Below are 72,089 nucleotides of genomic sequence, written 5' to 3'. Positions count from 1 at the left end.
GGGACAAACAACTCCCACTCAACCTCGAAGAGCAGACCATTATTAAAATTCTAATCACACAATGAATAGCAAGTATAGGTTTGCAATAGCACACTTAATAGAGCTTATCCTGTGCCAGCCAGGTTCCCACTAGGAATAAAGCTCTGCCATATACTGAGAGGTATTGCCAAGATTTGTGCTGTTGGTGGAGAAAAAAAGAAGTAATTTTTTGGTTTTACTGATTTTTTTTTCTCAAGCTCTTCTCCTGTGTAGGAATAAGCAACTGCACAAATATTAGATGGAAAAAATGACAAAGCTGCTGAGCTGCTGAACAGAAGCTTGTACTGGATTGTATATGCAATCTACATTGTATCTATCTGTGGACAAAAAATCTATATCAGATTTATCACCATCATTAGTGAACAAAACTCAATAGTCTTCTCCTGTTGTTGCAAAACATAATTTTATTACTGAGTTGTAAAAAGAAAGGTAATGCCTATAATCCTTTGGTTTTGGTTCTTCTGCTTTTTGCACTGTTCACAAAGCTGCAGTGGAAGTAAAAGCAGTTATCTCTTGGATCCTAATTAAAGAAGGTTGTGGATTGACTAAAGAGAGCATTGAGAACAGCAGCAAGAATGATCAGAGGTTTTTAGGCATACAGAAATAGTGAAGGAATTTGGGCTATATTTTATGGAGAAGAAACATCTAGGAGAAACATGATAAAAGGAAAAATACAGGTAGCTACATATTACAGATATGGAGAGAGGGGTAATATACTGTTCTCCATGTTCAGTAAAGATGGGAAAAGGGTCTGCAAGGTAAACTCACAGCAAGGAGGATTTCAGCCTGAAACCAGAGAAAACTTTCTAACAAGAACCAGTGTGAAGTCCTGGAACAAATTGATGTGAAAGATTATGAAGGCTGAGCCTGCCCTTCCTGGTAATGCAGCTGTTCCTGCAGTGGGTTAAAGAGATAGTTTTAAAAGGTTCACAAAGATATTGGAAGACTTTTTTAGCAACCTTAACAAAAAAAAAAGAACCACCTAAGGAAAATGGTCTTTCTTTTTATAAAGTGTTACTGAAAATTCTAAGCAGCATCAGTCTAAAGAGAAGCTAAATGGCAGGGTGTATCATTAAATATCTGTAGCAACGACAACATACTTTTTCTTTTTGACCCTGGGTCAGCTAAGTTTTGAGGTGGTTCTGACTGCACATTTTAGTCAGAGTAGGCACACAAAGGGGATTTTTAAATTCTTCAACTACATTACATTTGACTGTACTGAAAGCAGGTCACTCTTGGAACAGTGAAAATTCCAACTTGCTGGAAATGAAAAAGTAAAGGAAATCTCTCCCTTACCTACTGTGCCATTGCAGGGGGAGGATCCTCTCCCCCAGTCTTCTTTCAGCTCAGGAAAGTTTAGCAGCTTCCTGGTATGCAATATATCACACACATAACCCTAGATAACATCAGCCTTGCTCCCTCATGCCTGAGGCAACGCTGTGGGTCTGCCCGCCTCTCCTCTGGTGCCACTGGCCTGCAGCCACGCCTGTGCTCCTCAGCCCAGCCCTGCACAGCCACCCTTCTGCCCTGGCATGGCTTGGGTTGGCTTGTTCTGAGGGAATATTCCAGTGTTCCCATCTGCCGTGGCTCCAGTCTGAACCCCAAGAGCCACCGCCAGGAGCAGGGAACAGGCATCATTGCTCCCTGCTCTCAGTACAGCCCTTTCAAGGAGCACAGTGCCTTACATGTAGTGAATGAAGGAAACAGCTCCCAGCCATCACAGCAAGTAATCCCTCCTGGCATCACATCCACTCACAGCAAGGCTTTCTGATATATTTTACCCTGCTTTGTTTTAACACTGTTTTTTATTTTGGGTTTTCTCTAAAGAACACTGTAGAATTTCCCTGCATTCCTCTTTTCTCAGAAGGGACAGAGATAATGTTTCATAGTAATCTAAAATTTCCAAACATTTCAGAACAGGAATTGTGGAGAGGTGCAACAACAGCTGAATCTGTATATTTGGTGCAGCAAGAAACTTTGTATTAAGTCATGGGTTGTGTCAACATTAATTTCTCTGCAGAAACCCCCAACTACTGCACTTGCAAGCACTGTTTAAAAGTCTCCTTATGAACAAATAAAAATCTGAGTCTCAATAGTATAGGGAATCTCCGCTACTGCTGGAAATTAAAAAGAAAACCAAAACAAATTACGGGTGAAATTAAAACAAAATGAAGCTTGGTAGATTAACTGGGCAGTGCTTTCGGTGCTGGTTATTTAGTTTACCAGATGGTCAACAAATTCTGTCAGTACAGAACACTGAATTCAAGAAAAGTGTGGGTTTGTTGGGTTTGGGGGTTTGTGTGTGTGTTTGTTTGTTTCATAAAAGGTAGTATCAGTCATTTCTTGTCCTTGAACACAGCTCTGGAATTTCTTAATTGATTTTGGTATGAGTTATATTTCACTGCTTACTCTTTAACAGCTTAATAAAATGAAAATTTAGAATGGGAATTAAAGATTTAATTTAATTTCATTTATTATAATGCAATATATTATTCAATTCAATACATATTTCATTTATTTCATATATTTTAATAGCTTTCTAAAATGAATGCCTAAAATTAGGCTCTGTGGTATATAGAGAAAACTCAGCTTCATTTTGCAGAACTGCTTAAAACCAGCAACACTTACCAAGGGCATTCAGCACTTGTTGACTGCAGAACATTTACTTGCCTTAACTTTGGGGTACTGAGAGCCTAAATTAAAGTATCCATTCCAAAAATGTTGTAAAAGCTGTTATTAGTTCCTTGTCTTTCTAGTTCACTCTGTCTGGGTTCTTTTTCCCCAGTTCCACAAGAAAACAACTAGCCGCAATCAGATGCTGCAACTACTTTCTCTAGTACTGCTCTTGTGTTGCTGTAGTTTCAACTGTTTATTCTTCATGTTATAGAAATAAACCTATTCTAGTGAAAGTTTTTAGTTCCTTGATTCCCTCTGTCTCCCTGCAAGATTAAAAAATAGGTTTGTGTAACCTGATAGATTTGCCTGTTTACAGAAAGACCACTGTTGCCCCTTCCCAACACAGGAAAATTGAAATATAAAAAAATATATTTTTGTATGGCCAACCATACAGTTTTCTTAATTTTTTTTTCTATATGGAATGTTTGCATTGTATTGAAAAAAAGCACAATTATAAAATTGACATGCATTATTTTAAACTAGTACACACATATGCCTTGATGGCAGTGTAACCACTACTAAAGTCAAAGGCAGGAGAGAATAATAACTGCCATGTCACAAACAAGCCATAAAAAGGCAATAGATAAACTTATACTGAAAAAGGATCTAGAATCATAGAATACCAGGTTAGAAGGGGACCTCAAGGATCATCTGGTCCAGCCTTTCTTGGCAGAAGCACAGTCTAGACAAGATGGCTCAGCACCCTACGCAGCTCAGTCTTAAAAGTGTCCAACACTGGGAGCCCACCACTTCCCTGGAGAGATCTCAGTGGCTGATTGCTCTCATTGCAAAAAATTCATCTTGTATTTCATGTGAATCTTCCCAGGAATAAGTTGCAGCCATTATTCTTTCTCTTTTCCACGTGACTCCTTGTAAAAATGGAGATCCATCTTCCATGTAAAAATTTAAAATCCTGGAACATGGTTGTAAAGTCTCCTGTAAGCCTTCTTTTCTCAAGGCTGAGCAAACCCAGCTTTCTTAGTCTTTTCTCATATGAGGGTCTTCCCAGTCATTTGATCAGCTTTGTGATCCTTCTCCAGCCTGTCCACATCTCCTTGCATGGCAAGGACCAAAACTGACAAGTGCTGAGAAAGAAGAATGGGAACACACTATTTCCCATTGAAACATTGTAAATCCAAAAACCATTCAGTCACTTGCATTATAACCTTTCAGTTCCTGCTTTCTGACAATTGCGCAAGATTGGCAAAACTGCCTTTTTTTTTTATTTGGAGGAAGGGGGTTTTGTTGTGGAGTCATTTTTTCCTTTCTCTCATTATCCCTACTTAGATACTTCAGATTATTAACTACCATGAACATAGTGTGTAAATTTAGAAATAAAAAAACCTATATTTCAGCAGCACCATTTCATTATTTATCTCTGGTCTAAGATGCCTGTTATTGCAGAGTAAAATTAATTCAATTGTATCCATGGTTTGGAAGCCCTCCATTGAGAGAACATCCATAACACACTGTACCATAAGTGTAACTGGTCTAATGAGTCAGCAAACACAGCTCATTGCTGGGACTGCAATTTACCCAGAGAAACAACCTTTGAAGGAGTTCCCCCTGGAAACCAAATAAAGATATGGGGTCAAATCACACTTGTCAAAAAGTTAATTCTAAAATTAAAAAGGAAGGATAGGAGGGAGGAAAGGAGGGAAATAAGGAGCGAACATTGTTTGGAGTAAAACTCCTGCAGACTTAGTTTCAAACCTGACCTGAGTGGTATCTGCTTAGAAAGCTGAAAGTCAGGTAACCCTAGCAGACTTACCTAGAAGGTCACATATTTTTCAGGTGTGAAACCAGAAATCTAAAAGTATTAATGAGAAATAAAAATATACAAAAATTACAGAGCTTTCCCACAGATTATAGTGTGCACTCAACTATTGTGATAGAGGCTAAAAGCGTTTCTTTTTAAGGCTGCAGGATTAAAAAAGGCTTAAATCTACACCTTGAAGGTGTTGAATAGGTGGCACTGGAATAATATTTCTGGGCTTTGATTGCCTGACAATATGCCTCCTATTTAAGGAAAATTGCATATTTTGTTTGCCAGTTGTTCACTGATAAACTGCTTTAGAGATTGTGATGACACAATTTGGCAAACATTTTCTATGAGGCACACAAAGAAAAGAAAAATGCACAATTCCCAGTTCATTTGTGCTTTCAACCATTCCCTCTTGCCAAAAGGAAGAGCCCTAGTCACTTGTTTCAGAAGGAAAGAGGCAAGATTTATCTTAGGTGCCACTGAAGGTTAGAACAGAATATTACAAGAAATCAAAGGATACCATGGAACAGAAGAAGAAAAATTGAGGCCAGCTGAAAAGACAGAAGACCCAAAAGGACACACTGTAAAGTAAAGAGGAAAACTTGCGTCCTACATCTGTTGTCAGGAGGAGCAAAACTCCCGCTAACAAAATCTCAGCTGTTTTAAAGCTGGTATCACAGTGTCCCCCATGGAAGGATCTTGAGGGACTTGGAGGAAGATTTGGTGTTTCTCTAAGCAGAGGCACAGAATCCATCCCCTGTTAAAAGTAGCCATCATCAGAAAAGGGAAAACCTATGGATATTTCCAAAATAGATGGGAATCTTTCATCAGTGGGATTCAGTGCTGAAGTACAACTGCATGTAAAGTACATGCTTTTGAAATGGTTTCATATCATTGCAGAGTCATTCCAAAGTCATCCTGTAGGTGTAAGTCAGTCTGTGTAAAAAATTATGAGATATACCAAATCCCCAAGGGAATGGAGGCTCTGAAGGATGGAGTGCACACAAAATGGGAGGCAGCACTGACTGATGAATACTGCTTTCTTAATGGAACAGTAGTCAAATCTCTGCCCTGTGTGTTTGCAGTATGTACTAGGCTACTGCTGGCAAGTTCCAGGAGAAGGCATAGATAAGATAGGAAGAGAACACTTCCTCCTCTGCTTTCTCTGCTAACTGAAACACGAAGTGGATAAAAAGATATATTTTGTGAAGCTGGCTCAGAAAGCTTCAACTCCCCCAGCACCTGGGTCCTGATAAACGTCACCCATATGACACGCCACTCTGTTCTTCTCATACATCTTTAACCTCTCTGCAGTCTAACTTTTTAATCCATCTCTCACCCTCAAGCAGAACTGCACTGTTTGTATAACAAGTAATAAGGAAGCTAAGCAGCAGGAGCAAAAGAAAGTTTTAGGCAAAAGATATCCTTTGAAACAGAATACAAAATGCAGAATAGCTCTACTGCTATTGTTAAGTACAGTTCCTTATTCAGTGTTAAATGAAAGCTACTAGACATTTTTCATGACAGAGTTACAAGTTGGTTCTGAACATCTACAAACTCCACTTGTATTAAACAAATTAGTCTATAAATCCAGCTCATTTTTTAAGCTCCATTTTAAAATTTAATCTTCCTTCAATTAATTCAATTTCTGTTTCTGTTTTCTACCTTGTTACAGGTAGGAGTCTGTTTAGGACACAAACTTTTTCCACTGCAAATATGTAATAACTTTAAAGGGATTTTGGGAAGTCCATCAGAAAAAGAAACAAGGAAAAAATTAAAATACTATTTCTGACTTATCACTAGATATTAAAGTTGATATCTACTCATGGATAAGTCATATTACATCGAACCCAGAGGGTGCTATCAACACTCACAGAGCATCAAACACTGCTTTGAGGGTAATGAAGTGTGAATGATACGCAAAGCTCTTTAAAGTCTAATTCATTAAGTCCTACAGTGATGTTGCAAAGCAAAATTTCAGAATCTAGGAATCTTATACCTAATACCAGATAGCGTGATCTGGGAGGCTGTAAAACATCGATTAGCATTCTTTGGGAAAATTTTGGATATTTCCTTGATGTGTTTCCTCTTATCTCTGTTTCAAGTTTATCAACATCTAGATGGGGGAATCCCATGTTATACAGGTCTAATATTCTTACATGTTTATGGAGTCCTCAATTTAGTGGAAATTACCACAGTTTGAAGAAAGTTGATCTCAATTACATAGTTTTTTGCTTTGTAATTGCTTATTTATTTATTTCTCTGCAAAGAGCATTCAGAAGGTCTAAGAGGCCAGCATATGGGCATGAAAAATGTTAAATTGGATGTAAAATTAAGGCCTACAGTTAGATAAACATCAAAGTTATTCCTTCAATATGAACTACACAGATTTCCATCTCACAGAGATACAGTAGACCTGGAAGGGAAGACTTAGGTTATTGTTTTCTCACGGAAACATAACAAGTAATGAATGTAATTCATAAAGTCACAACATTTCTTTGGAAATTAATAGATTGGTGCTTTTCACACCGTCAGAAAGAACAATGTGAGAAAACAAAGATTGCATACTTCAAAAAAGCATGACACATGGTGGGAAATAATTTCCTAAAATTTAGCTCAGGATTAGAAGTGCTGAATAAAAAAGATTAACATTCAAAAGAGAGAAATAACTAGGAAAGCACTTAAGACATCAAGGAACTGAAAATCACCTGAACGTGTTACCATCCATGGGTTTGGTGTAGTTATTTATGTGCCTGCACAAGGGATTACCACAGCCCCATTACGTGGTTCTACAATGAGAGACACCAGTGAATGGATGACACATAGGAAAACAAACCAGATTTTCAAGTACTGGCCAACCAAATGCTGGTCCCCTGCTGCATGGAGATCATTAACATTTATGGTGCCAAACCTAACCTCTGACCATTTAGTCAACTAAAAGGGATGAAAATGAAATATGAGAAATGCAATAGATTAATGTCTGATTCACAAGCTCATTGTGGAGACTGCTAAATGTAAGAGAAGACTCTGTGGAGTAATGTAGACAGCTTAAAAAAGACCTTTGATTCAGTCATGGTAATGAAAACATCAGGATTGCAAATAGCTTCTGTGAATGCCTATATCCTCTCCTGAGTTTGAACAGACTGTGTCATGAGGGTGCCATGAGGACCAGTGGCTCCTTGGGGTCAGGCCCTGAGAGCCACAGGACTCCTCCACTGGAGATGGATGGGCAGTACCCTGGTGGCAAGGGCAGCTGGGGACAGCAGGACCAGCCCCAGCCCTGGACACTGGGCACTTCCCCGGGAATGGACTGAGGATAGGCTGGGACACAGGCTTGCAGGTAAGCCTGCCTCAGTGGATGCACAGCTGAGCAAGGCAGGGCTGTGAAGAATTGGAAGCTGCCCTGCTGTGGCTGCTCTGGGGCAGGGGCTGATGGCCTGCCCCAGAATGATGAATACTGCCCCAGGCCTGCTGAAATGGGGCCCTGGGCTGTGGGCAAGGTGTGGGAGCACCTGAAAGGGCAGGCCAGGGGCAGTAAGGCCTGTGGATGCTTCCATGTCCCTAGATATAATCTTTAGTTTTATCTGATTTTATCTCAATTTTATTTCTCAAACTGATTATTTTTGTAATGAATTAGATCACTATAGAAGAAATTGTTTACCTTCATCTTAGTTGCCTCCCTCTCATACAAGTCATTTCAGGGTACCTCATAAACTCCAACTACTTATCTCCCAAAGGACTGGTAGTCCATGGAGGCAACCTGCTGTTGAACTGCTCTTGTACTGCCCAGATCTCACTGTGTGATCAAGGCTATTAAAGAGGATTCAGGATCTTCTTCCAATAACCTGAACTTTACAGTCAAAAGGAAAAGTAACAGTAACAGATTGCAGTGTATGAGTGGAATGGGGCACGTCAGCTAGTGAGTACTGAGGAGTACTCTAGTCCTGAGGAGCACTTGGATCTAGGGAGGGCTGTGCTCTCTCAAAATGTTCTCCTAATGACAGACAAAATCCTGCAGTGGCCATATAAGTAGGGGGCAATGACAGAATTTTGGAAACAAGCCATAAAGAAATGAATTATATGAATAAATAAGAATTCATTCGTCTTTTTGCATAAATCTCAAATCATTCAACAGCAAGCACGAGTAGCCTTGCCCTCTTTAACAAATAGGCTAAAATTTACACCAAACTGATCTCATTCAGGATTACCTGATCCCCAGTGGCAATACTAGAAACCATGCTGTACTTTGCACACTACACTGTACCATCTTGCTGTTAAAGCTTTTCCTCTTCTACAAAGGGCTCTGTAACCTGCAGATAAATGCCATTCAACATTGAATTTTTATGAATACAATACTCTTTTGTGATAGCTCAAAAATCCAAGAACAGGCCGTATGAACATGTAGACAATAGTGATCTATTTCTGAAAGGCAAAACTACATGAAGCCAAAATATTAGAGTCTGAAGAGCCTTCATAGTTTTCCAAGGCCACCCAGAAGCAGAATTAATGAATGTTTTAAGTACACCTTCTTGCGTGCATCTATAGCAAGGGCTCTTCCATGAATGAATAGGAAATAAATCTCAGGCCTTCTGTAGAAAGTCCACTTCACAGAGAGATGAATTTTGTGTATATTTTGAGATATGCTATTTAAAAAAGAATTATCTTAACTTTAAACAATTTAGACATCAAAAGTTTGGATGCTCATTTTGGAGAGCAACTGTCACAGTACAAATCCTGTTTCATTAATTTAAATAATAATAGACAAGTGTAGACAATAAATATATGAAATATATTTATCCAGCAGCTAGTGTTCTTTCCTGGCATGTTCTACCTGGCTGAAGATGTCATAAAATAATGTCAATAAATCTTTGGCAATCCTTGTTATGCTGTACTATTTTCTCTCCAGCGTAACCCTTCTATTGTTACTTTTGGATTTTTTTTCCCGTGCTGTAGTAGTTTTAGCAGCTGACCTGTTAGAGCATGCATTTATCTTCTGACTTTCCTGTGCCTTAACTATTGTATAACAAAAGTCTGCTTCATGGAGCTCTGAGCAACCTTCCCTCGTAGAGGCCAAGGCGAGAGGTATGGGCTGACAGACTCGTCTCTGTGTCTCCTGATATTATTCACTGTGCAGTCCTGGGCCAACCCTAGTCTCCATGGTCTTTTCAGTTTACATTCCTTGTTCTGGAAGATGCCAAGAAACAGCAAGAAAGCATTTATTAAATTAGACAGGGAGACATTACAAAACAGGAAGGGAGCTGGATGGATGAGTATTTATCTTCTGAAGATCCCAGCAAAAGACTTGTTCAAATTGCTGGAGATTTTATTTGGTTTGGTAAGCTACAGGCTTCTACTACACTTCATTGGCTAACCTCCTCTTTTTAAATCTCATGTGCACTGTGGTCTTTGTGGAGATACAAAGAAGTATATTACCTTGGGTAGGGCTATACAGGTGTAATGGGGAGAACTTACTGTTTATTTGTCATCAGTGGGAAACTGTTCCCAATAAAACGAAGGTCACAGAGAGTGCACCAAGCTTTTCGTCATTGAAGATCTTTCTTTTTCAGCAGGTAAGAAGGTACAACATGCGTGACCCCAAACTTGAGCTCAGCTGAAACAAACTATTTGCCGTGTTCTAAACTCAGAATGAACGATTACTTTCTATAGGCTCTATTCAGCAAAAAGTCCAATTTTTGTGGTTTTGGCAATAGTTTCCTTGTGGGCTTCAATGTTTTAATTTTCACTGAGCTGAAGTCTCAATCAAGAGCCAGAAGTTTCTCCACACCTCTCCCCTGAGAATCAGTCTGGAGGTTCTGGCAGCAGCTCTTTTCAAATATTGAAAAGATGTCATGATCCCAAAGCACATAGTTTTTGCCTTATATTTACTCATCTCTGTAGTCTACCTTAACCCTGTCTTGACATGGGTCAAGTGTTAATGTTAGCATATATGTGTTTAAACAGAAAGCAAGAACTAATCAGCTGCTCTCTCTTTTGAAGATATATGGGTAGAAGAAAATATCAGTAACATGGAGTGGGAAATAAAAAAAATAATCCTATAGATGGTGCAATTATCTTAAACTAGCTTTCTAAATTCAGAAAATACAGAGTTAAAGTTAAACTTAAGAATCCCAAATACATTAGCATGTGAAAATACAGGGGAGTTAACTGTAAATTTACTTATCTTACACACTTCTACTACACATCTTTGGGCTACAATTTCTCTGTAGACTGAGTATCTCGAAACATTGAAATATAAAATAAACCGTGAAGGCATTCCAATGTGATACCTGAGTAAAAAACAAAATATTTTTTAAGAGACCCTCATTTTCCCCAGTGTTGCTTAATTGCAAGAAGAAGAAACAAAACAAAACAAAACAAAACAGAAAAACACAAACAAACAAAACACACAAAACAAAAACAAAAATAAACACCAATGCAAAACCAAAACAACAAATAAACAAAACCCCCAAAACAAAACAAAAACCAACAAAACAAAAACAAAAAAGAAGAATCTTGATTCTCTCTTTGTAATCTAATTTTGTAGTTATTGTTATGATAATTCTGCTACCTCATCTCAATTTCTGAAGTTCGAGGTGAAGAGAACTGCATAATGTCCAGGAGCAAATTTTTTCTGCGTAGCAGATGCAGGCTTTCAAATGAGTTGTAACAATTGTCTGGAGTCATACAATGAGTAGCAAAGGTTTAAATACAGCAGATTTACCCTAATTTTTGTGCTTGTGACTTTGCAATGTAAAAAACATTCAGCATATTTCTATACGACATACATAAACACAGACATTGTGTAAATCCACACATTTTAATGCACAATGGAATATTAGGTGAGTTTGCAATTTTAATATGCCACAGGGAGGATTAGATACAGGTAAGTGCATTGACAGTGCCCCTAGCCCAATGGCATGATTAAAATGTATTTTCTCACAGGATGTATGAGTAAACAGATGCAGACGGAGCTCCAAAATCTCCTAACTTCCATTGAAATTAATACAGATGATGTGCCTCAGGATATTATGCATACAGAGTATCGGTGTGCAACAGTAAATGTCCAAAAGGCCTTTAAAATGTATCTATAAAAACTGATCCTGATGTTTGTTCTCACTCAGATAAATTCTGAGTGAGAAAGCATCAAGAGAGCATCTCCCAGACACCAGGTTCATATCCTGGTGTCTGGGATATCATATCATATCTACATTTTAGCCTACCTCTGCTCAGTAGCAATGAGCAGGTAGGCTAAAATGTGTCCAGTTCTTTGGGCATTTTGAAATAGACTACAGTGAGTACAAAAGTTATCTATTTTCTAGGTATGCCTTAATTCATTCCCATGGGAAGACAAATCAAGTCTTTGTAGAAGGCTGAAGGAGAAATGTTTTTTCTTAAAGTAACAATTCTGGCATCTGAAACAACTAAATATTTTTGCCTGTTTGCATATAGAAGGTAGCAACAGTATCTTAAAAAGGCAAGAAAAGAAACAAAACACCATGGAGGCATCTCAGATCTGTTGCCTTGCAAGAGCATGTATTGTGTTTCATCCCACATTTGTCTGCAAGAACACAGATAAATAGCTTTTGGGAAGAATAGCTTTTTATTGCAAATTCCCATCTAACCTTACCATATTTTTTGATGAGCCAGTGAATTGTGGTCAAATGGAAAGAGGTGGATCAATTAAGAGAGCCTATAAGACTTATTATTTGTCTGGGAAGTGATATAAATTTACCCTGTTACGTCCCTTAGGGAATATAAGGAGCAACAATGATCATTCTGGGTTTCAAAGTTCCCCTTCCCAAAAAAGGCATTTTTTTTACATTTGCTTCAGATAGAAGAGAGAAGACCATAATTAGAACTTAAAGGACAGCTGAAATATTTACCCTGATGAGCTACAGATAGACAAAAGGGATTACAAGTGCATATTGCAATAGTTCTCCTTAGAAGTACAGGAATATGAAGAAATACTGGAAAAAATGCTTACAGCCAAGTCAAAGGACATTGAAGAGACAAACAGAATGGAAGCAGAACTAGGAGAACTTCCCGTGACTGATAAGTGGATGTATAACCAATATGAATCTTTGGTCAGTTCTAGCCATTATGAATCTTTGGTTGTGGGACTAGATTGGTTTATTCATGTGAGTTGAACATCTGCCACAGTTTTAAGAGATTGTCGATAGGAAATGCACATGAAAGTCTGTGATGCTATATATGGCCATAGACACAGATTGTCTGAGGCAGAGAAAGAAGCAGAAATTAGTATGTTTCAACACTGAAGAAGGTAGAAACTGATTTGGCAGAAGGAGATTTGTCTGGGGAAGCTGCAGTATAGAATAGGATGCACACAATGGTCACCACCTGAGAAGGAGTTAACGCCTCAGGGCTGCACACAGCACCAGGTACTGGGGAATACCCACCCACACCACCCACACATGCAGAAGCTGTAGCAGACACTGCTCTATTTTAAATTTCTCACCACAACTGCAGCTTTTTCTGAAGTTCAATATCTTCCACCACATATGAAAAAAAGCAAAGTAACAATGTAACTTTCTGTAATTTCAGAATACCACATTTCTACAGCCATGTTAGCATTAGAGAGTAGATGGAGGACAAAACAGTGGAATGGATCCAGCAAAAGCTAAACAGAAGCTTATCACATTACAGTCTAAATTTCATACCCAGTAGAAAGCAAAGTAATGAAACAAATCCCAACAGGAACATATTGCAATACTAAATAGTCAAGTCTGAGAGAAATGAGAAAACAAAATGCCTTGAATACAAGATGCTAAGGTAAAAACAGCAATTAGCCAAATCCCCTGCCAAAATATGGATCCTTTCCTTTCCCCTTTCCTTTCCTTTCCTTTCCCCTTCCCTTCCCTTCCCTTCCCTTCCCTTCCCTTCCCTTCCCTTCCCTTCCCTTCCCTTCCCTTCCCTTCCCTTCCCTTCCCTTCCCTTCCCTTCCCTTCCCTTCCCTTCCCTTCCCTTCCCTTCCCTTCCCTTCCCCGAGTTTGGAATTGAGAGCAGAGACCAGCCAAGGCTGATTGTGGATATTTTCAGCAAGTGGTTCAGTAGTGGGCACAAATCTCCATCACCCAGCTCCAGTGAACAGGATGAGAAGGGAACCTACTCACAGGCACACTGCGGGTGTAACAGTTTGTCTGAACAAAACCATGCACTAAAACTCCTGTCTCAGTGTGGTTGGAAACTTTGCTGTACATAAGGAGAAATCCAGACAAAAGGGCAGTTCCAAGAGAGACACTACAGTGGCAGCCTAATGCAGTGTGACAGACTGAGTGAAATACAATCTGTAGTAATGATTTACTGAATTACTGAAATCTTGCCAGGTAGCTGATGGTTCTATTGCAAATGGACAATTTCAGGGTACCCACAAGTAGCATGTCACAGATCATCAATTAACACCTGCTCCTCTTTAATTTTTATAGCCTCTTTCTACAACTAAAACAGCAAATATAGTCCTAGTTTTCCTGCTAGTAACTGAGACAGGTGCTGTGTCCATTTCAAAGCAAATATTTTATTATACTAATTGACTGAAGAGCAGCAAAATTCATCCATCACAAGAATCTTCACTGCTCTTCTTTGAGTTTTTACAAGACTTATAAAAAAGTCATTTCTGCTCATAGCATAAAAATATTTTCCCATTAAAACAGTGGCCTGCTTTTAATAAATCCCCAAGTTATTGTTGGCTCTGCATTTCAACATGTAACCAAATGAATATTTTTTTGTGTGTAAGTCCTGAAACTTAATATACTCTGTAAAACTGCTCAAATCCTTCAACAACTCATTTAGTCTATGCAGATGTCAAGAGAGACAAAGCTGTATTTTAAACTATTATGCAGTCATGATAGTCCTTTCATTCATTACTGTTATCTCCATAAGTAGGAAAGGTTGCATTGGCAACATTTCTACTGGATTGCTGTGGAAAGAGAAATTTGCCTTCAGTGCTATCAAGGAGATAACCTACTTCAGAGCCTTATCTTCATATGTGGTATTTTTTTTCAGATTGATAATAATGATATATGGGGGAACATTTATTCTTTCTTTTGCAGATGAGTGAGGTAAGTTATTGGTTATCTGACTAGTTTCCTTGAGATAAAATTTCATCCATTAAAGTCAGAGGAAATGTAGTCATTGCATTTGCCAGTATTGTGACTTCACTCTCTGATTTTAAACACAAAAGATACTCCAAAAAGAACTGCTTAAGTTAGTCTTTTCTGCATCTGAAGGAAGAACAGGGTTGACTGTTCTCTCATCTTCATTTCATGTGGAAGGCCCTGAATTGAACCATGGTAAAATATTTAATTGATTTTCTTTTCATGACCAAAGTATTTCATACTTACAGTCTGAACTATCTTTCATGTAATCTTATTATGGCTCCCTCTCAAGAAAGCACCCTTATTCTGGAACAATATACAAACCACAGCTCTCTTGTGCTGCCTGCCCCTCTGTTTCTGAGTGTTTCAGCAAATGGCTGGTACTCAGCACTTCCCTGGAAACTCACACTGTACTGGCTTTAACCAAAATTAGGCCATTGATTATAGTGAGGGGTTTACCTATGCCTAGGTGACCTAAATGCACAGAAAATCCCTTGAGTCAGTCTCCAGCTTGGGAAATAGCCGTATCTGTTGTGTTTAATGCTGGACTCAGTACCATCAGATATATGGCCAAAATTTTGACAGCCAGTTAAAAATTAGGGTCTTCTTGAAATGCATCTCTGTATCCTTACAATTTTGATAGAACCTAACAATCTTTTTTTTTTCCCTCAGAGCTGTGAGCTTCTGTACCTTCAAAGTCCCTTAGTTAACAGCACCCTGGGACCATGATGGCAGAGAAGAGACAAACAACTGAAATTTACAGCATCTGAGTGGAGGCTTTCATAGGATTACAGGTATGTATTTTAGAAAAGCATTTAAAGGCTTTAGATGATACAGATCATACCAAAACTGGGAGAAAGTGTCAGAAAAAAAAAAAGTCTTGCCAACGGTTTTTCTCAGTAAAGGTGGAAAAATGGGCTGCTTGAAAGGTTGTTTATAACAGAAACTTACCTGGAACTTTCCAGTATGTCTAGAACTACCAGCAGAGATGTCTATAAAGTGAAATGTCTCCCCTTGAGTTTAGTTGGCTTGAGCGTGTCTGCTTAGCCCGAGGTGGCTGCACAATGCTTTATAATGTCCACAGAGAGAAAGGCTGACCAGTTCCTGGATTCAAAAAGAAAGGCATAATTATAGATCACATAATTTAAAAATGACATCTTGAAGATCAATTTTCCGTTTTAATATTTCTAAAATCCTTCTTACCACCCATGAATATCAGTAAAATCCAGGAGGGCTGCAAGCACTCAGACCCACAGAACCTGCTGTATGATAGAATAGGGTGACTTTGTTTTTCTCTTGGTGACTAAAGGCTCAATCTATGGTGTCTTTCTCTTAACAGTTGCAAAAGTTGCCTGCCCATAGAATCAATTTCCTGAAAATAAACCCAGCACAGTACTGGTGCCCAAACCAGATTCAGTCACGGAGCAGCCCCGTGAACTTCCCTCACCAACAGAGCTGGTGGTGTTGCGGGTAGAGGCAATACCCAAGGAGCTGCCACAATGGCTGTCCTTGTCATTCCTCAGGAAATTCCTCAGCTGGCAGCCATTTCAGTAGAGGGAGGCTTTCCCCCCCTTTTTTTGGAAACCTGTTCTAAGGGTTTCTTTTAACCCCGACCGCGGCTTCCCTCTGCATGCTTACAAAACAGTGAGCGAAGGAAGCAACCTTCAGTCAGCTCTGCTCTGCAGGGCTGGCAGAAGCTGCAGTGCAGAAGTGAGGAAAAACCTGCCAGGGGAAGCAGTGAGGTGTGTGGGTGCACAGGGAAGCACACAAGGGGCAGGGAACTGGCTCTGGAAATGTTGGCAGCACTCCAACCTGGAGCCAAACCTGCTGATTGCTGCCTCCTTCAAAGAAATCTAGAAGAGTAAATAAACATCTGACAAAAGAGTCAAAAACACTGCATGTCAAATGATATGAAATCAGACATTGCAGCCTTCTGCTAGAAATCCTCTAGCATTCCCTTATGAAGTGGCAATACAGACATTTCTAAAAGAAGCTCTTCGGCAAAAAGAAGCTCTGGAATGCAACTGAAGCTGTGTTGTATTTAATTTTTTGGGGTTTTTTTTGTCTTTTTTCCTGGTGAAAAAAGGTACCATACTTTAGAATTCTTGTAAGAATTAATTAAGGAAAATAACATTATTATCTCAAGCAGTTTACAGAAGTGGGTTAAAATTAATATGACTGTCTATTCTATGTGAGGACACCTAGAAGGATAAACTTAATTTTCCAGACACACAGTAAGAAAATAATTAAAAGAATTAGAATCCTTTGCTCTGATCATTGATCAGATTATAATTAATACGATGCCTTTTACGTACCTAATAAATCGTATTACACTGAGGCAGAGGTAAGGTTGTTTGGTGGCTTTTCATGTGAAAATATATATGTTTCTATTTTGGTGGTTTTAATCTTGTATTTAAGACTTTCTGATGTTACAATATTTGTTTTAGGAATACCACAACAGCCTCATAAAAGGATTTGATGGCAAATCACTGCTATGTATGTTCTCAACCTCACTATATAGATTTTATCTGGGGATATGCATGTGCATTCATTCATTTGATGCAGAACAGCTAAACAGCAATCAGGAAACTTATTTTCAGCATCAAAGTGGAGTTACATTCTCTTCCCCTAATAAGGTGTTTGCAGACAGGCATCTGGAGAAGCCCATCGCTGCACGAGACATCTCAAACTACATGAAGTCAGTGTCTGTCCCTGCACTTATCTGGGAAGGTGACATCAGCACATTATTTTGCCAAAGAATCATATACAGCTCAAAGTTTTCTTCCATTTTTGACAGATTTTAATTTAATTTGAAAAGCTATATTCTTAAATATTTTTATTAGTTGAATAATCCCTTAATTTTCAATTTATTTAGAAATGTCACCTATTTTCTATTTTAAAGTGTAGCTGTTGCCCATTTCCTTCGTCTTTGTTTTTATAATATACCATTTTCTGCAATGATGTCCCTGCCAAAAATAAAAATTACTTTATCTCCTGACTAATGTCAGTACATTTGCAATAAATTTCTTATGCAGAGAATCCTAACTCAAATAACAGCGATGAGTTCAAAACAGCTTTATAAATTGTGTTCAAGGAGACAAAAACATTTGTCAGCATAATTTCACATATCTGCCATGTCTTTTGGACAGGGACAGGAGATTTTTTTTTTCAGCAGCATCTGAGGCAACGGCCTCCACTTTGTATATAGGATTATTTGTGTCAAAGCAATTTTGCATGCTTTTCAGCCATAATGCTCAAGGGCAGCTGAGATCTATGACATTTTGCTGTTGCATGCTGGGACTAGTCGTCCCCCACCGGGCATACTTCCCTTATTAAAGGGATTACAATCTCCCCATTTTCTGCATATCTGATTTAGATCTTCAGCTTCATGCAAGCTGCCAATGCAGTCACTTCGTTGGGCAACATTTGGATGTTTCTCTCTTAGGTTTTCCAGCCTGTTTTAATATACAATATCTGCTCTGTTCAGATCTTGGCTGTGTTGAACTTTCTTTTCTGGAACTGCAAAATATCATAAGTTTGGCTGCCTAGCACCACTGTCTAATGTAATACTCCCTAACCCATCTTTAAAAAGCCTGCCAAAGTCAGATTACTGCAAACATGAAGATCAGATATGTCTAATATAACTTTAGAAAAGCCATGTGCTATTTCTGCATTGCTATTATTGTTCTGGAAAGAAAAGCAGCAACAAAAGGATTTGACATCTACTGTCTGCTCTGGTAGTTGTGGTGGCTACTTAGAAGAAATAGATATAATGCACATGGCAGTCCTGCAGAACATCTACATTTATTTTAATTTATTTTAATACAAGTTCTAATTAGGCTGCAAGTCTCATATACAACTCTATATTGCTTTCTTTACAAAAACAAAACCAAACCTAAAACTTTCAGATTGTATTATCTTTCTGTATTGGGAGCAGTCATACGTGACACAACCAAAGCATTTTCCACCACAGCTGAAGAAAATGTGTCCTTCTATTTCTCTGTCAATCTAACACAAAAATGGTCACAGCAGTGGCTTGGGAAAGGTGTCTGCTTTTCAGACATAGAGTTTTTGTTTCTCACTGAAGTAGACCCATTGCACTACTGAAAAATTACTCTGAAAACTTTTATGTTTTATAAACATAAAACAATTGTTCTGTATATTGTCAGACAAAAACCTGGGAGGTTTTTGTCTGAGAATAGTTTTCAAAAAACTTTCGTAAGTTAAGAGACTTTAGTAAGGTTGATCAGATAAGGGATTTCTTTCTGAGAAGTGGACAAATTCTTAAAATTTCATGGAGCTGTGAAAATGCCCCATTATAGCAGTATTACTGTAGCTAGTTATCATGTCCACAGAGCCAAAATATATAGTCCATTGTACTACAGATAACACTTTCCCCCCTGTTATTAAAATGGATGTTACAAGGAATTGTCCAGGCAATAACTAAACCACAGCTGTGCAAAATATCCAGTACAGTAATCATCCTATAGCTACTAGACTTCCCACATTTTATTTCCAGGTTCTTCTTCAGGTGTGCAGTCAATTTTCATGGAAAGACATGTTTGAGAGATGCTAACACAGCAATGCTGAAGCCAACAGGAGAAATGGTTACTTTGAATGACTTTAGTTTGGAAATTATTGCTGTAAAATCAGTGTGATTGACCAAGAGCAAAATGAATAGACTCTGGCCAGGTTTGTTTGCCACCAGTGACCTAAAAGCCTTACAGAAAAAGAGACTTGTACCTTCCCTTTTGTACTGCTTATAAGCTGTGAACATCATCCCCTTAAGCAAAGTTGTCATCACCACAATGCTTTGGGAGAAATCTGAGCTTTGTATGCAGACTTCTCTCCATGAGAAGAAATTACAGCAAAAATCCAACTACCTGCAATGTACCTGAGTGTACAATGATAGCACACTAATCTTGGGCATTTATTCACCAAACAGTGTTTGGTGTGCAGTCCTTGAAGGGAAAGACATGCAAATAAGACACCTGGGTATTTCTGCAATTTTCATGATACTCCTGAAGTATCTTGCTAGTCATACTAGTGGCATGACATTCTTTCCATATTTTGTGCTGACTGTATATTGAAAACATGCAAACTTTAGCCAGAATCCTTTAGCATAGTTGGTTGAGCACAGTTTTAGTAAATACCAAGGTTGTGGGTTTGATTCCTGTATGGGCCGCTCACTTTAGAGTTGAATTCAATGATCCATGTGGGGCCCTTCTAACTCAGAATTTTCTGTGATTCTCTGAAAATGGACATGAAGTGACTGAAAAATATGGTGCACTGCTAACAGGATAACTATCTCTTCATGTCCCAGCCATCTTCTCCCCAGTCCCTGGTGAGTGCCATCTGACACCACTACAGAATTTAAAAAATGCATCTTTTATAGTTTGCATCACCCTAACCTCCTCTATCTAAATCATCTTCTGAGAGACGCACTGTCAGCAGGGTCTATCCTGAGCCCTTGTGCATGCTTTGAAGGTCAGTCATGTTCTCTTTATGTGCATCACAGGTGAGTTGTCGGGGTGAAAAGACAGACAGTTCTGCAGCAGCTGTCTGGCTGGAATCAGGCTGGGTGTACCCAGGAAGAGTGAGAGCGTCTCCTCTGAGCTAACCTGCACGTGCTGCTATCCCACAGTCTTTGGTGGTGTCCTTACTTCCAGCTACATCAGCAGGGACTTATTTAGCACTGATCATTACATTCCTTGGGATGCATTTGTATAATCCATGGAAACAGAACTGTAGAATTCTCCATGCCTTAGTACTGGCCCTGTAATCACTAGATAAATGCTGCTCCTGCTAGCTAGCTATCATCAATTAAAACAATATGCTCAAAAATATTTAATGGTCCCCATGCTAACCCCAGTCAGTACTCAGTTTCCAAAAACTCTGTGGCCAAACTAACAGATACAGATAAAAAATTGGTGCTTTAAAAAGATATAAATAAATAAATACCAGAACTATTTCTGTGATTAGACAAACATTTCAGTGGGTATATGAATCTTGCTAACATGACATTCACAGTATAAGGCAGATGCGGATTTTTCCACATTAAGGTCTTAAGATAGGATATTCCATCAGTCCACTCCTCATACAATTAGCATATTAGCTAAATTTGCTGACAGGCATTCTATGTGAGATTTATATCTCCTTTCAGTCCAAGTGAAATATTTGTCTTTCTGCAATGTTTTCCAAGAACATACAGCATGTTTGAGAACTTTACTGTCCTATTTTGATAACTAAGTCCAAAATTAAGCTTAAAATGAATTGCCCAGCCCAGCTCTCGTGAAATGTCAAACTGAAGCTGGCAGAGGAAGATAACAGTTCATAAAGGTGGCATTCTCAGGGAGCTAACTGGTGCCATTATACTTTAGGCTCTCTCCATTGCTAGTCTGTGTACCCTTCCTTGGGTTTATAACTTGGCTGCAAAAATGTTTTCTGGGCAAAACTTGGCAGACAAAGTCTTAACTTGAGCGCAAATGCATTTTAAAATTAATTTCCACAAAAAATAAAGGGAAATATCTGCCTACAGTGAGGCTTTGAGCAACGCATAGTCAAACTGGTAAGCTGATCTGGTAAGCTGCAATACACCCGGTCGCAAGCCCTGAGGGTTAGCTCTGCCCAGCCCGTCACTGTTCCCACAGAGGAATCAACACCACAGCTGGTTTCACCCTGAAAAAGGCTCTTCCACTAACTCAGCTGGATCAGAAGTGGGGAGAAAAAAAAAAGCCATGATGCTTGCAGGGCTGAAAAAGTTGTCCTCTTTGAAACAGCTGCTGGCACAGGGCTAAGAACTGAGGCTCACAGTCTAGCCCCCACTTATCGTGGAAAAGATTTGATGGTTCCTCATTTTGTGTGATTTGCAGACACCCTTCTAGCATTCACACCCTCTATGTTCACAGAATGAGTGGAAAAATCACAACATCCATACCTCCTTCAGTGGTGTTTTCTCTGCCAGACTGCCAAAGCAAGTCAGATATTGTTGATCCTCTTTAAGGTCCCCAGTAGAAGACATACTGCAGGTTGTTGCCTGTCTCCAAATAGACCACCACACAAGGAATTAACGTACTTTAAGTCACTCAGAGTCAGAGAAAATTAAGCCCTGTCACACTTACCTGCTCTTTTAATGGCATTTCAGGCACAGTGGAAAGGATTCAAGATGAATTTCCCATCTTGAATCAGGTCTTATCCAGAGACCCTTCAGAGCAAAGAACCACTAATTTCACCTAAATATCTGAAATACAAAGGAACTCTTCTGGTTTTATGGTCAAATGCCACTTACTTGTATTGCAGCAGTCATGCTATATGGCAAGGATATATGATATGGCTGGACCATCTCTGTGAGGCTGTGGGGAAGATTGGAAAGGACTCAAGTACTCCCACCTTGTTTTTATTCACCAAAAATGTTAGCTCTTTTTGAACTAAATATGTTTGTAAATGATAGCTAAATTCAGGACAGAGAAAATCGTTTCTGATTAATAAGAAAGAAATGCAGAAATTTCAAAACAGTTCATTTCAACATTTCTAAAAAGAAGTGTTTCATTTTTCTGGATTAGATTCAAAAAGCATATTAAAAATATTCCATTAAAAAACCCCAAAGCAACCTACCAACGAAAAGCAAACCAGCCAGAGAAGAAAATTATGGCATATAGCCCATAATTTGAGCCCTGTATTTGCATATGAGGAGCAATTTGAACATCCTGTCTTCCTGGACAGGGCACTCATTCACCTTTGAACAAATCATTCTCACTTGTCCTTTCTGTCCCCATGAAAGTTTATTTGCTTCAAATCACCTCAAAATTCCCAATATCTGACTGGTTATGGGGTACACAGCCTTGGTTTAACACTCCTATTCTGAGTCAAGCTCTAAGAAAAAGCATCTCCATACTCTCCTTCTCAGTTATAAAGTAAGAAAAAGAGCAACAACAGGTAAAAATTCTGAAACAACATAACCTTAGTTTCCATTTTGGCCATTGAGATGTAGAATCAAGTAATTGACTTGATTCTCATAGGACATGAATTCTCATAGACCAAACTTAAGTTTAAACAAATCTGTACACTTTCAGAAAAATACCTGTCTTCAGCTCCTCAGCATTGTGCAGTGAAATATCATCACATTAAGTGGTTGAGATGCAATTTCAAACAATGAACTTGTGTCACCGAAGATTTAATGTGGTAACATTGTTTTAGTAGAACTTGAGGGTAGAATTATAATCCAGAAGACCCAGAAGAATTGGTAGATAGTAGATTTGTATTAGTTCTTGGCATAGAACTTTGTGGTACTATCAAGAAATTATGAATTTCTAGGAACGGCATATGAACATGGACAAGAAACATCAAGGTCAATGCCTGATTTAACAGTTGGTAGGGAAATCCAGTCCTGATACTGTGAATGCAGCTATTTCTGTTCAACACAGCTCCTGAGGCATTAGCTATTATTAGATTAAGCTCCTGGAAATATTTCACTAGATCACTATATCAGATACATCTTTTGACTCAATGATCTACTCAAACTAGCTGGTAGTAGGAATACTATTTTGCATGTCTTTCAGGGCAAGAAGTCTCAGAAACTACTTTTTGCCAATTCCCAACATGCAAGCAGATGTGTCCTCTGGGACTCCTCTGGGAGCTCACCCAGATTCACCTCTTCAAGTTTTTCTGCTTGTTTCTTCCTGCATTCATACTGAAAATGATGCTGTATGTATATGTATAATAAACAATAGGCCTTCCATAGTTGTGTATTGTCGTACAAAGACTTTCCAAATTTGCAAACTTTTTCCTGCAGAAAACACACCAGTGTTAGAAAAAATGGGTCACCTGCATTTTTAGGAATTACAGTAAAAAGTAGCTGCAGCCATGTGTGAAATTAAATGAAACATATGAATTTAAAACTTTTAATAAACAAAACCTTCCTATCTTTGCTTAATTTCATGGATGCTATCATTAAAGATAACTGCAATACAAAGAAATAGTGGGGTTAAATGCTGAACATATGAGAAAATTAAGTTGATGTGTGTAATCTAATATAAACACTGTTAATTGTTTGTTTTTCTTGGTTTCCTTTTGCTCATTCTCTATCCAAGTCACTTGGCGTTCATTCCTCAGTAAACCAATTACTTCAGAACTCTATTAGATTTATGTTCAATGCATCCAGTCAACTCTCTTATACTCATGAAACCTTGTTCATGATGTGCAAGAAAAAGCCTGAAGAGAACTGAGATCCAGGGGATTGGCCAGGTTTGATAGAAAATATGGAACGGAACTGCTGCTAAAGTCGATCTTTTCAGGACTGACTGAAAAGAGGCACTTTAGAGGCACTCAGAGTTTAACTTGCTGTGGCAGCAGTGGCTGTATTTGAATGCTTAGGACTGGGTGGAGAGCTTACAACTCTTCCTCACTGTTCTAGTTTCAGTTCCAGTTTGTCATCAACAAGCTCAGACATGGGGCATCCATACATCCCTGCACATGGCTGACTGCAGCAGAGGTACCAGCGGAGGCTCAGGACACGAGATGCATGAGGACAACCTCATGAATGATGAAGGCTTTTAAAAGCTCAAAGTGGTCATCAGCTGCATCCTTACAAAAGGCCAAACATCATTCCAGCTCCTTTCAAAGGAAGCTAGGTTACAATATTCTGACAGACAAAGCAGCAGTTTAAAATTAGTTATAATTAACATGCTTGACAGCCTTTGAAATGGCTGCCATTTTGTCTTCACCAAGTTGAAAGAGAACTGCTCAATATTGGCATTTTTCTTTGCCTCTGCACTTAGTGTCTATTCTCCCACTTTCTCTCTCAATATAATATGATAAAATTTTGTTACAAACTCTGCTATAATTTCTCAGTAATCTGAGAGGATAACCACAGCTGCAGTTTTGAGGTTACCAGCAATTCCTGCTACTGGCAACTTTCCATCAGTCTTGTTAAGAAAGTTGCCACAATTTTACCACAAATACTAAGTCTGTGGCATACTGCAGAACTTGCATACAATTGCCGTTAGCTTAACCAAGTGTTCATTTCTGTTAACAATAGCTCTCTAAAACTGCTTGAAAATCAGGCTTCACCAAGCCAATCTGGTTTACATTATGCAAAGTATTTTAATGTGAAACCTTTTAATAGAAATCATCACTAGAGTCACTTTGAGATTGTACCTCCTATCTGCAAGACTTGAAAAATTCATTGTAATACTTGCTTTTTGGATGATCTGTACTGCTTTATACACACAGAGAGAGAGAGAGAGAGAAAGAGAGGGAGAAAAAAAAAAGTCATTGGAAGCATGTTTGGCCAAAACTTAAGTACAAGTTATTTTGTAAACATTATTAAAGTGCATGTTCAGCAAATCCATTTGGCTGCATTAGCTCATACATTCATGCAGCTTCTGAGTCCTTAAGCTGTGTTGCTAGTAGTACAGAAGAAAGTCTATACTGAATTCTGCTTGTGCTGCCTTTTTGATTTCATAGGTTATAGAGATCTTATATACAAAGTCAACTAAAAAAAATCTAAATCTATTAATACATAGTGATATCTAGAACAAGGTAAAATAGGCCTGGTTAAGGATTCTTAATGAAATGTGCTAAAACTTCATCTAAACTGATTAATTTGGACAAAGTTTCAGTTTTTAAGGACTTACTTTGCTGAAACACTGAATCATCATGGTTTTCATTGCATTATTTCTTTTCTTGTATGTTCAAAAGTATAAAATTAATTCTCCAAGATAAATGACAATTTAATCAGTGATTTTAAGCTGGTGCATTCTTCCTGTATTCCACAAGTCTCCAATTTTCATTTGAGTTGTATTTTCAAAAAGACATCAAACATCAAAAAGTCTTCTGTAGAAAGCTGAATAATTGATATTAGTTACCAGAGCTGTTTTTGCAATAAGTCCAGTCATTTGGCAGGTAGTTTCGCAGAGGCATGTGTAATCAGGCATGTCATTACACATACATTTTGCTTTATAATCAAATAATTCAATAGTTCTTCTTGTTCTGTGAGTTAGCCATACCTCTTCTTGTTTTATGAGTTAGCATATCTCTGGGAAGTATGGACAATTTAAACACTGAAGGATTGTGGTTTTAATCTAAGAAAACATTGTGGCTGGTCACATAGGAAAAGTCCTTCTTAAAAGACTATGGATTTTTTTTAATAGCAAAAAATTCACCTATTCAGCAGGTTTTAATTTTTTTTCAGAGGAGCTTGACAGTATATCAAATTGACCAGTCATTAAATGCTGACATTATAATAAATCTGCCTTCTCTCATGATTATATCATTCTCTCCGTTACTGAAAAGATTTTAGCCCAACCATCCATTTTATAGTGTTCTCTTTACTAAAAAGTAATATATTTTACTGATAAAAATGGAACCAGTCTGTTCTTCAGGGTGAAAAACAATTTCCAAACCTCTGCTATTTTAAAGGCTGGCACAATGGCAAATCTACAAATTCCAACTAATTTCACTGGTGTTGGATGTCCTTGAAACAAAACAGATGCTGGAGCTCTTTTTCTGTACTGCTCCCTGTGAATTTTTGGATTCTGAAAACCAATTAAAAGGGATAGGAAAATTAGTGGAAATTTTCACTTATATCACCTTTTAGCCTTTAACTATGATTAGAGTGCTTAATCTTGAATTGATATAGTGCCCAGAAAGACCCCTCACTATTCATTCCATTCCTTCTGACAGTGGAATTCCAATAAAACAGAAGCGCTGTAAATAAATGGAGAAACATTGAGCTGAAAAACATGCAAGCATTTCCTTCCAAAATCTTTAGCTTAGGAGTAATCTCAAGTATTTTAATATCATTAGTGCCAGTCACATACACGTTTGATCATGTGACATCCACCTTGGACACGATGATAGAAGAGATTACTTTCATAAATCTTAAGACTAAATGAACTGATCTCTAGGTAATGAAGGTCTTGACTATCAGTAAAATGTCTCCTCAGAATGATTCATCTTCAGAAGAATTTATTTCTTCCTGACCTGAGGGCAAGTTAAATTTGACAAACAGCCCAACGGTGTTTAGACTAAATGCAGTCTTAATTAGCACTGTTGGAACATTCTCTTAGTGGTCTGTGGCCATGCTGATGACTTAAAAAATCCTCTGACTACATTTTTGGTACAGAATCAGGTGTTATGTTACTAATACTGTGACACTTATAGTTCACTTTCAGACTGAGGTTTAGGTATCCTCTTGTCCATGAGTTTGAGTCCATCCCATACCACAAAAAAAAAAAAAAATCATCCTAAAACACTACAAAGAAGCATGGATTTGGATGGCTTTCTTTACCCAAAGAGCATGGAAATGTTATGACCATATTAGTGAGTTAGGAATTTTCCCCACTCATAGTACTATATTTATAAACCAAAACAGAGTTTCTTGGTGGATTTACAACATAATTCAATTGCCCTTCACAAAGTGAACGAGTTTTAAATGTTTTGCAGGTCTCTGCAGACAAGGTGCAATGGTTCTGCTGAGACACACAACATTCCTGGCTCACAATGAAGTATTTAATCCTTGCCTTCTTTCTCTTTTCTAGTTTTGAGCCTTCTTTACAGATACAATATTGCATCTATTTATAATCAAGTTGATTTTAAAAAAAAGATGTCTTTCAGCAGATCTGCCTTCTGCTCTCTCTCTAAATTACTCTGTTCATGTGGTCTCCTAATCAGACTGCTGTAGCTGTGTATGAATTCCTTCTTTTTTCAGAACAATCCAGTATATATTGTTATGATGAAATTTTAAAAGCAACAATGTAGCATTAAATTACAAAGACAAGCATTTATGCAACCATTCAATGCCCATGGCACAAAATGATAGTCTGCAGTCGTACTCCTCCAGAAAGTATTTCCCTCTTCAAATACTTTGGCTACTCTTTTGGCATGAAAGGATTGACTGTTGTTTCCTAACATACCAGCATGCAAGAAATTCATCACAGTGCAATCAGCACAAAACTTGTTCTAACTTAATCTGCACAAGTGAACTCTGCAAGGACTTCTGGTAGATTTTATCATGATTCACCAGTGAAACTGAGCAGTACCTTCAACCTTGAGTCCCTGCTCTAGATCTCACTGCCCTTCTGTAAGGTTGTTTCTGTGTTTCTCCAGTCCTACATTCAAATATATTTCTTTGCCCTACAGATTCAGAAGTTTGACTCGACATATCACATAGCATGTGATCTAACCAGATGCAATAATCAACCCAAAGAGAAGTCATGTAACAAATGCCAAATGAGACAAACCTTCTTCTGATTATTTACTCCTTTCATTTTTTTAAACTCAGAATAATAATTTGCATTTCTTTTCATAAAAGAATTTCTCTTACAATCGGCACACAATATCTAAGCACTTCATATCTCTAGACATTCATTCTAAGTGTTTAACAAAGAAATTTTTTTCCAGGGCAACCTGAATCTTTTATTCTGATTCACATCATCATTAGGATATTTTACTGTATAATCCAAATATAAACCATTGAGAAGTTAGATAGAAAGAGATCACAGAGAAGAAGTTGGGCATCACAGGCAGAAAACAATGCTCAAAGTCTGAAAATTGGTCTCTGATAAGTTCTCATACACCAGGGTTTACTCTGTCTGTGAAATGGTTCTGCACTTTATCTCAGCTGCCGCTCCAGTCAATGCTTCCCTTGTACTGTCCAAGAGTAACTCCTCACAAGATTTGCCTGGCTGACACCAGGCAGTTAAGCAGATATTAAAAAGTTTGCTTAAGACCACAAACAAAGTGCTTCTGCATATGGGCCTATAGGAGCAAGATAAAGCAATTCAACAGACTCCTTCCACTTCTTTATTTCCATTTCAAACCTTCCCTGCTGTTACATACATGTAACTTCCATGCAGGTTCTGTTTGTGCACATGAAGTACTGCGCAAAGTCAATCTACAAACAGATTTCCTAATTCCCCTTTCATCTGCATCTGGTTAGGAAGCCCAGAGTGTCACTGGCCCATATTTACCCCTGAAGTATGCAGATGAGGTTGAAACTCAGTCAATGAATTTGCCACGTTTCAAGTGGTTCTGTGCTAATTACTGCACCTCCTGTAATTTGTTGTTGTTTTTTAACCCCATTAGGAAGAAATCCAGAGAAAACTCTTTTCCCTATTACCATGAGCAGAAGCTGTTGATGGAATATGCTCAGTCACAGTGGACCAGCCAGAATGAACAGACTGTGGTTTCCTGTTCCAAACAATTGGTTTTTCCCTCAAGCACATAGAAGAGGCTGCTGCTTAGTAGGTAAACATAAGAAAAGGTGTGTAAGCCACGTCCTTCCTTTTGCAGACAGCTCACTTCAAAAGACCAAGATTATTTTGCATGTATCTGAAATTAATTCAAGATCAAGTAACTCAACATGAAAATCCAACTGCTGACAAACTGTAGTTCTTGAAATACACACCATGTCTCTACTTTAAGCTGTGGAAAATTTACCTGGCAGAAGTACAGATTCTGATGACACAAACAACTGGAGAAGAAAATAACTATTCTTCTATATCTGCTTTAGTTGTTAGCTATGAAAACTCTATATAAAGATGGGAAAATATTTCTATTTTTTAAACTGCATCTTCAAAAAATAAAATTACTTCCTAATTAAAATTAAAACCACAGCCAATTATGCATTAAAAATCAAAAGCAGCTATCTTTCTAATGCTGGTTTTTCTTCATTAGATGGGCTAAGGTGTATAATGAAAAGCTTTTAAAAAAAACTCAGGAATGATCATGTCATGCCCTGGTCTAGGCAGTCAGTCTTAAAGACATTTCCTACAAATGGCACATTGCATGTCCTCAGTACCCAGATTTGATAGATCGAAGAATAAAACCTCACAGTTCAGTTGCTTTAAATGTTCCACATTGTCATGGCAGATGATTGACAACAGCAACTGAATGTGTGGTGGTGTGTTCCAGATTTGGATACACATCTGCTGAGCTGCAGGTACTTAGAAAGGAGCTTTCTCATTTGCATTTTTACAACTTTGAAAAAATAAACCTCAAAAAATCTATGCTTTCAGTTTTTGACCCCACCTTTAATTTAGCTTGCTTAGTATTGCTGACCATTTCTCATATTATTTATCTTGCTTTAAATGTTCAGCATCACCTGAGAAAATAAATGCTTGGACTACACCCCATCAAAACTCTTGCAGGTGTGATTTCAGGGTGTTACATATCAAATTTGGCCTTTCTTACATTTTAGGAAACCAGAATCTGCTTTGGGTAACTGTGGTTTCATGCCTGGAAGTGAAATTGCTATTGACTTTTCACAATCCATTTTATATATTTAATATATTTTTTTATATACTTAATTTTCTCATTTGCCTGTAGTTTGAAAAAACACATGTAACTTTTACAGCCATTGAAGTGATGTGACAGTAGATGAAGCACAGGAATAGAAGCAATCCAGGGTCTCATCAGGTCTATTTTTTAAACATTGCCTTGTCCTGCCCTCTTGCTATGATATGGATTTTCCTCAATAGTCTGTGAATGGTATTTTAGCTTTCCTGTACATACTTTTTTTGGCTTACATACTAAAAAACAAACCACCATACCTTCACTTGTTTTTCTAATTTCCTTTACTCAGATTATCCCTTTATGGGATCAGAGGGCCTTGAGATCTCGTGAAACTTTATAAATAATCCTTTTGGTACAGCAGCATCCCATAGGTCGTGCTTCCCTAAGCACAGACCCCACCTGAGTCAAGAAAGCTGTGGCCACTGAGTTTGGTGGGAACAGGATGAGACCTTAAGGGTGCACCAGACACCAAGTCACTCACCTGCCTCGGTGCTGGTAGGAGAGCTGCAGCTCATACGACACGGTGATGTGGGGACCTCAGCTTCATACAGCCTTGCAATGCCAGCCTCACCAGAGAGCCTGATAACCCACAAATGATGCTCTTGGCTCTTTGCACTGCTGCCTGGTAATGAAAGCAGAGAAAGGATTCCAGCAGTGAGCCATGACCCTTCAGTCCTTAAGGGAAAAGACACGTATGAAGAGAAGCACACAATTATGCATGTGCACACATATGACTCCCCATATATCACGAAATGTCTGGCCAGAGCCATGGTTGGCCTGTGGAAAATCTTATCTTGGTTGGATTATAATATACCTCACATTTTAAGCCTTTTTCCTTCATGAATGTAGTCATCTTGTTACCTCAGTGAACCGCATTGCATCCAATGCCTTGTATGTTTGAAAAATTATATGGTTAAGCAAGATATTTCATAATCATTAATCTATAGTTAACTTAGCCTGCTGTATTATGCAATACTGTGAGGACCAGCTGGGGCCCACTAACCAGAAAGCACTTTTATGGTTTCTCTTAAGGGCCATTAAATCAATGTGATGAGAGCACAGCTGGAAAATATCCTACAAAAATTTATCAGATCCCACACAATATGTAAAGGGACCACTCTGTGCAACTGCAGACTCAGCACCAAACACTCTCAGCTGAAACTGCAGGTGGAAGAACATTTACAGCACAGCTCATATCCAGTCCTGAAAATGCCTGCTGCCTCTCCCTTTCCCCTTGTCTGTGGGGTTTTCCATTTGAGCCTCACTAGCTGCTATAATTGCTGGGGATCCCTTAGGGGTAGATTAATGGGATCATCTGAGCAGCCTTGTTGACAATTGCCATGCTGCCTGCTTAAGCCACACAAGGCAGAACTAACACTAAAGCAGGGATGCTGGCAGTGCTGCCTCCTTTATCTCGAGGACACTCTGGCAGGGACCTGGAAATTGCACAATTTCTTCCTTCACGTTTTGAAACAGAAGGCAAAAAAGAGGGAAAAGCTATTAATCCTTAAAACCCACACGCTTCATGACTGTTCACACATCATAGATAATGCAAAATAATTAAGAAGGAATGCTGTAACTGTATTATAATGTCCTGCAAAATTAACATCTGATGAAATAAATCAGATTAGGAAGTGAAAGGCATATTAATCAGAATAGAGCAGACAAAAACCCCCTCACCACTATACCTGCTTCATGGATGCCTAATGGGTTTTAAGCCTCAGAGCAATTTCTTTAACACCTTTCTTAAATGTCTTTTAGGGACTGATCCTAGGGGTCTGTTGAGGCTAGTGTAGTTTTGCTGTGGTTTTAACAGTCTCTGGATCAGATCCATAAATGAATCAAATGAAAACATGGTAGAAAGAGAAGAGCTAAGTTTTGAAAGAACTCTGGGGTTAGGGGCAAAACAGAGGAACTGCAGTCCAAAAGGGACATTACAAAATAAATAAAAATGAACCAAAACTGAAAAAATTTCTGGGAGATTCCAAGCAGTGGTCCATAGGTATTTTTGCACACTGGTCTAAAGGTAATCCTTGCACATGTCTGACAATCACAAAGTCTGAGATGTGGTCTAAATGTACATTAGAAAAACTTGACATGAGAGATATTGTTCCAACCAGACCTTACATTCAAATCTCTGCAAGGCATAGAGAGGTGTCTTCCTACTTCTAGGCACAACTGGCTGTGATAAAGCCAGATAGTTTATACATCTAGACTTCTCATGAATGTTTTTCATTTGTGTTTCCTTCCTGTCTTCTCCAGAATGAGCAACCCACACAGTCTGCTTCCCTTCTTTGCTCCTCTTGATTCATGATACTGTGCTGTCTTTAAATAAGACACTTTTGAAACAACTGCTCTCTTCAGTGCTGCAGTAATACCAAATAGCTTAGGGTAGCAACTAAAATGAAACAAAGGAGAAAAAACTCATTCTGGAAATTTGAATGTGTGTGAGGGAGGGTTTTGAAGTAGCAATGAAGGCCACTGCCAAATTGGAACCTAGCTATTCACAACAGCTAGCAGCTTTCCACTTGCAAAGGGAGCCATAATCTTAAGGATCACATTTTGGCAGATTGCACATGGACAGTAATTACAGAATAGCACATAGAAAACATCATGTACATATGAAAAATACATATGCATTTGCAGAATATGTGTGTATGTAAGTAAGTATGTCTGTGTATTTGAATATATTTTATGTGTATGATTTACACCATGCATCTTAATCTGTGCTGTATTTCCTATGCATATGATATTTAGATACACACACGCAGATATCTCATTTTTACCTTACTGCACTTTGATTAAAATTCCAGAAAGATCAATCCCATCAAGACATCTTTTTCCCTGTCATGCCTCCAAACAAGGCAAATTTAGTTTTAATTAGCTTTGCAAGACCAGAGGACTCCCAGAGAAAAGATTAATAAAACCTTTTTCTAAACCACTATAGTCAGTGGAAGATTTGTCACTGTCTTCAATGGGTGCAGGATCAAGTTCTTTTCAGGCTGAATAGGAAGACTAGGATCCAACATTAATGAAAAAATCTGTGCTCAAGTGGAGAAAGCAGCACCTTCTTCCTCCTGGGATTTCTTCACAGGATTTTGTACCCATATAGCAGGAGCCACAAGGAAGATCTCTTTAGAGTGAAGAGAGGAGAGAGACAAGTGGTGACATAACAAGTATCTGCCTCCAGACGATTCCCTCAAAAGAAAATTCTGCTTCACACTGTGCTATCTTTTCCTTCTTGTCCTTGCATCGTCTGGAATTGCACTGAAAACAAGTCAAGGTCTTCATGGGAAATGTCTCTTAGAGACACGATGCTGAAGACTAGAGGCATAGCACAAATGAGATTCAGGGCATGACTGAGGACAAGGGCAGCTGGTGCTCATATTTAATAATTCCTTAAGATTTTATGTCTCTCCAATGGTATTCTTTGTGTGTGTAAAAGTTCCACATTTTCCGCAGAAAAGAAGCTTTATAAAGAACCTCACTTAGTTCTCAAAAGTGCTATTGGTTATTAAATATATTTTGACAGGCTTGCTGCTGTTAAAATATATTGACATAACCAAAGCAGAAATACCCTCTGCAGTAGTTCATGGTTCTTTTTACTGAGGAAATCTGAAATGAGTTTCCAAACCCAAAGCAGGGGAAGTACTGAATTTTTGAATTTTAAAAACACAGAAAGCGAACCCTCCCTGAGGTATACAAAAACGTAGAGGGAGAAATTGTATCTTCCCCAGCTTTGCCAAATGAAATGGGAAGAGGGGGAATTAATTCTTTTCAGAAACAAAAGAGAAAACAGAGGAGGAAAGCCTGGGTCTAGAGCACCAAGCAGGCAGCACCATTGCATGTAGCTGCATGCAATGTGTCCGCAGGAAATGCAGTCTTGCACAGGATGCTCTTGGCCTGTTGGAGTGCAGTGCCTTGAGACCGACACACGATACGCAGGAGAAACCAGCAGAAAGCTCCTCTGTGATTGCACATCGATGTGTGCCCCACCCGTAACTGCTACAATATGTCACATTTATCAACGCTGGGAAAAATCCCAGTAGAATCCGAAGGATTTGCAAATATAACAGCTCAGATTCATATTCCACTACCAATGGCAACTAATGAAAGAAAGGACAGAGCCTGACATTCTTGCTATTTCAGCTTCCAAGAGGATGTCTTGCTGTGTTAATCCTTATTCATATCCCGACCACCAAAGCATACAAAGTGTTCATAACCCCTTAATAATATTTCAAGAAAATATGTGGGTAATATGGTTTATTCACCTCTGTTAAATATGATCAGGGCTTCAATATTATTTCTTTTAAGATTTCTCTCGATATTTCATGATCCCTTAGATCATAATCTTCTCCATGCATTTTGATCCCATCTGTTTCATTTCACCCAACTTCTTACACTTTAAAGAGTATTTTTCCAGAAGGAAAAATGTTTTTTCTCTTCTTTAAATACTTCCTCATATTCCATCCAACATCAATATTTTTAATTAAAAATAAATTTGATTCAGAGTTTCTGGCAAACTCATGTTCATTCTTGAGACTTTACTCAAAATGAAAGAAAATCTCAAGGTCTTTGCAGAATTAAATTCCAGAGCTAGTAAAAAATTCTTACAATAAATTTTTCAAAGCTTAAAGTTGAAGTTTTTTTCAAGTGCTGGTCCAAAAGCAGTGAAATACATGGGTAAGCTAGGGACAATGAGCATTAAAGATAACAAGATGAGAGAACAAAATCTTCCTTAGTCCATTGACTAAAGTTTGGAAATTTAGAGGTATTACTGGAATTCTATGAAGAATCAGTTATTCTACTCTAAGATTAAAAAGTAATGGTAAAAGGATTTCTCCATTCTATGTTCCATATCAGAGAGATTCAAGGACCTTCATAAGCAACAGAACACTGTTTCAATAGAACTGATAATTTAACTACATCATGTGCTGATAAAAACAACCCCAACATATAGAACCTTTTAAAATCTGATCATTTAAGAAAACCACAAGCCCAAACCTGTTAACAAATAATCCCTAAGTAAACAGCTTATTTGCTGTTGCTAATTGGTGCTGTCCAGTACACAGCCTCAAATTCTATGGCATAAGTTCTGCTTGCAATTCACCAAAGGCTCAGCCTTCGCTTCCATGGGGGTAGTTCACAAAGCCAGAACTCAACAAACTAAATTAAATGGTCAGCTGCAACAGTCTCACCTCTTCTGATTGTCATGGGTTCAGTACAGATAACAGTTCAAGGAGATAGGTCTTGTATTATGTCTCTGAATGTCATATGGAGGGAACCCTTAGATGTCAAAGTTGCTGTCAGTGAAATTTCTCAACTGTCTGGTGATGAACATTTCCAAAGCACACAGGACCTTATGGTGTACTGAGAACTCTCAAAGAGCAACAAACAACCAGTTTCCTCTTCTAACTTCAATTAGGTTCCACAAAAAATCCAAAACCAAACCAAACCAAACAAACAAAAATAATCAAAGAACGAGTAAGTAATTTTCCTTGAATTTTTCCTTTTGTCAAGACACACCTGCTTTACACTGAAAATCCACTGAACAGAGTAGTCAGTCATGATTTAGACCACCTGTCTTTAGCTGCCAGTTCTCCCTGGAAGGCAAAAGAGTACTCAAATACCAGGCTACTTTTGATATATTCTGTGACAAAATTATTTCATACCAAGTTACACATATCTCACATTTTTATAAGGTCTGGCTTAGTGAATTTAGAAATGTACTCTGAAGTAGAGAAAAGCACTTTATTTCAAATTCAACTCATCTACATTCTCTACATTGTACACTGATTCTCTACATTGCTCACTGATTATTAATATACTAGACAGAATATTGTTTTTTATGGATGCCATGCTTACATCTCTCTCCTCTCTGCTGTGCAAGGAGTTGGCTTGGATATAGGTACTATGAATTAGACCACTACTGTGTTCAAATATTTTTGTGATGCAAAAGGTCAGATTGATGACCCTTTGAAAATGTCTCCTTAGCCCAAGAATCTGTTCTACTACTAAGAAATGGACATTCCTGATGACATGCTGTTAACACACAAAGAAAAATCTGATCAACTCCCTCTTTCACTCCACTTTGCAAATGACCTTCTGCTTGGGGATGCATTGTGTAAGCAATATTTCTTTCCTGGTATAAGGAACATTATTCAAAATTAAAAGCCAACTCTTCCTTTGAAAGACTTTGGCCTGTGACATTTCCTTTTAAAATGTTCATGAGTATGCTGATTCTCATCTTATTTATACCCAACCTTTACAAACATCAGTGGAATTGCTATGAATTCATACTGCTGTAAATACTTAAACACAGTGTTGAGAACTCATTAGAGCTAATATTTTAACCCACTAATTTATGAACTACTAACATGGTGGGCTGGTCCTTAATTTGCCATGAGATCAGACCAGCAGGCAAAGAGCCAATGGAAAATTATCACTATCACTATCACTTTTATGCACAACTGCCTGAGCTCTTCTAATACCTCTTAGTTGTATTTTGTTGTATTTTGTTGGCATTTGGTGACAGGATGAGAGTTTCTTGGGGTCAGTACCATGAAAGACAAATTGCATCACCTATTAATATTCTTTTATGTAATACACATACATAAAGCTGTGGGGATTTAAACAGGTATATCCTTCATTAGAGGGATATAAAATGTGTTATATATGTTGATACTGAACACTTTGGGTGCTAAACTGGTGCCTACTTTACAAACCAAACCCTAAAAGAAAAGAGTTTGAGAGTAATTAATTAGAAGAAATATGACTCAAACAAACAAACAGAAAAAACAAACAAACAAAAAAAAGCCTAACAAAACTAAATTAAACGTTTTCTCCTAGGTTCAGCAACTTTGGAGCGATTTCCCCTAAGTCAGTCTAAGCAGCAGAAATTGCAAGTTAGTTCAAGAGCTTACAGGTTGTAAATGTAACTAGATACAGAAAAATAACATTAAACATTCACTTCTGAGTAAAGCACTTACAAAGAGATATTTTTAGGGTAGTTTATACATTCTTAGTTTCTTACATTATGTAAGGACTAAAATAGAATCCTTCCCAAATGAAATGGAAATAGCATCAACTACCCCATTGGCCTTTAAAGGCTTAAGCTATACATGTGTGTGTTTGGGTGCTTATTTCTCCAAAAGTTTATCAAATGGCAGCCAGAGGCAGCTCAAGGTACGGGGTCCACTTCTCTCAGGCTGCCAATCATTTAGCAGCTGCCATTCATCTCAAACATTTGTTTGGAAAAAAGATGTCTAGTTTTTCTAAATTTTGTATAAATAATTTTTTTAGGTAGGGCTAAGAAGCACTGAAAAAGGAAAAGCAGTTCCCTAATCCATTGAAGTCAGTTACATTACACTGGAAAGGAAGGAAAGGAAAGTCAGGAAAGAAAAAACCCATTTCTCTACAAGCACAACTGCATTTAGTACAAAATTTTCAATCAGCATTCTGGTCTGCTTTCCTAGCAACTACGAGAGAGATTTTAGCCTGGGAACTTCAGAAACCAGATCACACAGCAAACAATTCCAGAGGAAATACTTGTAATATGATTTTATAGGAAAGCATGGATGATCATGGTATTTGGTATTTGCCATTAGTCTGCATCTGTTTTGTGTGGTTATTCATAACACAGCAATGAAATTTCTGTGATGGTATGGTAAAAGCCTTTGGCATTGTCTGGAAAAATACAACAAAAAGGACTAATCTAAACTGATCAAGGAATGAGAAGTCATCTGGGACAAATTCAGAGCATAAAAGGGGAGAAACATTTTCTTTAAGGACCCTTACGTGTATTTGTACAAACAAGAATCTGAAAATCTGTGCTTAAGGAAATTTTTTGCAACTGATACTGAATGCCATTCTAGGTTTCTTTATATTTCTGCTTACAACTGTTCAGATCCGCTTTGAGAGAACACATTTGAAGCCAGAAAATAGAATTCTATCTAAATAAAAAAACATAGTGCAATTTTGTCAAAGGAGAAAGGACACCTAAAAATGCAATAAAAAGGTACCAAATAAAAATGCAAGCTTGTTTTTGTCTTTTGAGGGGAAAATGTATTGATATTTCTTGTGTAAAAGACTATATTGAGCATTGCATGCTTGAAAAAGTCAAGTTTAAAACATTCCATTAAAAGTAATTTTCAGCTTTTTAAATTAACATTTTGGAACTAGAATTTAGAACAAAACTATGAAGCTCCTCATAAAACAGAATTTTTGGTGTTCATTTAGTTATTTTTCTGGCCCACACTGAGCTATAATTGTCATATACAGCAATTTTAGCTTTTGAAAAATTCATAGAGAACAGCAGCCAAACTCATAAGAATCTTAGAAATAATTTAGCACATTTAGAAACTAAGGAACTCTCTACAACAGTATCAGTTGAATCTAATGAGAAAATAAATTAATTTTGATATCAAAAGTCATGACAGACATTTCATTATTTAGCATCACATCTGATTGCAAAAAAAAAAACCCAACAAACTGAAAGCTGCATAAATGCCCATCTTTTTACCAGTTATGTTAATAAGACAGATCTTAGGAATAAAAATAATTGCTACACCAAGAAAAAGATTTCTTTATAAGAAGACAACTTTTCTATTACAGTCCTTTCTCTGGCTCTCCTTCCAATGCACGAAGTGGACTTAGTGCACTTAGCGACTTGCTGAGGCAGAGGCTGAAGCCTGACCATCAACTGCAAAAGCTGTGGATAGATCTATTTTCCCTAAAGACACATAATTTTTTTTGGATTCGTTTATACTGTGGGCCTCCGCAGCATCCTGTGGCAATGAAAGCAAACATTTGATAATGTATTTTAATTAACTAGACTGATTTTTCTGGCCCAAGTTTGAGTCCATTTCATCTTGATCCAAAAATTTCATCTGTGGAGGTGGAAGTGTTAGATTTTTCTTTTTTTCTTTGAGGGTTTGATTTTTTTAAGAGCTTGCTAAAGCTAATAAGGATAACAAACTAGAATTTTATTTGTGGATGTTCTTGTTGTAGACCAAAAGACTTTTGAAAACATCTAATGTAAGAGTCCTTTTAATGAAAACCAGAACAGGAAAGTGAAGTCCTGATTTGAGTTGTAGTCCCACCCCACCATGTATAAGCAATCATTGGATCACCAGGTCTTCAAAATGTTATGGGTAGTGGACCTTAAATACGTCTGCTTCAGCTCGGCCTAAGACATTGATAGGCATCAGACCTTATTATTGTTATTCTAACAGAGCCATGTGCAATCCCCTTATGCAGGGGTTACACATACCTACATAAAAGATAGAGAAAGGAACAAATAAAAAATTGTCTCAAACAGTTCAGATAGAGAAGCATGAAAACTTTTCTGATTCCATGGCCTTTTCTAGCACTTCAGAAATAGTAGGGAAGCTTCACTCAAGCAATTGTTATTATTCCAGAGAGAACAGAGAGCAGAATTAGGGAGAAGGTAGATGCTCTCACAAAGATTTTTAATTTTTTTTAAACAAACTTTGCAGAAAATGCGTTTGTTATATAAGAGAGCATTTTCTAATGCAACACTGATTGCAGCTAGAAGAGGAATTTTTCATCTTCAGTTTTGGTTTTAGTTTGCGTTTTTTTCTATAATGGCTGCAAAATGATATCCTACTATAACAGGTCAACCTTTCCTTTAGCACCACCAGATATGAGGATGCTGTCAATTCCCTTAGTGTCAGAATAGGAGCAATCCCAACACAGCTCTAAGAAGGGCCATGATATGCCAGAGGAGGACACACAGGCTGGATCTGGCAGATGTAAAATATGCTTATGCAGTGTCTGCAGGCAAAACCACTGCTGAGCCTTTGCAGTCAGCAAGCAGGCTTTCTCCAGCTGTAGGGAAAGATCTTTGGGGGACTAGGCCATGACTCCACATCCAAGTCCTCTCTCTTTCACATGGGAGTAATAGCAAGTTCCAGGATCCCAATCTTAGCCTCCCACGATGGTAAGAATTTTAGATGCTTTCATACAGGACCTTAATAAAGTTCTATTGCACACATCCTTTACTTCCAACAGCAGACTGCAATTATGAAATAGTGATAACCACTGTCCATCTTAGTAAATGAGATACACAGAAATTTGCTCTGGCCACTGGTCTTGGGAGGACTGGTGAGCAAGCCAGGGTATGAGATGGACACAAGCAGTGCAATTACCCAAGGAGCTATTGTCTAACGCCTCTGAAAGAATCTGGCACAGCCTTTGGTCTACATCTGTTCTCCTTGTCTCTCTGTGGCCAAGGTATAAAACCTCTGAATGCAAAAATGCATGCTTGGAAAAATCAGTGCAAAACAAATCCACTTCATAGTCAAAGGTCACCGTGCAACTGAAAGGACACGGAGACATTTACATTTCCTATTATTCCAGCAACATTGAGAAAGGGACTTCTGCAGTCTGTTTGTCCATTCAGCTACATGTCACCCAAATAACACTGGAACACAATCACTCATTTCAAGCAACCATGGTGAGGGGACAGAAAACTTAATAAAGTTCTTTGCTTTCATGTAAGTCAGCAACTGACTTATAAAACATATGCACATTTGAGTTCAACTAGCAGCAGTTTCTGTGAAATTCTGTCCAGGCAGACAGTTTAGAAGGTGAGAAGGAAGCCAGATTAAAGAGTGTGGGGAAGAGAGACAGGAATTAGGGTAAAGCTGGAGGCAAAGGGGAGCATAGAAAAGACCTCAGAGTAATAACTCATGGAGTATAGGTGAGAGGGAGAGTGAGCCGTCAAAGTGGAAAAGGCAGATTCAGAGATCACAGTGGTGAAAAGGGAAGGAGATACACTTCCATGGCAGAATAGGCTTCACTTGTTCAGCTATTTGTGGAATAACAGGTCACATTTATGGTGGTTTGGAGAGGAGATGAAGCGTTTGGTCCAAGTTTGGAATAGATGTGTGAATCAGGAACAAATGGAGTTCACAGTCCAGAGAGGGGAATATCCTCAGAGCATCCCCAGAAATTTTATTACAGACATCTTTCAAAAAGAAGAGTGGAGAAAACTGTCTCTTTGGCTCCTTCTGTCTGCAGATATATTCTCCTATTTTCCATTTACCTCATCAGTTTTGCAGAAATAACATTAAGCTAAACCAGGCTCTTGCATTTGCCATTTCCAGCTCCTTCTATTCAGAATGTAACTGCAAGAGGAGCAAACTGCAATTAAATTTAGCACCTTTTAAATATTTCATTTCTTTTTTATAGGTCTAATATGCAATAATTGGCAGAACAACTCATTTGAAAATGTGCAATGCCAAAGAAAAACATTCAATATCTTTCCATTCAATACCCTGAGTATTTTCTCACTCCAGGGTGTAAAAACATTTGTTCTTGATTCACACAGTCATTCCAAATCCTTGCCAAATTATGCAAAGAGCCGTCAGATTTAATGGTGCAAGCGTCTTATTCCTTATTATTGGACTTGGACAAATAAAAGCAATATATTGTAAAAATAGGTACTGAAGCTACTGCCAGAAGTCATCACAAAAAAGATGTTTTTAAAATATTCTGTCCTGTCTGCTTCTCCCAGATCTCAAGTCTCCTCAGGGTCTGAATTTATTCTGCAGTGCACCTGTAAAATACAACCAATAACCACTATTTTTTATTTTATGTATACAAAAACACTCCTCTTGCAAAGGTTACAGCCTCAGTTCAGTAACGTACTCATAGAACCATAGAATATCCTGTGTTGGAAGGATCACCAGGTTCAACTTTTGGCCCTGCACAGGACAAACTCAACAATAATTCACTGAGCAAGTTACTTGATCTTAAGTACAAAATAGTCACAAAAATTTGCGTTTAGGGTCCTTCTGAACCAAATTCTCAGCAGCATTCCTCTGCTTTCACAGAAATATGTGTGCCATGTCATGTCAGAAACGAAATATGCATCCACTTGCCTGGTCACATGCAGAACCTTGGAGATAACTTAATATTTGATTCAGAGAGAAATAGAAAAACAAAACAAAACCACCACCTCTAACAACAAAACCCCAATTGTTCCTAAATTTTATTTTGCTGAGTTTTTTTTCTGCTTAGTATCCCTTTCAGCCCTGTGTCCAAGTCTTTTATGAATGTGTTGGCACATCTTAGGCACGGGGCCTGAGATGGAGCTCTGGGGAACCCCACTAGTGACAGGTCCCCAGTGCAATGTCACCCCATTCACTATAACCCGTGGGCCAGTTGCCCACTCGGTGCATGATGTGTTTGTCCTGCTGAATGCTGAACGTTTTGTTTAACACCAATGGACAAAGTGTCTTTGACTCTCCTGCCTGTATGACCAGGGAATCATTTACAGCTGCCTCATCTTGAAATTGATTTAATCTCAAGATCAGAGTGAGATATGATCTGTAGATCTGAGTATCAAAGATGCCCAAAAGACTTATCATGTTCTTCCTCCTAACTCATTCTTCATGATACTATGAAATTATTGTTGTGAGCCTCAGAAAGTCAAGCAGAATATTTTAAGAATCTGGAAATAATCAAGGTTTTCAAACCCCTCCCTAAGTCTGAATAAAAATACCACAATTCAGCTTTTTACCTAAACAATCTGATATGATCATAAAAATGTTTCCTTCCTTCCTTCCTTCCTTCCTTCCTTCCTTCCTTCCTTCCTTCCTTCCTTCCTTCCTTCCTTCCTTCCTTCCTGCCTTCCTGCCTTCCTGCCTTCCTGCCTTCCTGCCTTCTTTCCTTCCTCATCCTTACAAGTATGGGATTTGAATTCTGACATTAGAATTGCACTTCAGACCACAACTGTACTATTCATTAGGTGAATATCACCAGCTTTCGGCGATTTCACAGTCTTTCTTCCCAACCTGTAGTCATTTTTGTTGGCAGAGATACCTTTGCAGAATTTGATATGTAATAAAAGTTAAAATAAGGATATTTTTCAGTTTCCACTTGAGAGAGTTAGGAAACTGAGACTGAAAGATTTATAGTTTTGGGTACAAAACTATAAGAATTAAGCAAAGCAGCACTCTTTCTCCCCAGAAGTAAAAAAACCCTGGTGTTACAGTCAATAGGATTTTTTTCCATCTACTTCTATGAGAAGAAGATGATCAGATTTCAAGAATTAAATGGAAAGGGGAAAACCTCAGTGATCTGACTAACTTGCTGCTTTTAATGAGAAGGGAGGCCCCTCCCAAAGTCATAGGAATTCATTTGCCATGATTAAGAAAGGTGCAGTACCCCCTGTCAGACATCAACACGATGACATCATTTGCAATCCTTCTCCAAATAATCACTGACTGCAATAACAATGAAAGCGTTGTTGAGAGTGGTAACCCTGGAATATTCTTTGTCCTTAAACAGAAAGATCACCAGAGGTAAACATCCTCTCCTCCTCTGGCTAATTTGAACTATTTAAAAAAAGTTATCTCTAGCCTTGGCCTTAACTGAGCTACAGAAACATTTGAAAACATGAATTAAACGTTTTGTTAACTGATCTACAGAAACATTTTGAAAACACGAATTTATAGTTCCTCAACCCAGGACAGTCACTGCAGTGAATATATCCAAGAATTAGTCCTAAATTAGGATTTTCCAAACAAAAATCACATCTTTCACTGTCCTATGTTCTCTCTGAGTTATTGTAATTCACATGAGGCAATGAAGAATTGGGCATTTGGGGCAAGTTATATTAACAGGTTTTCTTTCTCAACCTCTTAACACAGGACATCTTTTTTTTCTCTTGTTTATAAGTGCTAAGAGCACTGTTGGTTACACTGTTCAAGTTTTTCCTTTCCAAGCAGACAACACACTTTACTTTTTGACCCTTTTCCACCCTCCTGTCCTCAGCTCTAGTGCTATAGTATGACACTGGCTTTGCTTCTCAAAAGAAACAGAGAGAGAGAGAAAGAAAGAGAGAAAAGTATTTTTCCCTAAAATAATAGCTCCCCTTTTGGCAACAAACAAAGGAGAGAAAAAGTACATCCAGAGAAACTGAACTCTTTAAAAGTGCTTTTTTTGCTGTTTGATGACACAGGCATGAAGCCAAAATTCACCCATTGTACTTCATGTTCAAAATTTCTTCACACAGCTCTAAATTGCTGACAGCTCTTTAGCTACAGTCATGCTACCGGGCGCCATTATAATAGTTCTCCATACCATTATGATGTGTCAGTGTTTATGACCTGTATCCCAAAACTGGATGACACTCAAATCTATTGACTGCCTATAAATCACTTTTTGGAAAAGATTTAAAATTCTGAGATTGCAAATAGAATTGCTATTGCTCAAGTGGCCCCATCTAATCTTTTTTTCATTGGAAACACAGAAAGGTTATGGAATCATAAAGTCCATGTGGAACAGAACACAGCAAAATACTTATTGTTTTCATATAGAGGAACACACATAATACCCGCAGTTGTATGAAGGCCCAGAGGGCTTTTTTTTATAGGTTCATGGATGAATTTTTTATTGCTACTGAATAAAGTATTCTTGACATAAGTATTTGACCTCTAACACGAGCAAGATTTCCTCTTGGTGGCCATTAGAATATAAATCCTACTTCATTAGATCATAGAATCATAGAATCACAGTATAAACTGTGTTGGGAAGGGACCCAGCAGGGTCATCCAGTCCAGCCCCTGGCCCTGCACAGGACACTGCAGGAATCACACCATGGGCCTTAGAGCATTATCCAAATGCCCCTTCAATTCAGTGAGCTGAGGTGATTTCACTAACTTCAGCCTTCAAAAACTTGAAAGCATTCTGAGGAGAACAATCTTCTTCACAATCTGTGATAAAAATGACCAAAAGAGGGACAGCAGGAAAAGCACTGTGAGAGGTTGCTGACTCCTTCGGGCTTCTAGGTCTTCATCTAGCCTGGCTGAGTAATGCCTATTTCTACAGCCAGGCTACCAGGAGAATAATGTGCTTAGCCCTGGATTACCTCTCCCCCACTTGCATAGAACCAAGCATAACTATTCCTTTGAAGAAAGGATCAAATTGCTTTTTATTTTTATTGTGAATGTCCTCTGAGGATTGCAGTAGCCACATTAAGGTTCAGTTGACGTTAAAAGTGGAAGTTAGCCTCTTTGTTATCCTAGAGAAAACCTTTGTTATCCTAGAGAAAACTGATGTCATTCTTCATTTTGTCTTTTATTTTTTAGTAAACTTGTTATCTCTGTCCAGCTCACCATAGCGTCTGAGACTTTTAATTAAATCATATAATTGATTGGATTAAATGGCATTTGTTTCAGTTTGGCTGTTTTAGGAATGTTTTAGAGCTACTGGCTTAGCAGAAAATTCTCTCCTGATATTTTTCTGAGTCTTTCTTGTGTTTTCTGCATACCTCTGGTTCTCTGACACTTTCCATTTCTAAGATGGGATCTCATCTAAGACATCATTTTTCCTCCTCTACCTTCCCAGGGGTATTCAGTGATCCTGTGGCAAATAAGACAGAAAGCCAGGAAAAATACATTATTGGCAACTAAGTGCTATCAGAACTTCAGTCCAATGAGTTCTAACAAGTTCTGTGCCTTTGGTTCCATTTTTCAATTATAACAGTTGTTAAGTCACACCCCTCTAAGTTATTTCAGTAATAAATCACTTTGTCCCTTTGGAAAGTTCCCATTCCGTTCTGGGAAGCACTTCCAGCGGCTGTCAGGAGCCCGCACCCTGTTTATGAGATAGTCCCGCTGGACAGCAGAAAACACACACAGACCATGGAACCACCATTGCGACTCTTTCTGTACAAAATTCACTCTGCTTTCAGTGGCAAATCATACTAAAAGCCCAGAGGAAAGGCCAGGCAAAAGGCAGAACGCACACCTTTTTGCTGCTTTTCTGCTGAACAAAGGCTGGGATGCCTGCAGCATCTGCTTACAGGCAGCATCTGGCACTTCTTTGAGGAAAGTCCCTCATTCTCAGCCACCATATTTATGTGCAATATATGTGAAACAGCTTAGGTTAAAAAGGCTTTCAAATGACTGCACCACATGAGACCTCCAGCCTGCAAATTAATTGTTTGAAAAGGTAGTGAAAATTGGCTCCTGGTACCCTGCTCCTTCACCAGGATCTTTTTCTTTTTGCCTTGACTGTGTCAGAGAGAATGTACTCTGCTGATTCTCTACGTGCTTGATCTGCAGGTAGAGAACTAAAGCCACACTGGTCCTACAAGGATCTGCTTCTCTTCCTCCACGTGCTTCCTCTGGTAACTGGGACACGTTGGTGAGTCTTACCACGTTTCTTCAGCAGCAGAAATGGAAAGAAAAATCATGCAACCTTGAAAGTAGTAAAGATACATAATCACTACCTAGCAATAACTTTTTCATTGAGCAGAAAGAACATATCAAGTTAATGAAAACAAAAGATAAGCTGAAAGAGCGGGGGCCACCTGGAGGAACTACAGAAACCACATCTACTCACATCAGCTACAACTAGAAAATACCTGTTGACACCTTGGGCCGTGGATTTCTGTGAGGACACAGTGTCCTTCAGAAAAAATTTAGGTATAGTAAATCTAACTCTTCAGGCATGAAGGATAAAGCTAACTCATGCTCATGCAGTTAAAAACTGAACCTAAAATTAAAATATTTTCTTTGTAAATACTGTATTTGTACATAATCTAAAAATACAGGACAGATGATACTGAAGACAGGAAAATGACATCTACTCATACACCTAACATGGAGGAAACATCAGAGAGACTGAGCAAGTCTGACCTGGTCCAAAAGAAACAGCCATTTTCAGAGGGTTTCTAACCTTAGCAGAGAGCACTGCAGGCTTCTAAAATAGCTACAGGGATGTATAAGAAGAACAATATGCTGTGTCATGGATGGCTGGTGAGAACAAGGCAGAGGAGAGCTTGCAATGGAGTGAGTGACGAAGATGGATGGATTCGAGAGATGTTTAAATTTGGTTTATTACGGGGCTGCGATTGACAATGTTGCAAGCTGCCCACCTCCCAGAGAGATAGGCATGTGGGCCATTCTTTGATTTCATAAATCATCCAGGAACATACCCAGAGCATTGACCTTTTATGGGGAGGGAGCTCAGGGCATCCAGCATAATTTAACACCGGCATGTCGGATGGTGTCCAGCACAGTTTAACACTCCTTAACCTCTGCCTCATTAGACATCTGTCCTGTCATTTATCTTTCTGTTTATTTTCCAAGTGATATATTATTGGTAATAACTAAGGAATGGGCACTGATGTTACTCTCCATTAGTCAGCTGGAAGTCAGGCCAGCATCCCTCTGAAAGTGGTACACAGAAAAACTTTTAAAAGATTTCAGAAATTCTTTGCCAAGTAATTTCCTCCTGGCATGGGCAGGTAGCACCCCTATTATATGATCTTTTATTTATTTTTGTTCCTTCCAGACCAGATTTTAAAAGTTTTTAAAACCAGCAAATATTATTACTGTTGGTAATAAGACTTGACTTCTTTTTTTCAGCAGAAACTTCATCCTGTCTGTGACAACCATGGCTAAATAAGAAGCCAGCAGGGAAATGGCAGGGTCTTCCATTCCAACCACATATATACACATACTTGCATATGGAGACAAATACATATACACACACAAGCACACATGCTCACACTCTTCCCTCCTTCCTAGGTCATTGTCATAAAGGCAGATATTGAGACTCCTTTCTAAATACATATACATTAGCACATTTATAATTGACTGAATATTGGAGATTTCATTTATGCTGCCTTTCTTTATCAAGCAGGGACTATTTTTCCAACATTTGGTATATCGAGTTACATTCTGGGAGGGGAATAAAAAGAAAAGAAAGCATGGGGCCACAGTGAAGGGAAAATGAAGTATGAAACATTTTTTCTGTGTTGCGTAACAAATGCGTTGTGATATTGGATGGGAAGTAAATTCCAACACAGATTCTTCCATGGTACACATGGTGCTAAGCATGAATTTGGATTTTAAATAGATTATAAAGAAGGTACAAGTCAAAAAGGACCTGTAAATTAAAAAAAAAGGCATTTCAGATTTGTTTATACTGCGGATATTTGTGAGTCAGCTTTATAACAGCTGTAACACCTTGAGAAAATATTGATCATGTTTTGTTTAGCTGAATATCAATATTTTGCTTTTAAATCCATCATCACATGAAATATATTGAAATTTTCAGTAATAACAAACAATTTTATATGAGCAATATTACCACTGAGACACAGATTGAAATAGTTAAGGAACCCACTGGCTGACCTGAAATGTCCTCTATTTAAATACACACACACACACAGACACAGAGAGAAAACTTTGGGGAAAAAAATCCTAAAAAATATGAAATGTTCTGAAACTGCATGAGACAGGTGTCCTTGAAATTTGGATTTTAGTGATGAAAAAGCCCAAAGTGATGGAAGACAAGCTTGCTTGAGGCAGGCAAGCACAGCCAAGAAGGAATTCACTGGGTGGGAGAGAGTTTGCCGGGGTACCAGAAGCTTTGCTTTCCAGATGTACTTTATTTATAAAGAGCTTAATCCTTTTAAAACTACCTACATCCCACACAGATTTGGCGCTGCTTTATTGCTTAATTAATACCATCATCTAAGGTTTTGTCTAACACCATGATCAGAGGAAAAAGCTACATGCAAGTGCTGCCAGATCTAACAGGACACAGTGGAAGAAGTTTTGCTTTAATAAACAAGACCTCTGCTCTTTCACTGCCCTGTTTCTTGCTATGCAATTGGGCATTTAGCTGTACTTTTTTCCAAGTTAGTATCATGTAACTGGAGTTTAAAACTTGAGGGCTACTGTCACCTTGACTCAAACTCTTCAGTTATTTCATCAGCAGTAAGAAAACTGCATGTACCAGTGAGCCACAGTGCACTAGAGGATGCACTTCTGAAAAGGCAGAGTGATCAGAACAAATCCAGCAAGGTGTTCCTAGGAGTATGAATGCCACCAATACAAGGTCCATGCGAAATCCCAAGCATTGTTGGCTGTTTGGGTCACCCACGTTGACAGAAAGGGAACTTGTACCAGAACAGGTGCAGAAATGGCTGCTGGGATGATCCAAGTAACAGAGAGTTTATTTTACAAGAGGAAATTAAAAGACGGTGGCTTATTTAGCCAAGTAGATCCAAGTCTGAGAGGGGATACAGTCCCTCTTTGTAAATACAGCTGGGGGATAAACACCAGAAAAGGGAAAGAGCTTTTTAAGCTTAAAGACAATGATCTGGCATAAGAACAAAGAGGTATTAGAGAGCCATTAAGAAATTCAGGCTGGAAACCGAGTACAGATTTCCAGCTCTCATAAAGGTGAATTTCTGGACCTACCGCCTTTTGTAGCCTTGTGGTCAGAACTCACCACTAATTTGCAGCAGATTACGTAAGATTTTACATGACAGAGTGCAACAGGCCAAGCACACACTGTGCGTCAGTGCCCTTCTCAGCCCTTCCCACCCTTTCCCAGACCGCCATGATTGTGAACTAGTCCAGACCCTTTTTCTGGCTCATGTTCCTACCTTCTCTTCCTTTGGAAACCAGGGCATGAAAGGCATCAGGATAAAAATAACTAATGCTATGTCCATATTTCAGTAGTGTCCCCAGGTGGGTGTCAGGAAGCACTCCCAGGTGTCTAGGTATGTGGATGAGGGATCTTGCAGAACTCTCTCAGTCAGAAGAAGCCTCCCTGAGTCCATTTCTGCCCAGCACACAGACTGAACTCTGTACTCATTGCCTAATCATACTTAACAGCAGCATTTAAATGTTTCTGTGTTTCTCCTAATTAAGTGCCAAAAGTTTTGAGCTTTCTCCTCAGCAAGGAGAGACTCAACCCAGCCCACCCTTGACGTAAATCTGATGACACTAATCAAGCTACACAAGTCAAACCTGGCTCATTTCCCCCCCCCATTAGTAACAAAATGTAAAGCTTTATTTGGAAAGTGCATAATAAATAACCATGTCAACAAAATTCATCATTTCCCCAGCATTACCCTATAATGAAATGCAATGATGTTAATAAAAAGCAGGCCATAAACAAAACACTGTTTAGCTCTGTGCTTCTAGTTAAATTCTAAGGCTTTTAATTTTTGTATATTGTAGTAGAAAGCAGATTATTCAGAATATTTTAAATCTATAAATGCATCTAATGACTTGAAAAAAGAAATTTTAGATTTTATAGTCTTCTGTTATTATTTAAAATCCCAGACCGGGTTACTATAACATACAAAAAATTGATTATGTTAAGCAAGAAACTTAAAGATCAAAATTTCTGTAAACACTAATGTAACATTTGGACAAAATATATTCAGCTTCCTTTTCTATGTTAATGATATTCTGGGTAAATGCCTGCAGTTCATTTACTTTGGAAAACATTCGATGAAAAAATATGAGCTTTTGTTTGGGTTCTGTCAGGATAGATAGCGTGCACACCAGCCCTGGAACAGACCCCCACCACACACAGGCGCCCACCGCATGACACTGAACCTGAAGAAAGCCTCCACCTGAACCTCCCTTCAGCCTGTGGTCACAGAGCCTTGAAACCTGATCCATACCTGTGCAGAGTTATCCTCAGCACTGCAGAGAAAAGGAGTCCCACCTCACCTTGTAAAGCAGTATTTTTATTTCCCAGATAACTCAGGCAGGATGGGTTTGGTGGGACATTTTTTCTTTCCTGAAGAGATCAAAACCCTTGGCTTTGGTGCAGTGTGTATCCTCAGCACACTGGGGCACAGGCAGCCCAGTGGCACAGGCCAGTGTTGGTCTGATGGACACGGCGCTCTGGGCTGTCACTTCTGGTACCTAACACAGACACCTGCACTGCCAACCTGCGAAGCATCGGGCTGTAACCTGCGCTGAGAACACATCCCCAAAGCTACCTTCTTCCAGGCCTAGAAGTGGATGTTTAGTCTGAGGATACACAGTGGGCTGGGGTCAGAGATCTGCTCTGCCCAGACTGGCAAGGCTTATGAGCACAGCAGGAGGAGGGTACTGAGCTGGGGGATCCCTCCAGTCCACCTCACTGAAGGGCTTTGTGGCCCCACCAGCCCAGGACCACAGCACATGTGCCACCATGAGACCCTTGGCATCACAGCAAGACTCCGCAAACCACGATAATGCCCAAAACCAGATCTGCTCTGTTGATGGGCTTCAGCAGCCCCAAGGAGGTTTGACATGAGCTGCCAATTTGTGTTTGAATCGCTCTCCAGAGAAATCTTTAAATACTCATACCAAGAGTGTGTGAGAATGACCATGAAAATACATTCACTGATCAAAAATGCCAATATCTGAAGAGTTCTCAAGAAAAAATTACATTTTTTTTAACCAAAATATTCTCTGGTATTTTTGTTTATGCTATTAACAATCCATGCTGTCTCAGCACAAATGCCTGACTATGGACAGGCTCCTCCTCACATGCTGAGACACGAGGTAGAGACTCACTCAGAGATGGTTACACCAGGGTGTCATCTGGACCTGCTTCAAAGCACAGCAGAAAATGGCAGTGTGATAAGGTTGAATATCAGCTTTGCAAAGCACCCTATCAATAAAGTCAGTAGGAAAGATCTTCCAAACAATAGAGATACAGATCAGATTCTTATTTTCCTCCAAGCTCACCTCTACAATTTGTTCACCACTTTGGGTTCATCAGGAGTAATATTCCATGCAAAGAAGCTTTTGTCTGTCAATCCATCATGCATGTCCCTCTCTTTCAAAGGTTACTTTTTAGTCCTAAGAGTCTGCTGCAAAAATACTGTTTTGTTGCTACTGCAAAACAATTAATTCAGGGCTATGAAATTTCCAACATTCACAGCAAGTTCATTTAGTCTTTGAGTGTTTTTCTGGAATTTTTCAGTTTGACAACCCTGAAATATCTTTAGATGCATCAGTTAAGTTGTTGAAATTTCCCAGTTATTTCTGTTGGAATTCAGTTTTATTCTACTAGCAATGGTACAAAAATTTGGAAGGCACATACATTTACAAGAAACACTATCAATTTCCAGTCTAATTTAGGCTCCCAGGTGCCCAAATTATTTTTTGAAACTAGATTTCACAATAAAATATCTATTTCTAATTGCAAAAGTTCTTTTTCCTGATGTCAAAATATGAAGCAATATCATCTGATGTTGATGAGCTGTTCTTTGTCTAAGAAGGTTATCATTATACACAGCCTTCAGAGATTCATACTCTGAATGAGTTTCCACCGTTATGTGAAATATTGTCTGTTTCTTGACTTAACTTTTTCTACAAATCTTCCATCCATATTTAAATAAATACATGCACGATTCCTGAAAAAGGAGGTTTTGTACAATAGCATTTGGTGTGAAGACCTTAAGGGAACACGTCTAGACACATGCTGAGTATCATATCATTCCTCATCCCACCACATCCATATACTATAGCTGGATAATTTCACTGTGGCACCAGAAGGCCAGGCTTTTCATTAACCAAAACAAAATCTTTCTGTCACCTCCAGAAGTAGTGTTGCCTTTTCTCCTGCATAGGATATGGTGCAGCTTTTTCTGAAATCTTCAGACTTGTTGACAGAGCAAAAAGCAAGGAGCCAGATAACCTCCTTCTCTCCTCTCAAAAAAGGCTATTGAGCATGCCTAACAGCCCAGAGCTTGCCAATTTCTATCCCATCTTAGAACAACAACTAAAAAATATATAAACTGCATATTATTTTTTTAATTTATATGGAAAAAAATCAAACTAAATGCAACATGTCCAAATGGTGTCTCAGTCATACAAAAGAAACTTCTCCACACAGGATACAAGATGGTGGTTTCAAATGAGTAGGGCTATATGGTGAAGATATTAAAACACTGAATTATAGGTCAATGTCTGCGTTGATATTAATACAGCCAAAAGAAGAAATTGTGCTTTCAGTTGAGGTTTGGAATATGTGGTGAAGCAGAGATACAAGAAGGCTGTTTTGAATGGCAGGAGCTTAAGAGAAGGTGATTGTCAAACCAGTGGTATTTGGAAAGAAACGAAAATCAAGACATTGCAAGCCTAAAAGAACAAGAGTGATGGCAGGCAGATAAAGATGGGAATGAGTTGCAGAGAAAAAATGGCAGACATTTGGGAAGGACTTTCAAAATAGTACAGAAACACTTAACATTGTAAAGATGGTAAAGAGTTTAAAAAAAGAAAACAGGTCCATAATGCAGATGTCTTTTGTCTTTCTGTCATTACCTGATGCACAGTAACAAAAGTCACAGACTCACTGTTTCCAACAAAGGGCATCATTCCACACTATAAAGTCCAATTTCTCAAATATGGGAAGGGAGATTATTTTTGGAAGAATAAACTGGGAAATCATTGAGGTTTCCTTTGTACACTGATTTACCAGCTTTTCCAAAGAGCAATATAAGAAGCGTTTATGAGTTCCTATCAAATATGGCTTCATTTATTTGTCAGAAAGTTCACAGAAAGTACAGGAACTTTATTGCTTACATCAAGGGTGGAGGGTGAGAGCAATCTTATCCCCACATCCTTCTGCAGCAGCTGTGTTGTCTGGAAAGAAAAAGGAGGAGAGGAGAGGAGAGGAGAGGAGAGGAGAGGAGAGGAGAGGAGAGGAGAGGAGAGGAGAGGAGAGGAGAGGAGAGGAGAGGAGAGGAGAGGAGAGGAGAGGAGAGGAGAGGAGAGGAGAGGAGAGGAGAGGAGAGGAGAGGAGAGGAGAGGAGAGGAGAGGAGAGGAGAGGAGAGGAGAGGAGAGGAGAGGAAGAAGAGAAGAAAAGAAAAGAAAAGAAAAGAAAAGAAAAGAAAAGAAAAGAAAAGAAAAGAAAAGAAAAGAAAAGAAAAGAAAAGAAAAGAAAAGAAAAGAAAAGAAAAGAAAAGAAAAGAAAAGAAAAGAAAAGAAAAGAAAAGAAAAGAAAAGAAAAGAAAAGAAAAGAAAAGAAGAAAGAAAAGAAAAGAAAAGAAAAGAAAAGAGGAAAGAAAAGAAAAGAAAAGAAAAGAAAAGAGGAAAAAAAAGTATTTCTGTGTAATCATATTGCACTTGGAAAAGCCTTCCTCATTAGCTTTCAGACATTAAAAGAATCTGTGTTCCTTGTTAAAAGAATAAATCTTGGCAAACTACCATTGTGACAGAATGGGTTATATCTGTGTCAAATTATGAAGGCTGTGTTGTTATTAAGAGCACAAACAAGCCAGGACATGCCCAATTACAACCTATTACATTGAATTCATATGGCTGCCAGACCTAAAAAGATTTTTCACACCTCAGGAAAAGGCTAATTCCCATAAAGCCTCCATCCCCTCAGTCTGGGTGTGCTTATACGTGCAGGTGCAAAGGGACACACGTGAGCTCTGCCTGTGTTCAGAGCTCGGAGGACAGGAGCCAGCTCCTGTACAGAAGCCACGTAGGATATGTCTACACAGTCGATTGCAGGCAGATGTGAGCTCCCTTAGCCAGCACTCTGAGCTAGCAGGCAGAGTTGTTAGCCATGTTTACTGTGGCACAGAGTCATTTTTGAAAGAAACAGAAAACAAGCAACAACAGCATTTTAGATCTCTGTCCTGCCTTTCTCATAAAGGTCTGGGTTTGGGCCTCTCCTTGTCTATACAATTTGAATTGTTCTGCCAGAGAGCACTTATGAGTTGAGGCTCAGTGTGTTCCTTGCTGCAGCTTTGCAGTTTCCAGACCACGCAGGCAACAAACGCTGCCCACAAAGACATGCACTCACACACCAGCACAGCACCAACCTCAAACTACCCAGCAAACTGCCCTGCAGCTCCCAAAATACAGCTAGCCCAGTCTAGCAAGATTGGAAGAAGAATGCAGATTCTGTATGGACCCAGATATGCCCAGAAATGCCTATCTTTTTCTCCCTGCTGCTGTTCTGCTCCTGTGGAGCACAAACTCTGTGTAGAGGAAACCCTCCAGGAAAGCAGGGGTCTGGCCCTTCACTGCACACTGACTTTGAAAATTTGTAGGAGGCTTGCTGGCTTTCTTCTCTGAAAATTACTGCTGGTTACATTAGTGTTTCACTGAGCCTTAGCTACAGACTAGAAACCCCATTGCAGCTAGTGCTGCTACATCCTTCCAATGAGATTATGAACTAATTAAAGCAGACAGGAGTGCTGGGAGGCATAAAGCATTTTTCATTGGCAGAGTATGGAGTGGCCAGAGCACAGCAGTAGCCCTGTCATGTCTATATATTAGGGGGAGGATGAGTTCAGGCTTGAGGGCTCGGAGTCCCAAGACTTGTTTATGACATGATATTTAACTCCCACATGCTGCAAAAGTGAATCATTCACTTTATGTATTATATTTCATTGCTGAGCACAGCAAAAGAGTTAAACAAGAAGCTGAAGCTACGCAGTCTGGTGCAGAGGCGTGGAATGAGACCTGTAAGCAGTGAGGTAAGTAAGTAACTCACATGCAAGCAAGGAATTAATGGAAGTCTGAAGCGCCTCTGTAACACTGTAAGGGAATTTTTAAATCTTGATTCACCTTGCATGAAATCTCCTGTAGGACTATGCTAGTTTTAGAGACTGCACTTAGTGGAGTTTCCCAGGTGCATGAGACTGACTGAGGAACAGACAGACATTCATGACCATCCCATACTAAATAAAGCCTTGTTATTGGGACAGTGACCTAACAGTAATTCTGCTCTGCCTGAGTCAGGGACTAACTTCAGATGGAGTTTTCCATAGTGTATGACTGTTTTGCATATCTGGCTCTTGGGAGAGAAATGTTGGACAATTCAGTCTGTTTCTCCATCCAAAATTCTCTCCTGGATTGGTGGCATGTCAATACAAAACAAAAAGCAGGTCCTAATAATTTTAAAGGGGAAAGAGAGGGAGAGGGAGAGGGAGAGGGAGAGGGAGAGGGAGAGGGAGAGGGAGAGGGAGAGGGAGAGGGAGAGGGAGAGGGAGAGGGAGAGGGAGAGGGAGAGGGAGAGGGAGAGGGCCTCATACCCCACTCAATTTCAGCAGAGGATTTTGTGTCCATCTGGGAAATGCAGCCAGCAAGAGGCCTATACATCCAAAGCACATACTGGAAGCACTGCTGAATAATAGACAGATCCTCTGCTGGATGGGATGTAGTGTCAACATGAGACAGGTGACCATGGAGATAGGCACTCAGCTGGACTATAAATAACTTCTTTTTAAGGAGGCATTTCACAACCAAGGCCTGTATTTTGTCAGCTTCCTCATTAAGTGCACATAGATGTACTATGCAGTTCATTTTTCTGCTGTCTAGATCTAGGTTAGATAAAGTGCAATAAGTATCTATTTCCAGAGCTGGGAGGAGTTTGGAGGCATTATCCTCAGTACCCTAAGAGGGACAACACGCTCTGTAAGCAGTATTCAGTAAACCATGATGATAAAAACAAGGAGCATTGACAGAAATGCCAAAAAATAAATTAGAAATAGTGAATGCAAACCTTGTCATAATACTGTGAGGATGGATGATTGTTAAGGGGGAACTCCAGCACAAGTGCTCACCCCATTCTCCTGAGCAGAAAGACAATACATAGCCAGAAGTAACACTTATAAAATTTTCCCACCTTGGCAACAAAAGGTACATAAAAGTCAGAGGTGATAAATGTCAAGTCGTGTCCAAAGAATATCAAAAGTAAGGTGTCCATGAATAAGCATCCAAGAAAAATATCTCAGCTTCTCTCTGGGACAGTAAAGCTACAGAGTAAAGCTGTGTGTATGGGTGTGCATGTGATACAGCTTATTTAATGAAGTTCTATAAGCTCAAATCATCTTATATAATCAAATTTAAGAAAAATAATATAAAAATTATGACAACATTAAGAAGATGTGAATAACATTATATGTCATCCATATCTGGAATAACTTTGCTTGGTTCTGGACATTTCATACCAGAATAATAGAGTGAAAACAGAAGTTCAGAGATGGGTGTTAACTATTATTAAGCACACAGGATAATTCGCTTTCAATGACACAGTGAAAAAATTAAGACTGACAACAAGGACAGAGAGGGAACAATGGCTGGCACATTTCACAGAGAGTGGAGGCAAGGACAGGTAGCCTGGGAGGAAGACAGAGGAATTGTCTCAGCATCTGGGGATCTGGCTGCTGAGAGAGCTTACGAAAGCAAGAGCCCTTATTGTGTCATCTAGCCTGAGACATCAAGGGCAACAAGAAAAGCTTCTATAGCTATACTCTGGTGAGACCACACCTGGAGTGCTGCACCCAGCTTTGGGATCCCAGCTGGATGGGATATTGGAAGGATATTGATGTTGCAGAGGGTCCAGAGGAAAGCCATGAATATGATCAGAGGGCTGGGGCACTTCTGTGGAGAGAGGCTGAGAGACCTGGCCTTGTTCAGCCTGAGGAAGAGAAGGCTTCAGATTGACCTCCTTGCGCCCTCCCAGTACCTGGAGGGGGCCTACAAGAGAGCTGGAGAGGGATGTTTTATGAAGGCATGGAGTGAGAGGACAAGGAGAGGATAGCTTTAAACTGGAACAGGACATGTTTAGATAAGATATTATATTAGCTATTAGAATGAAATTCTTAGGATGAAACCCTTCCAAGGATGGTGAGACACAGGAACATGTAGCCCAGACAAGCTGTTGGTGCCCTGACCCTGGAATTTTTCAAGGCCAGGTTGGATGGGGCTTTGAGCAACCTGTTACAGCAGAAGGTGTCCCTGCCCATGGCAGGGGGTTTGGAAGTAGGCAATCTCTAAGGAGATGTTCTCTAACTGAAACTACTCTGTGATTCTATGATTTGTAGCAAAGCTATAGCTGAGGATAAAATCTCTGTTTAAGGATGCCCTGTTTTGTATTGCAAAGCTGCTGTTCTGAATCACAGTAAGAACTGAAAATTTCCAAGTCGTTCGCAAATGAGCATTCTGAAAATGGAACTTGATCCAGGAGTATCAGAATATTTAATCTGAGACTCTAAAAACATAATATAAAATCAAATAATGTTGAAATGAAATAGGATTTCAAAATGAAATGCAAGATGGGACTTTTTGTGTTTCTGGAACATTTTTTCCAGTTTTCTTTTGTAACAAAATTATTGTGACTCTGACAGTTTTATTAAGCAATTTTCATTCCAGCAAAAATACATTCTCTACTTGAATTTGGTTTTATTAATAGAGCTGTGGCCAACTATATTCCTACTACTCATTCACTTGAAAAAAAAAATAAAAAGAAAGAAGGATATCCAACAAAATTATCAGGCAAAATATTTAGCACCAATAAAGGCAAGTACAGCCATAAGTTTCAGCTCAGTCCAGAGTTTTCCTAGGAATCAAAACCAGATGAGATATTTAAAATGGGAAAAGAGTTTCCATAGAAAACATTTACAAAACAAAAGATACCATATAGCACATAGGTCAAACATTATTGATTAGGGAGAGCCTTTCTCTCCAAATGAGTTACTCTGGACTGCCTGCTACGGCATTTATCTACTTTTCCTGTGAAATTTTTGATGCCACTCAGGAACAGGTAGTGTATAAATGGACAGACAGTCAACCGGCTGCTGTTTGTCCTTTTTCTGTTACTATGCATCCTACATGAAGTAGTGGATATGTTTTTCAGGCTTCATTGCTGGAAGATCCATTTCCCCCACACTCTCTGTCCCCAAACCTTTGCATTTTCTCTTTCAGAATAATTAAAAACTTGGCTCACAATCCAACAACTCTCTCATCCTCAATCTTACTGCCTGAAAATACCTCTTTTGGAGATAATTTTCACAGAAACACTTCCAGAGGTCCCCAGTTTGCTGACATAGGTCTAGCCATCTCTTCTTTTACTCTACTTTTTTTACTGTGTTTACTTAGTCAGATGAATTTTATGTCACGGTTTGCAAGTCTGATCATTCCTTTCAGCAGTATTTCCTCCTCTTGTTTAAAACTTGCTGAGTGCCTTCTTACATTTATGAGGGAGCCCATCTACAGTTCAACCAGAACACTAAATGTATTGTACATTCTGTTTATAACATGCCCCAGAGAACTGTAGTTAACAGTGCAGATAAAAAAAATGCAAACTGGCTGTAGTATTCCTTAAAGGAAAGAATTAAGAGGGAAGCTCACAAAAGTGCAATTCTTACAGTCAGTCAGACAGACACACTTATCTGCTTCTCCAGCGTTACCTCACAGGCAGTAAGACACTTAGCTGCAAAATTTATCAGCTATGAGGTCATTAATAAAGCTGGCCAGTCTCAGTAGTCACTTAAAAGACGATAGTGCTCAATGATAAAATAAAATACTAGAAGATTGTTTTGTCATAGGCAAGTGGCTGACTTATGATTTTGTAGTTTAAAGGATTTTGACAATGCATGCTTTGAAATTTCTGGCCTAGATTTTCAGCCAAGGAGCCATTTACATATTCAGCTCTTTCCCTCCACCTGGCTTTAAGAATCTAGGAATACGAGCGAGTCCTCGCCAAAGAATATAAAGAAAAATGGAAGAATTTAGATTTATAGTAGAGCTCATGTAGCTTAGTTTGGAGAAATCTCACCAAGCAAGCAAGCTCTTTTCCTTAAAAGAAAATTCTTTAAGCTTGCAAGCTTTGGAGAGTTTTACTAATATCCATGGAAAATTCTGATATGAAAGTCGGAAAGCAGCAAAAATTTAAAAGTATAATTATAAGCTATGCTGTCAACACTCTTTTTATGCAAGCTCTTAGTTTGTGCCACTTCAATGTTGTCCCAGTTCCCACTCAGAGGAGCCAAGAGGCAAGTGTTCCTGCATGGAGCTGTCATCTATAACATAGCAAAGAGGACCTGAGCACATTGTGCTCACTCGTGGGAAGGTTTGCAGATCACAGCTTTCAGCTGAGCTCACCCATCAGGAGGGAGCCAAGCTGTGTGTGTGCCAGGCTCAGAGCTCACACACACTCCAAGTGCAGACACCGCTGGTAAGCTCCACTGGACTCAGAATGAGGGTCAGGGCTTGAGGCAGCCCCAGATGCAGAAATGTGAGACATACAAATCTCTTGATCACCGTTGCCTATGACTCTATGTCCATAAAGCCATGGTCAAGCTCCTAAATGAAGTGTTCCCTTGGACCAAAAGGGTTCCATTATCATACACAGGACCATTGGGAATTGCTTTCTTCTCCCAACGTCCCCTTGTGCTGCCCCCCTGCCTCTCTCCCATCTTTTCACACATCCACCAGTAATAAATTCTCTGTCCCAGGGTACAGAAGCTGCTTCTTATCAGACCCTTAAATATACATATCCTAGAGCTACAAGAAAATTACAATCCAAATTGTGCAAATTGAGGGCCACATCTTCCACAAACCAGGCAGAAAACTGCCAAATGCTTGAAGGTATATTTTCACAGTTAAGGCACATAGCAGATTAGTTTCAAATCAGCTGCCTAATCAGGGTACCCAGGAAGGCTGCAGGCTCATTTTTCAAAGATGAAGAGAAAAGCTTTCCTGCCACTCCAACTACAGTCCTTATGAAATCCCAGAGCACGAAGCTGGCTAGGCACAGGGTGGGTTTCTCCCTCACATATTCCTTCTCTTACATTTCAGACTGCCCCTTTCTCCCAAGAAATTAAGTGCAATGTACATCTAATCACATATTTTTTTCCTTTTTATTTTCTCATTTTATTTCATTATATGAGATGTACTTCTCCAAATACTATGTCACACAAAAACTGATATTGGAGTTTTATCAAAACCAATTATACAATTGAAAGGTGGGAAGAGAAAAAGGTGAAAACCCTCTGCTACATTTTTAACTTGATTATACAATGGTGTGTACCTCCTATTGTCTTACCTTCTTATAAAGCTGGTCAATTGAAAAAGGAATTACTGTACAGGTATCACACACTTATTAACAAAGCCTCTTAATTTCCTTCTTCAGTTTAAAACTCAGGTCATGGAGTGCTTACCAAGGGGACCCTGCGTGGGACACCCCACTCCCTAAAGCCATCTCTGAAATATATTTCTCTAAACTTAGAGCTAGACCCTGCACACTGACATGGCTAACTCTTCTCAGATGCAGAGCCCTCCCTGTTTGCTTTATTTGCAGGCTGTGGCCTGTGTGGAAGCAGCCCTGGGCTCTCAGCCCCTTTGCTGCTGATGCAAAGTGAACTCTCTGGGAAGGTGGGCAGCTGGGAATGGTCACAGAATGAGGACAGCATTCCCACATATGGCCATAACTAGTATCTCGCATGCCCCTACCCTGTCAGCAAAGTGCATCCATGAGGCAGTGACTCTCTGAACCCACCTGAAAGCCTCTTGGAGGGCTTTTCCAACTTTTAAGGTATCGTCTGATTTGCATCCTTTTCCTCTGTCTTAAGTAGCCACAGAAGGTGGCCAATGCATTTGACTGGGATGAAGGAAGGCACCAACCCTTGCCAATTTCCTTTGACTGGTGTTGTGTTGTTTCCTCTGTTCAGAGACCCCTTTTCTTCACTGTCTGTTACAGGATTATTTTTTCTGCCTTCTGGGAAACCCATCATTGTTCCTTAAATAAGATAATGAGTTTGCTGTAAAGCCGACATTGGTCTAACCTGCAAATACAGAATTAACATTAATGCCATGCATGACTTTTGCCAAATCCTCGCCTTGTGTCATCACTATGATTGGCATGTTTGCAGCACACATTGCAGGAGCTTGATTTGGTTCACAGCTCTCAGTCATTTTTATGTTCAGACATATAATCTAATGAGGTGAAAATGGAAAGCAGCCCCTGAGCATTTGGCTATTGCTGGGAAAGAATGCAAATTAAATATTTGAAAGAGTGGGGCACAGGGTAGTGTGTCATGGAGCTTCGGAGTTCCATCAGGTGCCTCACCAGCTTGCACAGCCTTTGTGTCCACATTGTCTGCCTGCTGGATGGAGCTGAGAGACAGAAGAATGACAGTCTGGGGAAAAGAAAGAAAGACAGTAATTATGGGACGTATGTGATTAGCATGGTAGCCAGAGAAATTAAACCGCTAGTCCCAGGAATCCTCCCTTCTATAAGGTACCTGTGGTGGAAGAGAAAAGCTCTGCACTACAGAGTTCAGCTGGAATCCACTCCCTGCTAGTTTAGCTTGATTGCTTTTTTGGATACCTACTGTGGGGGTTCAGTTCCTTGACCTTCCTTTCTATAGAACTATATTGTCCTGCCATGAAGAAAGGCAGATTAAGAATTTACAGGGATCCTTCCATCACTAGACTCTGACAGGAGTGCTCAGGGAGTTCATTTTTCATGGCTTAAATTGCTCCAGGCCAGCATTCTTATCAAAAAGGTTTGGTTTAATGTAAAACACAGACTTCTTTTCTTGCTTTTTAATTTTAGCTTTGTATTAAACAGCACTACAAATTTCCCTTTGAACAGCAAGTCCCTGAGCTGCTTTCCTTTGAATAACATATAAATTTAGACTAAACTTTATTGTTCCTGGGAAAATCAGTCTAGTTAAGAAGTTTATAATAATTATTAGAGAGGCAAGATGTTTTACATAACTGCTGAAAAGTCTGGAAAATTCCTGGTGTAATTAGACCATGGGTTCATTGTTTGCTTGTTCTTTAAAGGTACCAGCTTACGGTATAGTTTCCAAACTTTGTCTTTTGGGTGCCTTGGGATCTTAGCAAGGTCAGAAATAAAAAGAATTAACAGTCTGGTAAGCATTAGCTGGCACACTGACCATCTCTTCCAGCAGGATTTCCCCCCACACTTCCTAGCACACAGTGCTGCTGCTCCACAAACATGTTTGATCCTATGCAATTCTCCACAATTTCCCACTGTTAATTCAGTACACAGCTGTCATTCCTCAGGTGGTGCCTGCGCAGGGCAGGGTGCTGGGGTGATGGGGAGAAGCCTCTCAGGCCCTGCAGTGCTGCTGTGGGGCAAGGGGGAGATCCAGACACCCCTGAGCACTGAGAAAGCCACTTTCTGCCAGTAGCACCACAGGTACACTTGGGCTGGGAGCCAAAAGTTCATTCCTCTTCCATCCATTAGGTGCTTTGAACTCCCACTCCATCTGCAAAAATGCCTGAACTATTAACTGCCAAGCTTCTGGGTACTCAGAGACAGGAAGCTGTTTCACTTTACAGGGAATAATTAAATAAAAATTTGGCAAGAGAGACAGAGCTGCTGTTAGTGCAATTCTGGAGCCTAGCAAGCACTCATCAGAGACTCAGGAAAATATTTCTGTCCCTGCTCCAAGGACAGTGTGCATAGTGTTAGGTTAACCCTCCCTGAATTAAACGCATGCAGCAGAGCAAAGGGAGTAACCAGAAGCCAGGTGTCCTCCCAACATCATGTTTCCATGTGCTCTTCCTCTGTTTCCCTGTCCTCTCCTCAGTCAGACCCCAGAAAGTCATGATCAGGTGGCCCTAAGCTAGAGCTACAGCACCTCTATAAAATGAGAGAAATAGCAGCAAAGGGAAGTGGGGCAGCAGATGGGGAAAGGACCTTTACCCTCACATCCAAAATCCAGTCTATCTCTGAAGCTGCAGCCAGGCTGAGCAGTGTGGGTAAAGGAGTTTGGAGAACTCTTATGTGCGATTTCTTCTGAGGAGCAGGTCTAAAGCAGTCACCAAATGGTTTAGTGAACTCCAGGCGAAGGTGACAGCTTTTAGAGAGAGACTTTCACAGACAGATGGAGGGATGTTGCAATAGAAATGGAGGTGCCTAGAGTGGCATCTGAGCAGAGATTTTGAGGATCTAAATTTTGGACATAGAGCTAGATTCCATTTGGAATCTAGTCTTAAATTCCTATGGTGAAATAGAGGCCAACTGCTGCTGAAGCTTATGGGAATTTCAGTATTGGCTTCAGCAATGCCAAGAGCTTCTATGAAGAGCTAGAATGGAAATACTTATAAATTATAAAAAATAGTCTATTTAGCAAAGAACACACCATTTTCTCTAGCCCCGTGATCATAAACTATACATATATGACATGAAATACAAATATTTAATGTGGCACTCATAATCTCCAAAGAGAAAATTACAAAAATATCCATTTTTTCTAGTTCTGAAAGAATATATTAGCTACCTTCTGCATGTAAACCTACCTAAAATGCCTGTGAAGCATACTAAAAGTCTGGGGGATCAGTATCACAGTCAAAAGCTGTAGATGGATGGTTTCATATTTTGTGGGAAAAGCTTGTTTTTCAAATAAAAAGTTTTAAAACTTCAGAGATATTGATGTATTCTCAGCTAACCAGATGCTGTATACTAACTGTGTGCCAGTATTCTCTCAGTGCTGGAAGAGAAATAGTTGAGACAACATATTTGATGGATTTGTTTAGGGATTTTCTGTGCATATGGAAATAATTTGTTTCTCTATTGCAAAGTATGTTTGATTGTTCAGTATTAACATTTAACTAGAAAAAGTAGCTACAATGCTCCCAGTTGTGTGAAGCACAAGCTAAACTAAACAATAACTGAAAAGCAGCTTCAGCATATCTCATGCTCATTAGGAAATAAACGATGCAAAAATTAACTGATGACAGATATGCAGATTTTTATAACTCAACGGTTTAATGTTAGATTCTTACTTGGTTCAGATACACAGAATCAAATCCTAAAGGACTGATGTGAGTCCACCTGCAAAAAAAAAGTTGTTTGGTGAGCATCAACAGGTTATGAGAGAAAATTTCACTGAAGTGCTAACTGCAAAATGCAGTCCCTAAAGAAAGAAATAATACCTTGCTTGTATGTTCTCACTAACAAAAAACATCAGTGTAAAAACTTTCTTCCTTTCTGTTCTTGGGGTTCCCAGAGGTGAGAATTTCAGATTGAACTGCAGCCACAGGTGGCATGCACACTGTGCAAACTCATGCACTTCAGGTGATACAGGAGGCATTGCATTCATTATGAGCACGCTGCAGAGATGCACATGCACATCCGAATGAATGTATTCCAGACTGATTAGACTGGAACCTCAGTTGTGCACATAGAGAAATGGCTCAATTCTTTCTTCTTCACACAAGCTTCTTTTCCAAGCAGCTTGGATTTCCTTGGACTTGTCATCCGATAGACCTGGGTTTTTTCTATTCATAATCGGATGATGGTGAAGAGATTCTTATTTTACATAATATATTCATCATTCCAAAGCATGATTTTGTCATCTCATTTTACCTTAATTGAGGTTGAAAGTTAAAATTACCAGATGATATGCTTTCTTTCTCTGAGTAGTTACATGTTACTACTTTTCTGGTTTAAAGTTCACAAAGCAAATTCAAAATATTCTTCCCCTATATTTATTGTTCCTCCAGCATAAGATCTGTTTTCTTGACAACTTTCTCGAACAAGCAACTTCAAAAGCAAAATTTCTTTAAAAATTTAGTAATGACAGAAAAGTAAACTGGACAACTGCTGGGCTTTTTTTCTCTATTCAAATGCACATTAAAGAATTTTTTTGCAATCAGAAATAACATTTCTTAAGGCTTGCTTTCTGTGAACCAAAAGACTTGCATTTATCTGCTTTATGCATTTTAAAGTGCAATATTTCTGCAGATGAGAAGATATAAATTTGAAAATGAACCATACAATAGAAACCAGATTGTTTAGGTTTATGTACAAGAAATAACTAGAAATGGGGCCAGACTGCTTCCTCAACTAGGGTCTGAATTAAACTAGGGTCTGAATTAAAATCTCATCAGCAAACTTTGGTTGTACATGCCACAACAAATATTTTTGGGGGGTATTTAGGGCATGGATAGGTTTTATTATTTCTACAGTTGTATTATTTCTACAGGTGTATTCTTCCTGCCAGAGAGAGAGAGAGAGAGAGAGAGAGAAAGAAAGAAAGAAAGAAAGAAAGAAAGAAAGAAAGAAAGAAAGAAAGAAAGAAAGAAAGAAAGAAAGAAAGAAAGAAAGAAAGAAAGAAAGAAAGAAAGAAAGAAAGAAAGAAAGAAAGAAAGAAAGAAAGAAAGAAAGAAAGAAAGAAAGAAAGAAAGAAAGAAAGAAAAGAAAGAAAGAGAGGAGGGAAAAAAAAAGGTTTAAATTTGCAATGAACTTCTTTAGATCAATATGCTTCCCAGGGAATCTGGGCAAAAGTTGCAGATGCCCATCCCTGGAATTGATTAATGACCAGGTTGGATGGTCTTTGAGCAACCTGGACTAGTGGAAGATGCCTCTGTCCCTGGAATGGGGTTTGCAAACAGGTCACCTTTAGTGCCACTTCCAACCCAAACAGTTCTATATTTCTATGAAAATTGGGCACCTGCCTGTGCATCCACATTTGCAAGTAAGTGCTTCCATATTTGCAAGCTTTGAATCAGTATATAAAAATGTCCCACAAAACCTGGAGGTGGAAAGGAGCATGGCATCAAGCTGGAAAGGCAGAGCAAGGATTTATATTACCAGTAAATAAATACTCATACCACCACTGCCTTCACTGAACTCTTTTAATTTGTTCCCCAAGTCTCTGTGCTGAGTGTTGGGCTCATCCCAGGTGTGCTTGCTGTCCCCTCTCCTCTTCCCCCTCATGCCCATCACAGCCTGTGATGCAGTGTTGGTGAGTAGGGGGCTCAGATCCATGTCCACTGGGATGGGATGGGATGGGATGGGATGGGATGGGATGGGATGGGATGGGATGGGATGGGATGGGATGGGATGGGATGGGATGGGATGGGATGGGATGGGATGGGATGGGATGGGATGGGATGGGATGGGATGGGATGGGAAGATCCTGCTCAGTCCACCTTTGCTTGGTGGCTTTCTGGCTGACGTGGGTAAAGGGAACTTCTCCTGCCGAGGCATTTGCTGCAGCCTCACAGGAAAGCAGTTTCTAAGATAGCCTCAAAGCCTTTTCCATGAGACTACAAAGCCCCACAGAAATGAAAGTGGTATGGTCCCACACAGGCCTCCTTTCCTCTCTCGGCTCGTGACCATCTTTCACCACCTCAGGAAGCAAGGTCAAAGCATTCCCGACGTTCTTTCCTTTCCCAAGAGCAGACCCAAACGCTTGGGCCGACCAACCCCTCACAAGGCAGGCACTGCCCCTGACAGCTTTTGTCCACAGTTCAGCAATGCTTTTACACCTCAGTAATATCTTCACACTGTGGGCTGTGTGAAGCACTCTACTCAGGGATTTGATTTTGAATACCCTTGCCTGGTTATGGAGCATGCTCACATTTCTCATCTCTCCTCCATCTTCAAATCCAAGGTGAGGGGTCCAGGGATGAGGAGTCCAGGGGCAGAAATAATTGAAGTCAAGCTATGAATTTATAAAAGATACAAAGGTCTGCACTGAGGAAAGCTGTATCTAGTGCAGGTAATTATTCAGACTTTCCTAATCAATGTAAAGTAGGTTAGGACTGTCCCAAGTAGGCTGAGAAAGTAGTTAAGTGAGACAATGTACAAAAAGATTGCCTTTCTGTCTCTGCATTTTCCATCTGATATTCATTTCAAAGCTATTTGGGATGAAAAGTAAGTTTTGTTATGTGATCTGTGTACATGTACATCCTTCTCTGGTCACAAAAATGTCTTACTAGCAACAGAGAAATATGCTCTTAAATTTGGGAGAAAAATATCTGTCTCTCCTTTCAGCAAACACATATTACTTTGAAGTCCAGTAAATATTTTAATCCAGTTTAACCACTTTTTAGAAAGGAAAATCAAAGAACTCTCATAAGATTCTAAGGTTTAATTTGAAATTATCTTTTTTCAAATATTAGGCCAATATGGGGTATTTATATACAGACAGGTACCAAGAGGAACAAACTGCTTTGTCCACCTGAGATCAAAATGGGCCAGATACAGAGTAATTTTGAAAAATATATGAATTTGTTCATGTTTTGTAGTGTTATTCTCAAGTTGTGCCCTCTGCTTCAGTCTTCATGTGTCTAAATCAAATCTAAACAGTGTTTATTCCAGACCATTTGGAAAGAGGTTGATAATTACTTCTTTCAATATCTGTATATTAAAAAGAAAAAAAAAATTGGGAAAAACCATCCTAATATTTAGCTTTACCTCCAAAAGAAGATTTCAAATTAACCATAACTCATACTAGTGTGCATTTGCCATCCGTGGGTCACAGGAGAGCTCAAGCTGGAAAGGAGCTTGGGAGGTCAGATGTGCTCAGCACCAAGGTCAGAGAGGGCTGCTCAGGGCTGGAACCCCCCAACTAGAGCTGCACAGGCTCCCCGGACAGCCTGAACCTCTGGCCTCTGGCCTCAGGGGAGAAGAGTTTCTTCCTCTATCCAGTCTGCACTTCTCTTATTTTAATTTATATGTGTGGTCTCTTGTCATTCTCTCATGTAGCACTGTGAGCAGCCTGGGTCTTTCTTCATATAGTCCAAACACGCCGTGCACTGCAGACCTCCAGGCACAATAAATTTACCTATGCTTATGCTGTCACTGGCAGGTTGGGTTAAATTACTTTTGGAGGCTGCATCGTGAGCTGGCAGCTTCTTTAAACCATGATGGTTTTTTCTTGCCATAGTTCAAGCTGGTCAAATGTGTGCAGCTCTGAAAGTGCTTTCCTTCTCATATGAGGGCTGCTCCCTTCGTGTCAGTGCGACTCCACGCTGTGTGGGAAGTCAGACATGTATGGAAATATTTGTATGGTCAGGCTGAGATAATGCAGAAGGATCTTGTGAGACTGAGCAAACAATAAAACAGCAGAATAAAATCATGGATATATATGTAAAGTGATATGGGAAAAGTAATCTTAACCTCATATATAAAATAATGGGCTTTGAGCTGACTGTTACCACTCACAAGAAAGACCCTGGGATTATGTTCTATAAAAACAACTCCTTCCTAGCAATCAAAAAAGCAAATGGAAAGTTAGGAATTATTAGGGAAGGAGTAGAGAGCAAACGCAGCTACGCAGCTGTATAAACTTGTGTTTCTTGAATTCTGTCTGCAGTTGTTGTTTCAGAAAGCACAGAGCAGAAATGGCAAAGGTTCAGAGGCGGGTGACAGAGGTGACCAGAGGTATGAAATGGCTCCTAGGAGGGGAAGAAGGCTGAGCAGAGTTGATTCTGCAGCCTGGAAAAGAGGTGAATAGAAGGGTGTTACGGCCAAGGTCCACCAGATTCATGACGGAAGCAGGATCTGTACTTTTCCATCTCTTCTACTGAGTATCATCCAGCGCAGCTAATAGGAGCCAGCTTAAAATTTAGCAAAAGAAGGAGTCTTGATGCAGAAGGAAGACCTATGTAGCCCCTTGATCAAAGTTATCTTGGGATTTGACCTGGAAGAGTGGTCTGTTGAGAATGAAGATAAAGAAAGTCAATGGAGTTGAGAAATCTCCTGTCTGAAACTAGTAGGAATCTGGGACAACATTCAGGAAAAAATAGCAAATATGCTTGAATTGCCCTCACTCTTCTGGGGACATTTGCTTCAGGCCATAGTTGGAAACAACACATTGGGTTAGATCAGTCCTTGCTCTGACAAAGTATGGCCTTTTATATAGTTTTTGTTCAGGGTCCTGGTCAGCTTGTACTGAAGTTTTGATACCGTTATGTATTCACCTTGTGACCATTATAAGGAAATAAACCTTCACAATAAAAAAATGCATGATAAAAGTTCTAGAACTTGAAAATCACAACTAAGAAATTTTTTAAAAATTATCATTAAAAGACTTTCTTTGTGAGCTGGTAAAGAAAGGTTTAACAAGAAGCAGTGATGGCAGTTGAAGCCAGATTAGATGGACTCAATACAGGAGCAGTTAGGTAACATGGTAGGCTGTGATACACAGAAGGTCAGGCTAGATGATCTAATGTCCCTTCTGGCCTAAATATCTCTGAGTATAGTGCTCTGGCAGCCACATGAATGTTGAAAGCAAACTCCAACTCAGTATGTTTTCTGTCAGTCACACTGTATCTAGATAGATTTTCATGCCAGGTTTTTAAAAACTTGTCCTGTTGATTTTATAACTCCGTTTTATTTCTCTTGTAAAGAAGATAATTTTGAAATTCTAGGATAGCTTAAAGTCATGATAACCTGCTACCATCAGTTTGTATTTATGTGTGTAAATATTTTGTTTATTTTCAATTAATGCAATATTTTCATCATTCAGTTCCCTGGTGTTTTGCTTTCAGACTGTAGCTGCTCAGAAAATACATTTTTTTCCCCCTCCATGAAATCTTGATTTCCAGACTTTTTTTATTTTCACCAGAACCACAAGACTGGTGAGTCACATATGGATTTCCCAATCAATAAAAGAATTGCTCATTCCCTGCAGAACAATGTTTAAAGTTGGAAAGTGATGCTGGCTTAGCATGCAGTGCCAGAACCAGGGCCTATGTTGGTTTTAAAAGTGGAGAAAAGAAGAAATATATGAGTAAACAAAAAAAAAAAAAATTAAGCAAATCAGAAACTCTTTGATAATTTCCTGACCTTTTCTGAATTAATACAGGTAATACCAGAAATTGCTGTATGGTTGCTGGCTTCAGTCACCCTTCTCTACTCCCTTCCTACAGTATATCCAGAAATCTATGCTTTCCTCTCTCCTTTGCATGCTCCTTCTCTCTCTGAAACTAAGGTTTCAGAATAATTTAAATCACATGTAAACAGACCTTCTAGTTTCAAGTTTCTTTTGGAGTAGCCTATTAACTCTAATCACCTCTGATTCATAATTTTGGGTGGCATTTACAGATTTCTGCAAGTATACACAAAATCCACTGCAGATTTTATTAGCCCTCTCTAATAAAAACACATGTTTGAAATGAAGCTGTTACTTTATCTTACTTTTAGCCCATAAACTCTCTTTTTGTCCACTTAGGAAACAAGCTTTTTGTAGAAGTCAGTGAAAGCAAAGGTTGTATCTGGCATACAGATCAAGATCTGGTACATCTTAAAAAGCTCATAATCTTATCACAAAGCATGTAAAAGGACAAAAGTTAGCAGCAGTCTCCTACTCTTTATACCACATGGATTTGTTTCCAAAGCAATTTTCTGCAATAAATTGTTTATAGGCATTAGTCTTTGGTATCAGATTAACACATGCTCCTAATGAGTCAGCAGACTTGATTGAACAAGCTGTTGGGACATTTTCACTTTAAATGGTCAGGAATCTACCTAAGAAGTAACAAATAATACTTTAACAAAATCATGGGCAAATGTCCACCTATCAGTGGATCATGCTGACTTAAAGGACTCACTAATTTTCCCAATACTCTGCCTGAGCTCAGCTGGTTCAAGCACGGTGCTAATAACACCAGGGTTGTGGGTTCAATCCCCATATGGACCATGCACTTAAGGGTTGGGCTTGAGGATTCTTGCAGGTTCTTTTTAACAAATAATATTCTGTGATCTGAGAAAAGTAACTTAATATAAAACCCTTACTCTTCAGCTGCTTGTGTGGAAAAATTCTCAAAATCAATACAACAGCATGTGCAAAGTGTGTCATGAAGGAGAGAGCTGAAACATTCCAAAACGTAGTTTCCAATAGGGTGCCATAATTTCATTGTCATTCTTAGTGTGGTTCCAAGGAATCTCAGTAGTTCAGATGGTAGTCAACACATTAATAAGGTACAAATAAAAGTAGCTGTACATTTTGATGATGATAACACAAAAACTTCAACTTCTAAAAACAGCAGCCATAAGTCAGACCCACAAATGGCAAAGAGCATCCCAGAAACAAATGCCTGAAAAGTACTGATGAATAAGCAGGTGGAGAGCTGAGACTGAGCTTCATACACTGCCTACAATAAAAGGGCAAATGCAATCCTTCTACATATAGAGAGGGAACCAGTGCCCTGTGGGGGAACCCATGGGATTATGGAAATTAGCACATCCTATTCATTTTAGAGCGATGCACAATGCTCTGGTGCATGTTTTAGAAAGATGGCAAAACAGTGGGAAGGGGAAAGGAAAGAAAAACAAATCCAATTCAAAGACTGGAGAAAATTCTTTCATATACAGCTGGTGATGGAGTAAGAAGTGAAATTAGCCAGCTCTATGGCTCAGTTAAGATACACATTTGGGAGAGCAGAGACACAAATCTGGAGCCATAGGAAAATTACTGTTTAATATCTATGAAATTAAGTATTAATTGGAAGGAGATCAGACTTCTCCCTCAAATGAAAAACTGATTTCAATGACCTGCATAGTTGTGCTTGTATTACTTGACTGCCAGAAGGCACAAATGTAAAATGCTTGCCTGTTCACACAAATTTGTAAGAGGAAGGCTTTAGACATCTCAGGCCCAGAACATCCTTCAATGTGTAAAACATATGTTTGCAGTGTGGTAAGAGCTAATTCTGAGTCACTGGAGTGGAAAAAATTTTAACCAAAAGATACAGGGCATCCAATGCACAAAGCCTGGCCCAGGAGGCATGGTCAGAATTCAAGTACCACGGTAGGTGCTGCAGCCAGGATGGACTTTTCTCAGCCTTGTTTCATCCCAGCTGTCTTTAGGCACTTAACTCTTACTTCTTCATAACTTTAG

Source organism: Melospiza melodia, chromosome 3, assembly GCF_035770615.1.
Source record: "Melospiza melodia melodia isolate bMelMel2 chromosome 3, bMelMel2.pri, whole genome shotgun sequence".
Taxonomy (NCBI): domain Eukaryota; kingdom Metazoa; phylum Chordata; class Aves; order Passeriformes; family Passerellidae; genus Melospiza; species Melospiza melodia.
Note: the sequence above shows the minus strand (reverse complement) of the source record.